This window comes from Tachyglossus aculeatus (genome assembly GCF_015852505.1).
Source record: "Tachyglossus aculeatus isolate mTacAcu1 chromosome 12 unlocalized genomic scaffold, mTacAcu1.pri SUPER_6_unloc_3, whole genome shotgun sequence".
Lineage (NCBI taxonomy): Eukaryota > Metazoa > Chordata > Mammalia > Monotremata > Tachyglossidae > Tachyglossus > Tachyglossus aculeatus.
In genome coordinates this window covers 5,216,183-5,287,218 of record NW_024044830.1, presented here as the reverse complement: position 1 = coordinate 5,287,218, position 71,036 = coordinate 5,216,183, and the positions used below count along the sequence as shown (strand labels likewise).

Here is a 71,036-nt window from a genome sequence, read left to right as displayed (position 1 = left end):
TGGGGGGGACCAGGGCAGGGAGGAAGAAGGGGACCAGGGTCAGGAGGCAGAGGGGGACCAGGGCAGGAAAGCAGAGGGGGACCAAGGCCAGGAGGCAGAGGGGTACCAGGGCCAGGAGACAGGAGGACCAGGGCCTGGAGGCAGAGGGGTACCTGGATCTGGAGATGGGGACCAGACCTGGAAGGTAGAGGGGACCACGGGCCAGGACAGAGAGAGCCGCAAGGGCCTGGAGGTAGGGACAGGACATAGAGGGGGACCATCAATCAATCAATCAATCAATCAATCAATCGTATTTATTGAGCGCTTACTATGTGCAGAGCACTGTACTAAGCGCTTGGGAAGTACAAATTGGCTTCACATAGAGACAGTCCCTACCCAACAGTGGGCTCACAGTCTAAAAGGGGGAGACAGAGAACAGAACCAAACATACCAACAAAATAAAATAAGTAGGATAGAAATGTACAAGTAAAATAAATAAATAAATAAATAAATAAATAGAGTAATAAATATGTACAACCATATATACATATATACAGGTGCTGTGGGGAAGTGAAGGAGGTAAGACGGGGGGATGGAGAGGGGGACGAGGGGGAGAGGAAAGAAGGGGCTCAGTCTGGGAAGGCCTCCTGGAGGAGGTGAGCTCTCAGCAGGGCCAGGATCTAGCCTTCCGGGGGTGGGAGGAAGGCTAGATCCTCCCACCCCCGGAACTCCTAAGCCCCAGAATCCTTGGAATCTCTAGGAACCCCAAAGAACAAGAACTAAGGAGGCCAGAGGCTCGAAAACCCCAGAGCCCCAATGAACCCTAGAGAGCCAGAGCCTCAGCGGCCCCAAGGCTCCAGATCCCGAGAACTCAGTAACATCAAAGCACCAGTAGAAGCAAGGCCCGAGAGCCCCACTACCCCAGAAGCCCCAGAGTGCAGAATCCCAGGGTTCCAGATCTCCTGTGCCCCAAAAGTGACAGAGCCCGAGATTTCAGGGCCCCAGAGTCCTAGGAACCCCAAAGCCCCGGAGCCCCAATCCACTGTGCCCAGGGAGTCCAAGATCCCCTGAAGCCCCAGAGCCCTGAGGCCCGGGAATCCTGGAATCTTAAATAACCCAGGAGCCCACAAACCCTAGGGCCCCACTCAGAGGATCCCAAAGGTCTGAGAGCCCAAATATCCCAGGAGCTCCAAAGGCCCAGAGTTCCAGATATCCCAGAAGCCTCAAGGTCTGAGCATCCCAAGGACCCAAGTACCCAGAGCGCAAAATCCTCATAGCCCAAGAAGTTCCAGAGCCCAAAGCTACACAATCCCAGGAGTCTAAAAGCCACAGGGCACCAGATCCCGAGATCCCAGGGTCCCTGGAGTTCCAAGAATCCCAGAAGCCCATGAGCACCAGAGACCTGTAGCTCCAGAAACAGGAGTCCCAAGTCCCCAGAGAACCAAGGTTCCAGAGTCCTAGAGGCATGGCACACCAAGGACACAGAGCCCCAGAGCCCCAGAGCCCCAGGAGCCCTCTAGCAACAAAAGCTCCTGGAGCCCCGGAAACCTTAGAGCCCCCGAGCTCCAGAGTCGCAGGAGTTCTATAGCGCTAGAGCTCCAGCTTCCCAGAACCCCAGGAGCGCTAGGGTCCCAAAAACCGTAGAAGCCCCAGAATCCTAGAGTCTAGGAGCCCAAGAGTCCAGAGGACCAGAGCTCTTCGATTCTCAAGATCCCCAGAGCCCGGGGAGCCCCCGACCTCCTGGAGTGCCTGAGCCCCAGGTACCTCATAATCCACAGTCCCAGAGCCCCAGAGTCCTAGGAGCCTCCAAGCCCAGGGTCCCAGAATCCCAGAGTCCCAGAGCCCCAGAGTCCCAGGAGCCCACAAACCACAGAACCTCAAATCCCAATAGCCACAGGAGCCCTGGAGCCCAAAGTACCCGAGGAACCCCAGGACCCCAAAGCTGAAGAGCCCCTGGAAATCCAGAGTTCCAGGAGCCCCACAATCCAGAGCCCCAGAACTCCAGGAGCCCCATAGCCAAAGAGCCACAGAGCCGCAGAGACACAGGATCTCAGAGCCTCAGATAACTAGAGCCTAACATTCCAGAGCCAGAGTACCTGCAGAGCCTAGAGCCCAGAACCCGTGAGTCCCAGTAGCCCCAAGAGCCCAAAGCTCCAGATCCCCAGAAACCCACCCTAGAGTCCAAGAACCCCCAAAACCCCAGATCCCAAGAGCCCTAGAGTCCCAGTAGCCCCTGGCCCCAATGTACCAGAATCCCAGGAGCGCCAAAGTCTCAGGAGCACCAAGTCCCAGAATCCAGACCCCCAGACCCTTGAGAGCCCCTAGTCCTCAGAGCCCTAGAGCAACCCGAGCCCGCTAGTCCTATAAGCCCCAGAGTTCCAGCAGCCCCGGAACCAAGAGATCTGGACCCCAGGAGTCCTGGAGTCCCAGGAACTTCAAGTGCCTCAGATCCCCAGAGCCCCAGAGACCCGAAGTACCATAACCTTATGAGCCCCAGAGTCTCAGTGGCCCTGAGGCCCCAGAATCCAGAGCCCTAGAGTCCCAGAACACAGAGAGCCCAAAGAAGTCTAGAAAAACCAGAGCGCCAGAGCCCTAGGAGCCATGGAGTCCCATGAAGCGCAGGATCCCAGAACCCCAGAGCGACAGAGCTAAAGAGGCCCAGGAATTCTATAGCCCCAGGACGCCCACGGACCCAAGAACCACATGGCCCCAGAGCCCCTGAGCTTTCAGAACCACAGCCCCAGGAACCCCAGAACCTCAGATTCCCCAGAGCACCTGAGCTCCAGGAGCCCCAGAACCCCAGGGTACAGAGCCACAGAGAGCCTGGAACCCTAATGCCCCAGAGCCCTAGAAGCCCCAGGAGCCCCAAAGCCCCAAAAGCCCCGAAGGCGCCAAACCCCAGAGGCCCAGTAGCTCCAGAACCCCAGGAGACACAAAGCCCTAGAGCCCCGAGGTCCAGGAACACAAAGTACAGAGTACCAGTACCCAGTGTACAGAATGTCAGAGCCCCAGGAGTTCCAGGAGACCCAGAGCCCAAAACCCTCGATCCCCAGAACCCCAGGAGCCCTGGAGTCCAAAGAACCCCAGAAGCCCCTGAGCTCCAAGGCCCCTGAGCTAGAAGGTCCCAGGAGCCCCAAAGCACAAGCAGCCCCAAGGCCTCAGATCCTCAGAACCCCAAGAGCCCCAAGGCCCCAGGGTCCCAGTACATCAGTGGCGAAAGAGTGAAGATCACCAGAGTCCCATGGGCCCCAAAATCCCAGAGCCCCAGATCCACGGAGCCCCAGATACACAGAGCCCCAGAGCCCCAAGTTCCCCAAGGCCTAAGAGCCCCAGAGCTCCAGAGTCCAGAGCCTCAGATCCTCAGAATCCCCAAGTCCCCAGAATCCCAGAGCCCCAGGATCGAAGAGCTGCTTGATCACATAGCACCAGAAGCCCCGGAGCTTCAGAACCCCAGAGTCCTAGGGGCCCCATGTCTCCAGAGTCACATAGCCCGGAGTCCCAGAGTACAAATTGCCCCAAAGCCCCAGAGCTCCAAAAACCCAGAGCGCAGGATTCCTGGACTCCCAAGATCCTCAGGAGGCCCGAAACCAAAGAGTCCCAGAGACCCAGTGTCATAGCATTTCCAAAGCCCCAGATCTCTATAGACCCTGGAGCCCCAGGGCCCCAGACGCCCAAAGGACCCAGAGCCCCGAGATCCACCAGAATGCCCCAAGGTCCCAGCTTCCCCAAGATCAAACATCCCCAGAACCCAGGAGAGCCAGAGGCCCCAGAGCGCAAAGCCCCAGAGTCCCAGAAGCCCTAAGGCTCAAGAGCCCTATTTACCCAAGAACCCCAGGAGCCCCAAAGCCCTAGACCAAAGGAGGCCAAAGGCTCGAAAGCCTCAGAGGACTCATCCCAGGAGTTCTGGAGTCTCAAAAACCCTAGGAGCCACAGAGCCCCAAAGCCCTCAAGCCATCGAGCCCCAGGGGGCCCATAACCTCAGAGTCCAGAAGCCCAGAGCCTCAGTAGCACCAAAGACCCAAAGACCCTGTAGCCCAGGATCCCCAGAATGCCAGCAGTGTCAACAGCCCCCAGCCTCAGAGCCCCAGGAGCACCAGAGTCACAGACCACAAGAGCCGAGGAACTCTGGAGATCCAATATCCTGAGGAGCCACAGATTTCCAGGACCACAGAACCCAGATCTGAAAGGTCCGAGGAGCCCCAAAGTCCCAGAGCCCAGGAGCCCCCGAGCCTATGCATCCGCGATGTCCCAGGAACCCCAGGAACCACATAGGCCCAGAGACACAGGAGCCCCAGAGGCCCAGAATCCAGAGACCCAGAACCCCAGGAGCCCCAGAGCCCCAGGAGCTACAGAGCTGCAGGACCACATAACCCAGATCCCAAGGGTCCCAGAAGCCCCAGTGTCCAAGTGCGCCAGAGCTTAAGGAGCCCTGAAGTCCCCAAAACCGCAGAAACCCCTTAGTCCCAGAGACATAGGAGCCCCAGAGCCCCGGAACCCAGAGACCCGGAGCCCCAGGAGCCCCACAGCCCCAGGAATCATAAGGCTCCAAATCCCCAGAGCCCCAGGAGAGCCTTCACCCCAGAGCTCCTGAACCCCAGAGGTAGCCCTGGTAGCTCTGGTGTCCCAAGAACCGCATGAGTCCCAGAGACCCAGGAACAAAAGGTCCAAGGAGCCTGAGAGTCCCAGGACACCAATGGACCCAGAAACCTCAGAACCCAGAGAACCTCAGAGTCCCAAAAGCCCCAGAGCCACACAGTCCCAGATTCCCAGTGCCCCAGGAGTGACAGAGCCCCATAGTTCAAGGCCCCAGGGTCTTAGGAGGCTTAAAGTCCCAGAGCCCCAAACTCTCTGCACACAAGGAGCCCCAGAGGCCCTGAAGCCCCAGAGACACTTGTCTGCAGTGTGACCTTAGGCAGGTCAATTCACTTCTTTGGACCTCAGTTCCCTCATCTGCAAAATGGAGATTGATACTGTAAGCCCCACATGAGACTGTATTCAACCCAACTTGCTTGTATCCATCCCAGTGCTTAGTACAGCGCCTAGCACATATTTAAGAGTTTAGCAAATGCCATTAACAAAGAGAGTTATGGGGCCCGGGAGCTCTGGAGTCCCAAGAACCCCAGAAGCCCCTAAGCCCCAGAGCCCCATGCTCCAAAGACATAGAACCCCAAAGCCCCATGTGCTCCGGAACCCCAGAACCTTAGAGCCCCAGAGTCTAGAGCCCCAGGGCCCCAGGAGAACTAAGGTGTTAGAGTCCCAAAGCCTCAGGAGCTCCAGAGCCCCAAGGCCCCAGAGACCCCGAGCCCTGAACCCCAGAAACACTTGAGTCCCAAGAAGCACAAGAGCCCAAAAGCCTCGGAGCCTCATAGACTCAGGAACCCCAATGCTCCAAAGACACAGAACCCCAAAGCCCCATGTGCTCCGGATTCCAAGCACCTTAAAGCCCCAGAGTCCAGAGCCCCAGGGCCCCAGGAGAACTAAGGTAGTAGAGCCCCAAAGCCTCAGAAGCTCCAGAGCCCCAAGGCCAAAGAGACCCAGAGCCCTGAACCCCAGGAGCACTGGAGCCCCAAGAAGCCCAAGAGCCCCCAAACCCCAAAACCCGAAAACACAAGCTCCCCAAAGTCTCAGAGCCTCAGAGACTCAGCAACCCGAACGCTCCAGAGACCCAGAGATCCTGAACCCCATGAGCCCCAGAACCCCGAGCCTCAGATCCCCACAGTCCATAGTCTAGATCTCCAGGAGCCCCAAGGCTTCAGAACCCCAGAGTCCCAGGAATCTCTGAGCTCCTGGCGCCCCTGATCCCCAGGAGCCCCATAACCCAGAGTCTTAGAGCCCAAGTGCCCCAGAGCCTCAGGAATCTCAAAGGTCCAGAGCCCCAGATCGCCAGAACTCCCAGAGCCTAGAGCCTCTGAGTCCAAGTAGCCCCAAAGCTCCATAGCCCGAGATCCCCAGTGACCCAGGTGCCCTGGAGTCCCAGAGTAGCCCCTGGCCCCGGTGTAGCACAACTGCAGGATCAACCCAAATCTCCAAGGTCCAGGTTCCCCAAGTCCCACGAATCCTGGATTCCCAAGAACCCAAGGAACCCCAGAGCCCTAGAGTCTCAGAGTTCCTGAGATATAGAGGCCCAGGATCCCTAAAGCCTCAATAGCCCCAGGGCTCCAGATTCCAAGAACCCAGGAGTACCGAAGCAAGAGAAGAACAAAGGCCCCACAACCCCACTACCACAGAAGCACAAGAGTGCAGAATCCCAGAGTCCCATTAGCTCCAAAGCCCAGGGGTCCCAATCTCCAGAGCCCCAAGAGCCCTTGAAGACCCAAGAACCCAAGGAGCCCCAGAGTCCCAGAGCCCCAGATCCCCAGCACCACTAGGTCCCTACAGGTCCACAGACACAGAGTCTCAGGAGCCACAAAGCCTAGAGACCCAAATCTTCAGGTGCCCTTGAGGCCAAAGAAACCCAGGACCCGAAGAATGCCAGAGATCCAGAGAACTAGAGCTCCAGGAGACCCAGAGACACAAGAAACCCAGAGCCCAGATCCCCAAAGTCCTAAGAACCCCTGGAACCTAGAGCCCCCGATCCTCAGAGGCCTAGGAACCTAGGAGTCTCAAGAACCCCCAGGAGCCTCTGAACCCCAGAGCTCCAGAGCTCAAGGATCTCCAGAGCCCAAGGAACCCCATGGCTCCAGAGCCATGTTACGCGAACCCCCGAGCTGCTACTCTGGCCACCTGTGCTTCTGACCCCATTCCCTCTCATCCCATGAAATGTCTCGCTCCATCCCTTCTCCCCTCCTTAACTTCCATCTTCAACCGCTCACTCTCCACCGGATCCTTCCCCTCTGCTTTAAACATGCCCATGTCTCTCCCATCCTAAAAAAACCCTCTCTTGGCCCCACCTGACCTTCTAGTTACCTCCCCATATCCCTCCTACCATCCCTTCCAAACTCCTTGAACGAGTTGTCTACACTCCCTGCCTCGAATTCCTCAACACCAACTCTCTCGTCGACCCCCTCCAGTCTGGCTTCCGTCCCCTACATTCCACGGAAACTGCCCTCTCAAAGGTCACCAATAACCTCCTGCTTGCCAAATCCAACGGTTCCTATTCTGTCCTAATCCTCCTCGACCTCTCAGCTGCCTTCGACACTGTGGACCACCCCTTTCTTCTCAACACACTATCCGACCTCGGCTTCACAGACTCCGTCCTCTCCTGGTTCTCCTCTTATCTCTCCGGTCGTTCATTCTCAGTCTCATTTGCAGGCTCCTCCTCCCCCTCCCATCCCCTTACTGTGGGGGTTCCCCAAGGTTCAGTGCTTGCTCCCCTTCTGTTCTCGATTTACACTCACTCCCTTGGTGAACTCATTCGCTCCCACGGCTTCAACTATCATCTCTACGCTGATGACACCCAGATCTAGATCTCTGCCCCTGCTCTCTCCCCCTCTCTCCAGGCTCGCATCTCCTCCTGCCTTCAAGACGTCTCCATCTGGATGTCTGCCCGCCACCTAAAACTCAACATGTCCAAGACTGAACTCCTTGTCTTCCCTCCCAAACCCTGGCCTCTCCCTGACTTTCCCATCTCTGTTGACGGCATTACCATCCTTCCGGTCTCACAAGCTCGCAACCTTGGTGTCATTCTCGACTCCGCTCTCTCATTCACCCTTCATATCCAAGCCGTCACCAAAACCTGCGCGTCTCAGCTCCGCAACATTGCCAAGATCCGCCCTTTCCTCTCCATCCAAAATGCTACCCTGCTCGTTCAAGCTCTCATCCTAGCCCGTCTGGACTACTGCATCAGCCTTCTCTCTGATCTCCCATCCTCGTGTCTCTCCCCACTTCAATCCATACTTCATGCTGCTGACCGGATTGTCTTTGTCCAGAAAAGCTCTGGGCATGTTACTCCTCTCCTCAAAAATCTCCAGTGGTTACCTACCAATCTGCGCATCAGGCAGAAACTCCTCACACTCGGCTTCAAGGCTCTCCATCACCTCGCCCCCTCCTACCTCACCTCCCTTCTCTCCCTCTACAGCCCACCCCGCACCCTCCGCTCCTCTGCCGCTAATCACCTCACCGTGCCTCGTTCTCACCTGCCCAGCCATCGATCCCCGGCCCACGTCATCCCCCAGGCCTGGAATGCCCTCCCTCTGCCCATCCGCCAAGCTATCTCTCTTCCTCCCTTCAAGGCCCTACTGAGAGCTCACCTCCTCCAGGAGGCCTTCCCAGACTGAGCCCCTTCCTTCCTCTCCCCCCCGCCCCCCTCTCCATCCCCCCATCTTACCTCCTTCCCTTCCCCACAGCACCTGTATACATGTATATATGTTTATACATATTTATTACTCTATTTATTTATTTATTTATTTATTTTACTTGTACATATCTATTCTATTTATTTTATTTTGTTAGTATGTTTGGTTTTGTTCTCTGTCTCCCCCTTTTAGACTGTGAGCCCACTGTTGGGTAGGGACTGTCTCTATATGTTGCCAACTTGTACTTCCCAAGCGCTTAGTACAGTGCTCTGCACACAGTAAGCGCTCAATAAATACGATTGATTGATTGATTGATTGAGCCACAGACCCGCAGAAGCCATAGAGGCCACAGTCCCAGTGTTCTAGCAGCCCCAAGGTCCCAGAGCCCCCGAGCCCCTGAGACCAAGGAGTCCCAGAGGCCCGAAATCCAGAACCCCAGAACAATAGGAGCCCCAAAGCCCGAAAGTCCTAGTACCCCAGTAGCCCCAGAGACTCAAGAGCCACATAGCCCAGAGTGCCATAGACACAGGAGCATCAAAGCCCAGAGCCCCATGTTATTTGGAGTCCCAAGAAGCCCAGGATACCTGGAGCCACACAACCCTAGAGCCACAGGAGCCCCAGAGCATCAGAACCCCAGGAAAGCCAAGTATTCAGAACCCTGGAACCGCAGAGTCACTAGAATCTCAGAAACCCCTGAGCTCCAGACTCCAGAATCCCAGAGACCCAGGAGATCATGAGCTCCAGGAGGACAGTGGCCAAATAGCATCAGAACTCCAGGAGCACCAAGGCCCGAGGGGCCACAGAACCCAGGACTCCACGGTCACAGGAGACCCTAAGTCTTAGAGACCCAGAGTCTCAGAACTACAGGATACCCAGAGCCCCAGGAGACCCAAGGCCCCAGAGCCTCAGAGCCCCAAGGGCCCCAGATCCCCAGTTTCCCCAGAGCCCAGAGCCCCAGGAGCCCCAGAGTCCTAGAAGCCCAAGGTTCCAGAGCACCAAAGACCCAGGAGACTCCAAGTACCAGAGCCCCAGGAGATCTAGGAGCCCCAATGCCCCATACACCAATAGCCCTTATCCTCAGAGCCAAAGGAGCCCCAGAGCTTCAAATCCCCAAAACCCCAGGAGCCCTGGAGTCCCAAGAGCCTAAGGAGTCCTACAACCTCAGAGCACCATTGCTTCAGGAGAACCAGAGGCCCAAGTGCCCCAGGGCCCCAGAGCTCCTGGATCCCCAGAGCCTCAGGAGGCCCAAAGCCACAGAGCCCCCAGAAACCCGACAGGCCTAGAGTCCAGAGGCCCAGAGGTCCATGTGTCCTAGTGTCCCAGAGATCAGAGTCCCTGAATCCCAGAAGCACCAGTACCCCAGAGACCCCAAGCTCCAGTATCCCTGCAGTCCCAAGAACACCAGGAAACATAGAGCCCTAGATCAACAAAGTCCCAGAGCAACAGGAGGCCCAACACCCAAGAGCCTCATGCATCCCAGGGCCCAAGAGCCCCAAGGCCCCAGAGCACCAGAGACATAGGAGCCCCAAAGCCCCATAAAACCAGAGACCAAGGGGCTCCCACGTCCCAGAGCCCCGGAAGCCCAGTAGACCCGGAGCCTCTGAGACCCAGGAGCCCCAGAAAAATAGTAACCCCAGAGTCCAAGGACCCACAGGGTCACAGATTTCCAGGACTCCAGGAGCCCAAGGCTCCAGAGCCCCAGAGATCCAGGAGCCCAAGAGCTCCAGGAGCCACGGAACAAACAGTCCCAGAACCCCAGGAGTCCCAGTGCCCCACGAGCCACATGGTCCCAGAATCTCAGAGCCCCAGGAGCCCCAGGAGCCCCATGAGTCCCTTCGCCCAGGTCCCTAGAGCTCAGGGAGCCCTGATGCACAATGAACACCAGGAGCCCCAACAACCCGGAGCTCCAGAGCCCCTTGAGCCCCAGGGTCCCAGAGCCACTGGCACCCAGGAGCCACAGAACCCCAGAGGTGCAGGAGGACCAGAGTCACAGAGTCTAGGGCCCAACGACCCAGGAGGCCCAGAGACTCAGGGGCCCCAAGGACCCAGAGACCCGGAGCCCCAGGAGCTCCAAAGCCCCAGAGACCCGAACTCCAGGAAATCAAGAGCCCAAATCATCAGGAGCCCAAAGACCCCAGAGCCCCAGAGACCAAGGAGCCAAAAATCCCCAGAGACTCAGACCCCCAGGAAACCAGAGCCACAGTAGTCCGAGAGTGCAGAGCCCCAGTAGCCCCAGAGATCAGAGCCCCAGAGTCCCAGTAGTTCCAAAGTCCCAGAGGCCCAAATCCCAAGAGCCCCAGGACACCTGTATTCTCCAAAATCCCAGGGGCCCCAGAGTCCCAGACTCTCAGAGCCGAGGGAGCTCCAATACCTCAGAGCCTTGAGAACCAAGAAGCCCAGAGCCGTAGGATCCTTAAAGCCTGAGGTGCCCCAAGGCCGCAAAGTCCCAGATCCCTAAGAGCTCTAATGTCTTAATACTTCAGGCCACAAGAGCCCAAGACCCCCAGGAGCCCAAAGTGACAGAGGTCCCGTAGCCCCAGAGTCCCAGAAGACCAAGAGACCCAGAGCCCAGAGCCTCAGAGCCCCAGGAGCCCCAGAACCTGAGATCCCACGAGCCCCAGGATCGCAAAAGCCCAAAGAGCCTCAGAGCCACAAAGCCCTAAAGCCCAATAGCCTCAGAATCCAGAGAAGCAGTCTGGCTCAGTAGAAAGAGCACGGGCTTAGGGGTCAGAGGTCATGGGTTCTAATCCCGGCTCTGCCACTTGCCAGCTGTGTGACTTTGGGCAAGTCACTTAACTTCTCTGTGCCTCAGTTCCCTCATCTGTAAAATGGGGATGAAGACTGTGGGACAACGCTATTACCTTGTATCTACCCCAGCGCTTAGAACAGTGTGTGGCACATAGTAAGCACTTAACAAATGTCATCATTAATCATCATCATCATCATCATCATCATCATCATCATCACCAAAGCCGTCACCAAAACCTGCCGGTCTCAGCTCCGCAACATTGCCAAGATCCGCCCTTTCCTCTCCATCCAAACCGCTACCCTGCTCATTCAAGCTCTCATCCTATCCCGTCTGGACTACTGCACTAGCCTTCTCTCTGATCTCCCATCCTCGTGTCTCTCTCCACTTCAATCCATACTTCATGCTGCTGCCCGGATTATCTTTGTCCAGAAACGCTCTGGACATATTACTCCCCTCCTCAAAAACCTCCAATGGCTACCGATCAATCTGCGCATCAGGCAGAAACTCCTCACCCTGGGCTTCAAGGCTCTCCATCACCTCGCCCCCTCCTACCTCACCTCCCTTCTCTCCTTCTACTGCCCAGCCCACAACCTCTGCTCCTCCACCACTAATCTCCTCACTGTACCTCGCTCTCGCCTGTCCCGCCATCGACTCCCGGCCCACGTCATCCCCCGGGCCTGGAATGCCCTCCCTCTGCCCATCCGCCAAGCTAGCTCTCTTCCTCCCTTCAAGGCCCTGCTGAGAGCTCACCTCCTTCAGGAGGCCTTCCCAGACTGAGCCCCTTCTTTCCTCTCCCCCTCGTCCCCCTCTCCATCCCCCCGTCTTACCTCCTTCCCTTCCCCACAGCACCTGTATATATGTATATATGGTTGTACATATTTATTACTCTATTTATTTATTTACTTATTTTACTTGTACATTTCTATCCTACTTATTTTATTTTGTTGGTATGTTTGGTTCTGTTCTCTGTCTCCCCCTTTTAGACTGTGAGCCCACTGTTGGGTAGGGACTGTCTCTATGTGATGCCAATTTGTACTTCCCAAGCGCTTAGTACAGTGCTCTGCACATAGTAAGCGCTCAATAAATACGATTGATTGATTGATTGATTGATTGATCATCATCATCATCATAATGGAATTTTATTATCCAAGGAGCCACAAGGCGTGAGAGCTCTAAACCCCAGTAGCCCCAAAGCCCCAGCATCACCATAGACAGAGGGCCCAAAAGGCCCCAGAGATCCCGAGCCCCAGTAGCCCCAGAACTCCAGATTTCAGAGTAGTAGGAGTTCGAGAGTCCCAGTAGCCCCAGAACCCAAGGCCTAGAGTCCCAAATCAAAGGACTCAAAGAGCCCCAGGGCTACCGAGCCCTAGAGCCTCAACGCCCCAGTGTCCAGAGTCCTAGAACCCCAGAGCCCCAAGAGCCCCAGAGCCCTGTAGCCCCAGAGTCCAGAACCTCAAAACTCCAGAGCCTCAAGAACCCCAAGAGTCCAAGACTCCTGGAGCTCCAGAGTTCAGAGACCTAGGAGCCCCTGAGTCCCAGGAACCCAGGTCCAGAGCTTCTGAGTCTAAGGAGCCCCAAAGCCCCATAGAAAGCACCAAGTACCCTGGAGTCCCAAGACGGAATGGATCCCCAGAAGTCCAGTGGCCCAGAGGCCCAGGGGCCCAGGATCCCAGAATCCCGGGACCATTTAGGCTACAGAGTTCCAGAAGCCCAAGTTCCCCAGAGTCGAAGGAGCCCCAAGGCCCCAGAGCCGCAGCCCTTCAGAAGCCCCATAGCCCGAGGAACGCCAAGGCCCCAGAGGACTTGATCCATATCAGACCCAGATCCGCAGAACCCCAGAGTTCAGGCTCTCAGAGCCCCAGTACCCCCAAGACCCCAGAGCCCCAGATCGCCAGGATCCCCAGAGCCCCAGGAGCCCTGAAGAACAAAGAACCTAAGAGCCTCAGAGTCCAGGGAGCCCTAAAACACCAGAACCCCAGAGCCCCAGGAGCCCCAGAGGCACAGAAGCCCTAAGGCCATAGAGGCCCCTACACCCAGAGTCCATTAGCCCCAGAGCCCCAGGGTCCAAAATCCCAGGAGCCCCAGAGCACTAGGAAAACCAAGAACAAGGAGGCCACGAGACCTAGAACCTCAGAAGCACTAGGGTTCCAAAAATCCTAGGAGACGCAGTACCTCAGAGACCGAGTGTCCCAGGAGCCACAAAAACCTCAGAGACCCAAATCCCCAGACCTCCCGGTTCCCTGGAGTCCCAAAAACCCAGGACCCGAGGAAATCCGGAGATCTAGAGTCCCAGGAGCCCCAGTGACCCAGGATTTCCAGAGCCCCAGAGGCCCAGTAGCCCCAGGATCTAGACCCCGAGTTAATAGGATCCCCAAGACCCCAAGAGTCCCAGCGAACCAGTATCCTAAGAGCCCCAGGAGACCCCAAACCCCAGAGCCCCAGGTGATTTACAGTCCCAAAGAACGCCAGAAGCCCTTGAGCCACACAAAGTCCCAGAGCCGCTGAAGCCTCAGAGCCTCAGCAGCCCCAAGTCCCCAGTACCCCAGGAAACCCAGAAGTCCTAGAGCCCCAGAGTCCAAAGTCTCATAGCCCCAGGAGCCTAAGAGTTCCAGAAGCCCCACGGCCAAACAGTATCAGAGCCCCAGGAGCCACATATCCCCAGGGACTCCAGGACCCAGAACCCTAGAGTCATAGGAACCCCAAGTCTCAGAGCCCCAGATCCTCAGAGCTATAGGAGACCCAGAGCCCAAGGAGCCCCAAGGTCCCATAGCCCCAGATCACCAGGATCACCCAGAGCCCCTAGAATCCAGAGGTCTAGGACCCCCAGAGCCACAGCAGTACCAGAGCCCCAGGAGCCCGAGAAACCAGAGTCCTAGAGTCCCTGGAACACCAACACTCCAGAACGCCGTATCCCCAGAACCTCAGGATCCCTGGAGTCACGGAAACTATCAGTGATAGAGCCCCAGAGCCCCAGATCCGCAGAGTCCCAGGATCCCCAAGGTCCCAAAGTACCAGAGACCCAACAGGCCCAAGGTCCCAGAGTCCCCTAGCTCTAGGAGCCCAAGAGCCCCACTAACCCCTAAGTCCTGGAGCCCTGGATTCCTAAAGCCTCAAGATCCCTGGAGTCCCAAGAATCCCAAAGCCCTATTGCCATATAACCCCAGAGCCCAGGAGCCCCAAGGACACAGAGCCCTATAGCCTTAGGAATCCTTGAGTCCCATGAACACCAGGAGCCCCAGAGAACAGAGTCCCAGAATCTGAGTCCCAAGGCCCCAGAGCCCCAGGATCTCCAAAACACCTGATCCCGAGTAGCAGGATTCCAAAACCCCAGGATCTCCAGGACTCCAGAACCCAAGAGCACCAGAGACCTGAGCCCCTGAACCCCAAGAGCTACAGAGCCCCAGGAGCCCCAGGTTTCCAAAGCCCTAGCGCCCCAGGAGCCCTAGAGTACAGGAGCCCCAGAGTCCCAGAGTCCCAACATGTGGAAAGTCTCAGAGCCCCAGATCCCTAGAATCCAGGGATAGCTGGAGTCCAAAACACCCCAGGAGCCCCAAGAACCCCAGCGTCTCAGTGGCCAAACGTCCCCAGAGCCCCAGAGCCCAGAAGACCCAGAGATCAAGAGCGCCAGAAGGCCCAGAGCCCAAGGAGCCCCAAGACCTCAGAGCCCTAGAACTCCAGGAGCGCCAGAGCCCAGAGTACCAGGACTATCAAAGTCCCAGAGACCCAGATCCCCAGAGCTCCAAGACCTCTGGATTCCCAATAACCCCAAGAATCCCAGACTCCCAGTGTCCAAGAGCCCCAGAATTCAAGGAGACCCGTAGATCCAGGAGCCCCATAGCCCAGAACCCCAGATTCCCAGGAGCCTCAAAGCCACAGAGCCCTGGATCCCGCAAACCTCGGGAGCCATGGGGTCTCAAGAACTCCAGAATCTCCAGAACTCCAGAGTCCCAGGAACTCCAGGAGCTCCCGGAGTCCCAGAGCCCTGGAGTGCCAAGAACCCCAAGAGAACCAGAGACTCCAATCTCCAAGAGTCCCAGAGTCCCTGAGTTCAGAGACCAAGAGCCCGAGGAGCATCAACGCCCAAGGAGCCCCAAGGCCCCAAAGCCCCCAAGCCCCAGGAGCCCCAGAGACCCAGCGTCCAGAGACCCAGATCCCCAGAATTCACAAAGCCACGGATCCCCTGAACCCCAGGACCCAAAAGAGCGCCGGGGTCCAGAGCCCCAGAGCTCCAAGAGCCCCAGAGCCCAAATATTCCTATTCCCAGAGTCGAAAGAGCCCGGGAATCCAACGAACCACAGGAGCCCCCTAACCCCAGAGCTCCAGAGTCCCAGGAGCCCTGGAGTCCCAGGAATCCGAAGAGGCCCAGAGACTCAGAGCCCCAGATTTCCTGAGCCATAGAGCCCAGGGTGTATCAAAGCATCAGGAGCCCAAGATCTCCAGAATCAAGGGCCTCAGAGCACAAAGATCCATAAGGCCCTAGAGACCCAGGGTCCAGAGCCCCAGAGCCTCATGAATCCGACAGCCCCAAGATCCCTAAGGCCCCAGAACCCCAGAGTCCCAGGAGCCCCAGAGCACCAGAGTCACTGGAAGTGCAGGGCCCCTGGGGCCCGAGAGCCTAGAGCTCCAGATTTCCACAACCCTAGGAGGCTTGGAGCCCCAAGAACCGCATGAGCCCCAGAGCCCCAGATCCCACGAGCTCCAGCAGTCCCCGAGCCACAGAATCCAGAGCTCCAGAGGCCAGAGCCCCATGGCTCCAGAGACCCAGAGTCTCAGCTTCCCCAGAGCCCTAGAGGCTCAGGGGCCACAAGGCCAAAGAGCCCAAGAGTCCCAAGACTCCCAGACGCCGAAGAGCTTCTGCAGCCGCAAAACCCCAGATACCCTGTGCCCCAGGAGTGCCAGACCCTCCCAGAGAGAAGCCCCGAGAGCCGCTGAAGCCACAGAGCCCTGATCCCCAGGAGCCTTGGAGTCTCAAAAATCCTAGGAGCCCCAAAGCCCCAGAACTCAGGAAACCAAATTCCCTAGGGCCACAGATTCGCAGGCACCATAGGAGTCCCAGAGCTCCAGAGACCCAGAGCCATCGAGCTCCAGGAAGCCTGGAGTCTCAGAGTTCAGAGCTCCAGAGCGCCAGAAGCCCAAAGACTCCAGAGACCCTGAGTCCTAGCAGCCCAATAACCCCAGCAATGCCACGAACCCAAAGCCACAGAATCCCAAAGCCACAGACCCCCAGAGCCACAGGAGCCAAGAGGCACAATCACCTAGGAGCCCCAGAGCCCCTGAGCCCCAGGAGTATCAGGAACCACAGAACCCAGATCCTGAGCCCCAAAGCCCTGGAATCTTTGGAGTCAGGAAGTCCCAAGAGCCCTAGGAACCACATAGCCCCAGAGACATACGAGCCCTAGAGCCCCAGAACCCAGAGCCATAGAGCCCCAGTAGACCCACAGCCCGAGAAGCCCCAAGGCCCCAAGACGCCAGAGCTCCAGAAGCCCCAGAGATCCAGGATCCCCCAGGTGCCAGTGTCCCCAGACCTCACAGCCCCCGGTGCTGTGGTGTTACAAGAATGCCTGGAGGCCGAGAGCCCCAGAGGTCCACAGGCCCTGGAATCCCCAGAACCGCATTGGTCCCAGATATCCAGGACCCAAAACACCAAGGAGATTGAGTGTCGCAAGACCCCCAGAGCCCCAGGACCTCCAGAAGCCCCAAGAGTTCAAAGTCCCAGAGTCCTAAAACTCCTGTGCTGCAGGAATTACAGAGTCCCAGTGTTCAGGATCCCAGGGACCCAGGTGCCCCAAAGCCCCAGAATCCCCAAACCGATGCGTCTACAGATCTCCAGAGCCCATAACGCAACAGAACTCTGAAACCTGAGAGCCCGCGAGTCCCAGAAACCCAAGGAGCCCCCCAGACCCCAGAGCCCCAGACACAGAAGCCTCACGTTCCAGGAGCCCAACAGCCCTAGGAGACCCAAACCCCAAGGATCCAGGGCGTGAGAGCGCCAAGAGACCCAAGCCCACAGAGCCCCAGGAATCCCAAGGCCACAGAGCCCCAAGAGCCAGAGCCCCGGAGTCACAGGAACCTCACATCCCCAGGTTCCCCAGACACAAAGCCCCAGAGTTCCAGGAGCACCATAGCTCCAGAGCCCCAGATTCCCAGGGAACCAGGATATCTGTAGTCTGCAGAACTGCCTGAGTCCCAGAGTCGCAGCGCCCCCGATCCCCAGGAGCCTCATAACCCCAGAATCAAGTGCAATGGAGCCCCAGGAGGTCCAAGGTCACAGAACTCAAATCCCACAATACCTAGAGTCCCTGGAGCCACAAATCCAAAGGACCCGAGAGTCCCAGGAGAACCAGATCCCCAGAGCCCCTAGAGCCATAGGAATACGTGAAGCCCCAGAGCCCAAAGCCACAGATCCTCTGCACACCAGGAGTGCCAGAGACCCAGAGCTCTAGGAGTCCCAGTGTCTCAGAGCCCCACAGAACCGGGAGGTTCTGAGCTCCTAGAGCTCCAGAGTCCCAGAACCCCCAGGATCCCAGAAACCCCCAAGGAAGGAGTCCCAGAGTCTCAGAGTCCCAGATTCCCAGGAACCCCAGAGTCCCAGGAACCACAGAGTCCCAGTTGCCCCAAAGCCCAATTGCCCCAGATTCCAGAGACCCTGGCGGCCTGGAGTCCAAGAACCCTAGGAACCCCAAAGACCCAGTGACCCAGAGCCCCAGGAACCCCAGAGTCCCAGGTGCCCCAGAGCCCAGAATCCCAGATTCTCAGAGCCCATGTGTTCAATGCCCCAGAGCCCCAGAGCCCCAGAGCCCCAGGAGACTTGAGTCCGAGATCCTCGGATCATTAGGGCACCTGAGGTCCGAGAGTTCTAGGAGCCGCAGAGCTCTAGAGGCATCTAACACAGAGACCTTTATCTTCAGAAGCCCTTTAATCCTGAGAACCTCAGAAGCCCCAGAGTCCCAGAGCCCCAGAAACCCCGGAGTACAAGACCTTGAGAAGCCCCAGAGTCCAGAGTACCAGGTCCCCAGGTCCCCAAGGCCCCAGAGCCCCAGTGCACAGGAAGCCTGAAAAACCTAGGATCAACAGAGCTCCATGAGCCTCGAAATCCAGAGACCCTGATCCCCGGAGTCCTGGAGTCCAAAGGGCACCAGGAACCCATATCCTCACAGCACTAGGAGCCCTGGACACCCATGAACTCAAGGAACACAGAGCTCCAGAGCCTCAGTGCCCCAGAGGCCCCAGACCCCAGGATCCACAGAGCCCAAAGAGCCACGGAGCTCCAGGAGCCACAGAGCCCAGATCCCTAGTGTCCCAGGATTCTCCAAGTCCCTGAACCCCAAGTCGCCAGAGCTTCAGGAGTCCTGGAGTCACAATAACCCCAGGAACCCTATTGACCCAGAGCTCCAGGAGACCTATAGTCCCAGGATTCCTGGAGTCCCAGTAACGGCATGAACCCCAGCTACCCAGAACCCTAGAGCCCCAGATTCCAGAATCCCAGAGCTCCAGGATCCCCACGCTCCATAGCCCCATAATCCCATTTACCCCAGACCACCGGAGTCCAAATAACACCAGAGTCTCAGAGCCCCAGAGCCCCAGAACCCCAGACATGCCAGAGCCCAAGAGCCCAGAGCTCCAGAGTCCCAGGAGCACCAAAGACCCAGAGCCCAGATCCCCTCTTCCCAGATCTCCTCAGGGGCCTGAGTCCCAGGAACACTCGAGTCCCCAAAACCCCAGAAGCCCCCGAACCCCAGCACCCCAGAATACAGGATCCCCTTGAGCCCCAGAGCCACAGAGACTCAGAGTTTCAGAGCTCCAGGATAATGAAGGTCCCAGAGTCGAAAGGTTCCAGGATCCCTAGAACCCCAGGAGTCACAAGGGCCCAGAGCCCGAGATCTCTAGGAGCCCCAGAACTGAAATCCCAGAGACCCGAGAGCCGCAAAGGCCCAGATCCCCAGATCCACTGTGCACCTGGAGTGCCAGAGGCCCAGAGTACAGAGCTCTACACACCCGAGAGCCCCAGAGCCCCTGTAGTCTAGGAGCCGTGAGCCCCAGGAGCAGTGCCATTCCAAAAACCGAGTCTCAAAGACCCAGAATCCCAGGACCTCAGGACCCCAGTGCTACAGGAGCACTTAGACCCCGTAGTTCCAGAAACCCAGGTGGACCAGAGTCTCAGGTTCCTCAGAGCTTCCGAGCCTCAAGAGCACCAGAGTCCAGGAGTGCAGAGTCCATGACCCAGGAGCCCCAAGGCCTAAGAGCCACAGAGCACTGAAATCTCAAGAACCCCAGCAGCCCCAGAGCTCTAGGAGTGTGGGGGCCCAGAGACTCAGATCTCCAGACGCTCTGAGGTCCCAAGAGTACCAGGACGCCCAGAGAACCTGGGCCTCGCAGCCCCAGAGCCCCAGGAGCCCCAGGCTCCTCCTCCACCTGTTCCGGGCTATCCTGCTCCACCTGATCCTGGTCCTTTCCTCAGCCTTGTCATGGCCCGCGTCCTCCGCCTGATCCTCGCCCACCTCCAAAACCTAGTCAAGGCTCTCCCCTTTCACCTTTTTCTGGCCTTCCTCCCTCACCTGGTACTGGCTCTCCTCCGCCTGTTCCTAGCCCTTCTAGTCCTCCTTTTCCTGGCCCACCTCCATAGCCTGGTCGTGGCCCTGGCCCACCTCCATGGCTGGTTCTGGCCCTTCTCGGTTACCTGGTCCTAGCCCTCCTCCTTCACCTGGTAATGGCTCTTCTCCTCTGCCTTGTCCTGGCCCCCCTCCTCCGTCTTGTCCTGGCCCTCCTCCTCCACCTGGTCCTGGCCTGCTCTTCCGCCTTGTCCTGGCCAACCTCGTCCTGTTCCTGGCCCCTCTCATCTTCCTGGTCCTGGCCCTCCTCCTCTATTTGGTCGTGGCTCTTCTCCTCCACCTGGTCCTGGTCCTCCCCCCTGCCATGTCCTGGTCGACCTCCTCGACCTCCTCCTGGCCTTTATCATCTACCTGATAGTGGCCCTCCTCCTTCATTTGGTAGTGGATCTTCTTTTCTGCCTGGTCCTGGCTCTCCTACTCTGTGTGGTCCTGACCCTTCTCTCTATCTGGTCCTGGCCCTCCTTCTCCGTCTTTTCCTGACCCACCTCCTCGGCCTGGTCCTGACCCTTCTCGTCCACCTAGTCCTGGTCCTTCTTCTCCACCCGGTAATTCCTCTCCTCCTCCACCTAGTCCCCGCCCTCTCTTCTGCCTTGCTCTGGCTCACCTCCTCGACCTGGTCCTGGCCCTTCTCATTTACGTGGTCGTGGCCCTCCTCCTTCACCTGGTACTGGCTCTATTTGTCCTCCTCGTCCTGGTCCTACTACTTTGCCTGGTCCTGACCCTCCAATTCTGTCTAGTCCTGGTCCTCCTCCACCGGGTGGCACTGGCACTACTCCTTCACCTGGTACTGGCTCTCCTTTTACACCTGGTCCTGATCCTTCTCCTCTGCCTGGTCCTGGCCCTCGTCCTCCGCCTCATACTGGCTCTGCTCGTATACCTGGTCCTGGCCCTCCTCCTCAACCTGGGCATGGCCCTCCTTCTCCACCTGGTCCTAGACCTCCTCCTCCTTCTGGTCCTGGCCCTCCTACAACACTTGGTCATGACAGTCCTTCTGTGCTGTTCCTGGCCCTCCTCCATCTGGTCTTGTCCCTCTCTCCCTGCCATTTCCTGGCCCACTACCAGACGTGGTCCTGGCCCTTCTCATCTACCTAGTGGTAGCCCTCCTCCTTCACCTGGTATTGGCTCTCATTTTCTGCCTGGACCTGACCCTCCAACTCTGCCTGGTCCTGATCGTCCTATTCTGTTCGGTCCTGTCCCATCTCCTCCACCTGGTTCTGGTCCTCCTATCCTGCCTGGTACTGACAGTCTTACTACACTGTTCCTGTCCCTCCCCCTCCCCCTGGTCCTGACCGACCTCCTAGGCCTGGTCCTGGCCCTTATCCTCTGCCTCGTCCTGGTCCACCTCCTTGGCCTCGTGCTGGCACTCCACGTCCACCTGGCTCTGGACCTCCTCCTGCACCTGGTCGTAGCCCCTCTCCTCCACCTGGTTCTGGTCCTCTTCCTCCACCTGGTCCTGGCCCTCCTACAACACATGGTCAATACAGTCTTTCTAGGATGTTTCTGGCCCTCCTCTTCCACTTCGTCCTGGACAACCCGTTTGCTTTGTCCTGGCCCACCTCCTCGACCTGGTCCTGGTCCTTCTCATCTACCTAGCCGTGGCCCTCCTCCTTCACCTGGTACTGACTATCTTTTCTGCCTGGTACTGGCCCTCCTGCTCTGGTCCCGCCACCTAAAGCTCAAAATGTCGAAGACTGAACTCCTTGTCTTCCCTCCCAAAACCTTGCCCTCTCCCTGACTTTCCCATCTCTGTTGACGGCACTACCATCCTTCCCGTCTCACAAGCCCGCAACCTTGGTGTCATCCTCGACTCTGCTCTCTCATTCACCCCTCACATCCAAGCCGTCACCAAAACCTGCCGGTCTCAGCTCCACAACATTGCCAAGATCCGCCCTTTCCTCTCCATCCATACCGCTACCCTGCTCATTCAAGCTCTCATCCTGTCCCGTCTGGACTACTGCATCAGCCTTCTCTCTGTTCTCCCATCCTCGTGTCTCTCTCCACTTCAATCCATACTTCATGCTGCTGCCCGGATTATCTTTGTCCAGAAACGCTCTGGGCATATCACTCCCCTCCTCAAAAATCTCCAGTGGGTACCAATCAATCTGCGCATCAGGCAGAAACTCCTCATCCTGGGCTTCAAGGCTCTCCATCACCTCGCCCCCTCCTACCTCACCTCCCTTCTCTCCTTCTACAGCCCACCCCGCACCCTCCGCTCCTCCACCGCTGATCTCCTCACCGTACCTCGCTCTCGCCTGTCCCGCCATCGACCCCCGGCCCACGTCATCCCCAGGGCCTGGAATGCCCTCCCTCTGCCCATCCGCCAAGCTAGCTCTCTTCCTCCCTTCAAGACCCTGCTGAAAGCTCACCTCCTCCAGGAGGCCTTCCCAGACTGAACCCCTTCCTTCTTCTCCCCCTCGTCCCCCTCTCCATCCCCCCATCTTACCTCCCTCCCTTCCCCACAGCACCTGTATATATGTATATATGTTTGTACATATTTTTTACTCTATTTATTTATTGAATTTATTTGTACATATCTATTCTATTTTATTTTGTTAGTATGTTTGGTTTTGTTCTCTGTCTCCCCCTTTTAGACTGTGAACCCACTGTTGGGTAGGGACTGTCTCTATATGTTGCCAATTTGTACTTCTCAAGCGCTTAGTACAGTGTTCTGCACATAGTAAGCGCTCAATAAATACGATTGATGATGATGATGATGCTCTGCCTGGTCCTGATCCTCCTACTCTGCCTACCAAGTGCTTAACACAGTGCTGTTAGTGTTCAGAAAATACCAATGAGTGATTGACCAGTCTTTCTCCCTCTCCTGGTTCTTTCTTCTTGCTCTCTCTACCACTGCCTCTTTTTCTTTCTCTCTCCTCTCTTGCCCTCTCTCACCCTCTCTCCGCTTCTCTGTGTGTGAAGAAGGGAATGCGAGTCGAACTCAAAATGATTCCATGGATCATAAAGGGTTTACAGATATATGCACCGCCTCCCACAACAATTCCGCCCCCTCCACACACACCGTTCAGTTCCACATGACATCAGTACCCAGTGGACCTTCAGAAAGGAAGTTGTAATATTAGAATGAATGTCATACATTTTTGTCCCAAAGACATCACATCCCCACTTTCTCAAAACCTCGCATGGTCTTTGGGAGGCAGACAGGTGCTCATGTTCTGAGCCACGTTTCACAGATTGGGACCAGAGAGGATAAGTAGCTTTCCTATGCTCCCACAGAGACTAGTTCAAACAGCCCGACTGAACTGTAGGACTGAAGAAGAACTGGCTGATTTGATCCCTGTATGTAGTTCAGTAGGGTAATTCTAGCCACAGAATCCACTCTGGGGTCTGAATTATCTGGTTTCATTGGCTAACCTGATCAAACGAATTATGACCTCACCAGACCTCCACTTCCCTTGGTGTGGGATAATCACATTTGGGGATTGAGTAGCAGTAACAGCAGCCATAGAAACTGCATTTATTGAGGGACCACTGTGCTAAGCACTTCAGAAATACAAACAAGCGAGTGACACATTCCTGCTTCTCATCAATCCCCAAATCCCACCCAGATTTTTCAGACCTTCATAATTATGCAGAACCATATACATTGTGAGTTCATGCTACTGAGATCTTTCCGGGCCTCCTTCTGTCTCCTCACTGTCAGGATCTCCCTCAGCCATGGATTCTGAAAATCCTCCAGGGATTGACCCTACCTTCCCTTCCTCTAATGTCCCACTCTATTCCCTCTCACCCTATATGGCAGAAGTTCTTATTCATTCATTCAATCGTATTTATTGAGTGCTTACTCAGCTTACTCAGTGTGCAGAGCACTGTAGTAAGTGACTGTAAAGTACAATTCAGCAATAAAGAGAGACAATCCCTGCCCACACTAGGTTTACAGTCTAGAAGGGGGGAGACAGACATCAAAACAAGTAAACAGGCATCAGTATAAATAAGTAGAATGATCGGTATATACGTATCAAAACAAGTAAACAGGCATTAATATAAATAAATAGAACTATAGATATATACATAAGTGCTGTTTGGCTGGGAGAGAAGGGTAGAGCAAAGGTAGCAAGTCGAGGCAATGTGGAGGGGAGGGGCAGCTGAGGAAAAGGGGGGCTGAGTCTGGGAAAGCCTCTTGGATAAGGTGAGCCTTCAGTAGGGCTTTGAAGGGGGGAATTGTGATAGTTTGTTGGATTTGAGGAGGGTGGGTGCTCCAGTGGTAGGACATGGGCCAGGGGTCGAAGGCGGGACAGGTGAAAATGAGGCACAGTGAGAAGGTTAGTACCGGGGGAACGGAGTGAGCGAGCTGGAATGTAGAAGGACAGAAGGGAGGTGAGGTAAGAAGGGGCAGGGTGATGGAAGGCATTGATGCTAATAGTGATGAGTTTTTGTTCGATATGGAGGTTGATAGGCAACGGCAGGAGATTTTTGAGGAGAGGGGTGGCATGCCCAGAATGTTTCATGGGTGAATTATATTTTCATCAAGCTCTCTTTCACAGTCATGCTCTAGACATACTAACCCCAACCTACTTCCTCCACCAACTACTACCAAGACTGATCTTCATTTCATATCTAGCTTTCCCACTCATAGTGCTTCCTTTTTCTAACCCTCGCCCCAGTGCTCCATCTCCCTTCTCAGTTTACATTACTGTCAGAACTAAAGACATATTTCCTCTTAGATTAAGAGAACCTGGATAGTGTCTGATCTGTTTATTTGTTATCTACCCCAGGGCTTAGCACAACACTTGAGCACACAGGGAGGGGTTAATAAATACCTGCATTCTTATTTTTTAGTTTCCCCTCACTTACTCAAATTAACTCAAATTTAACCTGACAATTATAGTAAGCAGTTTCTAATGATTTGTGCCCCTCTCTCCCACCCTCTTTCTCAACTCTGTAATCCCCATATTAGTTCTGCTGCCAGACCTTTGCTCATCCTAGACATGACAAACGGTGGGCTAGTCTTTATCCTTCTCGCTCTGGTTTCACTTTTGTCCTGCAGGTGTCCTAGAGGTGAGCCAGCATGGACTTGGCCAATGGGTGTTCCTCACAAAACTTCATCTTGCTGGGCTTCTCAGACCAGTCCTGGCTGGAGCTATCCTTCTTTGTGGTCTTTCTGGTCTCCTACATCCTGACCATCCTGGGAAATGTGACCATCATCCTGCTGTGTCGGGTGAACTCGCGACTCCACACCCTCATATACTTCTTCCTCACCAAACTCTCCTTTCTAGATCTCTGTTACACCACCACCACCCTCCCTCAGATGCTAGTCAAACTTCACAGCACACACAGAACCATCAAGCTATGGTGGCTGTGTGGCTCAGCTCTTCATCTTTCTGGCTTTGAGCTCGACTGAATTGTATCCTCCTGATGGCTATGTCCTTTGACCACTTCGTGGCCATCTGCCAACCCCTGCATTACTCCACTGTTATGCACCACAGCCTTTACTTCCACCTAGTAGCCATCTCATGGTTCAGTGGGGTCAGCACCTCAGTGCTCCAGTCCACATGGATTCTGAAGATGCCCTGATGTGGCTACCACCAAGTGAATCACTTCTTCTGCGAGGTGCCTGCCCTGCTCAAGCTGTCCTGTATCAATACCATGGCCAATGAGGCAGAGCTCTTCTTCATCAGCTTCCTCTTCCTCCCGATCCCCATGACCCTCATCTTGATCTCCTACTGCTTCATTGTCCGGTCCGTGCTGATGATCCCACTGGTGAAGGGCTGCCGCAGGGCCTTCGAGTCCTGTGTTTCTCACCTGCTCGTGGTTTTGCTCTTCTTTGGAATGGCCAACTACATGTACCTGCAGCCTCTGTCCCCCACCTCCCTGGAGCGTGGAAAGATCATCTCTCTCTTCTATGGGATCATCACCCCCATGTTGAATCCCATCATCTATACTCCGAGGAATAAGGATGTGCACCGCGCTTTCCTGGGACTTGTGTCCAAGGTTCCCTCCCTCAAGGTGTGAGAAGCCTCCTTGGGAAGGTGTGACCAATGTGATAAGACCTGGGTTTCAGAATCCCCTTTCACTGTCTGGTAAGAGCTGGGAGATAGACAGAACAAGCCAAGATGCATTTTGTTTAAAAGAAGGAAGGATCTTGATCTCTTTATTGAGTCCCCTGTGTACAGACACAAGAAGAGTATCATAAAAAGGAATAAGCAGAAACTCAAGGCCTAAAAAGCAGGCTCCCCAAGATCATCTAATGTACTAATAGAATTCATTACAACACGGTCAAATGCCTGCTTTCACCTAGTCAATTCAATAGGTTAGCAAATTAATTACAACATGACCTGAGTCACTGGGCTCACCTAGATCCAAAGCACTATAGTGTGATTCATTGCCATAGCTTACTTGGATACCTCGGTTATAGCGCATTCAGTACAAACATCAATCACAAACACAGCCAGCAGCTACTCAGACTCCGCTGGGTCAAAAGTGCATTCAGTGCAAAACCGGCAATGAGCTATCTGGCTTACCAAGGTCAAAGTGGAGGTTGGGTGGGGGGGTGTCTACTCAAGTACAAATGAGGACAATATATGTGCCCCATCTTCCTAGAAGTGCCATCACAGATTCCAAACTCTGTGTAAAGGAGAGTGTTATACCAGCTAATGGTGATCTTGTCCTGCACAAACGGCTGTTCCCTGGGTCCGACTTTTATGGGGTCTAGTGTGGCTGAGTTCTGCCTTGTTTTGCTCACTGCAGGGGGAGGCTAAGTGAATACTACTTCCTTATCTTATCTCTTTATCAGCATCCATGGTCAGATGTAGCCCAGAGGCATCTGACTTATAGACCGTGAGCCTGCTGAGGGGTAGGGACCATCTCTATATGTTGCCAACTTGTACTTCCCAAGCGCTTAGTACAGTGCTCTGCACACAGTAAGCACTCAATAAATACGATTGAATAAATACGATTGAATGAATGCTCCTAGAGATAAGATATGTTACAGATTCCCAAGTGTGCTAGCCTGGAGGTAATGGTGACTTGACCAAAAAAGATGGATTCCAGGCCTTAGGCTGTCACAAAAGGAGGTAACCCTTGTGGCCTCCTCATTTTAAAAAGGATATAGGGAAATTTATGATATTCAGAGATGACAATCTCTGATGAAATTCGAGGCAGTGAAGCTTGATGCAAAAACCACGGTACTGGGCTTCAGGAAATGCCAGTAAAATTAGCAGCAGCGTGGCCTGGTGGACGGAGCAAGGGCCTGGAAGTTAGAGCAGGTGGCTGCTAATCCCTGCATCTCCACTTGGTAGCCACGTGACCTTGTAGAAGTCACATAACTTCTCTGTGCTTCCGTTTCCTTGTCTCTAAATGGAGAGGAAATAACTGCTCTCCCTATCTCTTAGACTGTGAGCTCCATGGGGGACAGGAATTTTGTCTGATTATCTTCTACACTAACCCATGACTTTACGCTGTCCTTAGGCATATAGTAAGTTCTTAATAAATACTATATTCAAAATAAACGTACTCCATGAATAAATTTATTGAAGAGAAGTTGAGTCCGAGGCATGACTTAATAACTTTCTAAAACTATGTATTGTGAGTTGATGGTTGATTTCTCTCCATTCCACAAAGGGTCCAAAAGAATGAAATTTCTTTGAATTGCAACAAGTAAAGTGTTGGGTAGGTTTGAGGAAATCCTTCTTGTCCACATTTATGACTATCTACTGAATGCAATATCTCTACTAAGTGCTTGGGAATTACAACAAGAGGTCATGACATGTTTCCTACCTAAAGAAACTTACATTAGGATCAGATGGCTAAACTAATTTGAGGTGGTCGAACTCTGAAACGGGACCAGATGAGATCATAGAGTCTTTATTCCTGGGTGTCTAAAAATAGGTGAGTAGCAGTAACAGCATTAGTATTTATCATGGGCTTATTGTATGCAAAGCACTGTCCTAAGCACTGGGAAAATTCATGGAGGGCCAGCAATAGATCTAAAAATAAGGTAGGGCAGGTTTTGTGGCCAGCAATAATAGTGAAAATGAAATGATCTAAACACAAAACAACATAAAAGACAACATGAAAGTGCAGAATTCTGCAGGACATGGGCTGAAACTCTCTCCTACTTTTTATCCAAGAAACCACCACTCTCCCTACTTTTAAAGCTCTCCTAAAATCATATCTCCTTATTTTATTTTGTTAATATGTTTTGTTTTGTTCTCTGTCTCCCCCTTCTAGACTGTGAACCCACTGTTGGGTAGGGACTGTCTCTATATGTTGCCAACTCATACTTCCCAAGCACTTAGTACAGTGCTCTGCACACCGTAAGCTCTCAATAAATACGATTGATTTATTGATCTCCTTCAGTAGGTCTTCCCTGACTTAAGTCCTCAATGCCCTTTCCTCTGCTTTGCCTGTGCACTCAGCTATATACCTTTTAAACACTTGGTATTCATCCCACATCCAGTCCCACAGCACATATATACATATGTACATATCCTTACACCATTCCATTTCGCCTATCTGTAATTTATTTTTTGTCTTTCTCCCCCGCTAGAATGTACACTCCTTGTGGGCCTAGGGCTCGCAGTCTAAGCAGGAGGAAAAACGAGTACTGCATCCCAATTTTGTAACTGAGGGAACTGAGAAACAGGGAAGTTAAGTGACTTGCTCAAGGTCATGTAGTATATATGTTGTGGAGCCAGGATTAGAATCCAGGTCCTCTGGCTCCCAGGGCCATGTTCTTTCCACTAGGCCAAGCCTGGTCGCTCCCCGACTCCAGGAAGAGAGGTGGCAGAACAGTAAGGGAACTAACCGAGACAACAGCTCTGCCCTCCCTCAAGCTGTCAGGGGCAGGAATGCCTGTTGCTGAGCGTGAGAGGGGCTCCACCTGGCCAGTTTTTCACAGAGGCCAGGAGATGCTTCCAGTCAACTCGAGTGCAACACCTCTAACTTCCTGCCCCCTGGCCCCGGGCACTTTTTCCCAGCTGCTAGTCCCCAAGTGAGGGTCTGAATGATGGGATCTTAGATTGGAGAGATCCCCTTCTTTATCCATAAACAGTTAACTCTGCTGCTGGCTGGCTCTCTGATTCTCTCGTGTCTCTAAACCCAGGCACATGAGTAGTAGTAGTAGTAGTAGTAGTAGTAGTAGTAGTAGTAGTAGTAGTAGTAGTAGCAGCAGCAGCAGAAGCAGCAGCAGCAGTAATAGTAGTAAACAATCCATCCATCAGTCATTGGCATTTATTGAGCATTTACTATGTTATTACGTATAGAACACTACACAAAGTGTGTGGAAGAGTACAGTACAATAAATTTAGTAGATATGATTCCTGCCCTCAGGAAACTGATAGGGTTTTCTTATAGATTCATCCATTCTAAGCTTCCTTTCTTAAATGACTGAAAAATTTATGTCATTGCTCTCCTTATTCATAAAGTTGGAACTACTACTTGTGTTGCTGATACTTGATGCGTGCCACCAGGAATCAAAACCGATATATCTACTGAAGATAATTACACTTTAGTAAGTGGCCAAAATAGCCCGCCAAGGAATTTTAAGGATTTCCTCAAATTTCCCAACGACTTTACTCTGCCAGTTGCCAACAATAACACACTAACAATGGGATTTGTAAACTAGACTTGCCATAAGACAAAAATGAATCAATTTTAGTCCCTCATTTTTGTTGGCCACTGAAGAGAAAGAACTCAGTTATTGAGTCCACCTGGAGTAAGGTAATTATGCAACGTGGTGTAGTGGATAGAGAACAGGCCTGGGATTCAGAAGATCATGGATTCTAATCATGGCTCTGCCATTTGTCTCCTGTGTGACCTCAGGTAAGTCAATTCACTTCTCTGTGCCTCAGTTACCTCATCTGTAAAATGGGGATTGAGACTGTGCGTCCTACGTGGGACAGAGACTGTATCCAACTCGATTTGCTTGTATCCACCCCAGTGCTTAATACAGTGACTGGCACATGGTAAGAGCTTAACAAATACTGTAATTATTATTATTATTTGAAAAAATAATTTCTTAATGCTGGAAGCATTTACAAACTCTGTTCAGCATTTAAAGAAGGGGATTTATAACTAATACTCTTGCAAGTTAGCACAGAACAACTGAAATTCATTTGGTTGAGGACCTACAGGTAACATCCCTCTCCCCACCCCCATTAGATTGCATATGGTGGCATTGCTTCTGATTGACTTGGGACTGGCCTGAGAGCCAGTGTCCTGAAGTGCGGATTCTTTTGCTCTTTTAATAATTGTGGTATTTGTTAAGTGCTTACTATGAGCCAAACATTGGGGTAGATAAACGATAATCAGGTCCAACATGGGTCTTACAGTCTACTAGGAGGGGGAACAGGTATTGAATCCCCATTTTGCAGATCAGGCACTGAGGTACAGAGAAATTAAGTGACTTGCCCAGGTTCACCCAGCAGGCAAGCGGCAGCTGGGATTAAAACCCAGGTTCTCTGACTCCCAGGTCCATGCTCTTTCCACTAGACCACACTGCCCCACTAGTTGCTCATCACTGGGGAGGTGGTGTGATACAGTAAAAAATGACTGGTAGAGTGGGATTTTGGTCCTAGCTTTGCACTCTTTCCCTGCTCTCTCTCTCTAACGCACTTCTATGCTCTCCACCCAAAAGACAACCAAATGTACAGGAGAAATGAGACAGAGAAACAGAGGAAGAATCAGCCTGAGAAAGAAAGGTAAATGGAGAGAGGCAGATTAAGTCAAAGAAAGGCAGAGAAGCAGAATGAGAGACAGATATTCAGAGAAAGAGAGGGAAGTAGTCTGAGAGATGGCAAAGAGAAAGAGACACAGAGAGAAGCAGAATGAGAGACAGATAAATCAGAGAGAGAAAGACAGAAATCGAGATAGTAGGGTTTCAAAACAAAAGACTGTGGAAACAGCTCTACTTAAAGACACAGTGATTTTTTCACTTTTTGGATTCTGATATTCACTGGCATTGGAAAAATGTGCTCAAATCCCAGAGCAAAACATATCAGGGGGAGGAAAGGAAAGCGAAATAGGTCTGCCCTGGGGAGTCTGCCCCAGGGTTATTGCAGATAATTGCAGAAAATGGAAAATCTGATGGAGTCAATAAGCCAGGTTCAGCTTCCTGGGCCATCCTCTGGGGGCGGAGACGATTCTGTAGTTGGTGACGATGCCTGTAAACATGAAGTTCACCTTCCACAAGCACATGAAAGTCTCCCAGCCCTCCTTTCTGCCCACTTCTGCCCTAGTCAAAGGAGGCTGGGTTCTAAGACCTCTTTGAAGAAAGCTCTCACCTCCTATTATGCAGCACAAAGGAAGATGAGGAATTGCCACTCGCTCATCAGAGAAGGAGAGTTTTGAATCCTGAGGGATCCTTTGGAAGCTTATATTGGGGGTTGTCCATTGCGTAAGCTGTGAGGTCAAGCTCTGAGGCACTTTTTAAAAACAAATAGTATGTATTAAGTGCTTACTATGTGACAGGCATTTTACTAAGCACTGGGGAAGATACAAGCGAATCAGGCCAGATGCACTCCACCTCCCATATGGGGCTCACGGTCTTAATCCCCATTTTACAGAAGAGATAATTGGCATATGGAGAAGTTAAGTGACTTGTCCAAAGTCAAACAATAGGCAAGTGGTGTAGCCAGGATTAGAATTCTGACTCCCAAGACGGTGCTTTATTCACTGGATCTCGCTGCTTTGAACATGCTGTTGTCACTAGTACTGGTAGGGGTTTGAAGGTAAAGACATCTGACCGGGGTGGCAGGATCCCCAATCAGCAGCTTCAAATGGTAGTATGGAGAGGGAGGGAAGAAGGGGAGAAGAAACATTTAAATGATACAAGGAATCAAAATCATTGGAGTGTAGAACTGCTGAAAACGTTTGGTGAGCCAGCTGCGCAGTCAGATAAGGCCAGGTGACACCCTGCATTGGCTTTATCAGAACAGAGGTTGTTAGAAGATTATGATAGCAGGAGACAAATAAAAAAAATCAAACTAGTGTCAGGCACTGAAGAGAGCAAGCACCCTAGCCCAGCACAGGAGCATCAGAGACTGTAAGCTCCTTGTGTGCCTACTAACTATTGTATTGCACTCTCCCAAGAGCTTAGTGTGGTGCTTTGCCCACGGAAAAGCACTCAGTTAAAGCCATTGATTGATGAACGTGGTGTATATGGAGCCTTTCTCATCAGGTATGACAGAAGGGCCTTATTCCGAAACTTCACGACAGAGAACCTGTGTGAAGAAAACGACTGTAGTGTTTCGTGTATTGTCACTTGCACTCTCTGGTCCCTGCCAGTCAAATTCCAAATTGGGTGATGAGTGCCACGAGCAAGTAGGTGGGCAGGATTGCAACATTTGCAGAAGGACTCACCTATGGCCAAATGGACCAGAGCACAGTTCCAGTGTCCAGGAGGGTGGTTTCCTTGGTAACTTCTGCTGTTTCCAGCAGGTATTCCCTACTGCCAGAGTTGGGACTAGAGACCTCAACTCCTGATTCTCAAAGTTGTGTTCTTTCCACTATACTGACAGAATAAAAATGACTGCAGCGCTTGCAGTGGTGTTTCCTGCCTCACTTACCCATTTTGACCAAACCTCCTCTTTGACAGTGCAGTTGTTTTAGCCCCAAATAATACCAAAAACATACAAGCCACTGTGTTCAGCGCCCTTTCCCTAAGCAAAGCAACATGGTCTAGTGGAAAGAGCACAGGACTGGCATTTAGGAGAGCTGGGTTCGAATTCTGGCCCTGCCACCCACCTGTCATGTGGACTTGGGCAAGTCATTAAATTTATCTAGGTCTCAGTTTCCTCACCAATGAAATGGGAATTTCGATATTTGCTCTCCCTCTCCCATAAGTTGTCTGAACTGATTGTCCTCTATTTACACTCACACTGTTTGGCACATAGTAATAAGTAATAGGTATAGGATTTGTTAACCATTAACTTCATCCACTGTACTAAGCATTTGGAAAAAAATACCCAGGTAAGAATTAGACATGGTTCCGGGTCCTCAGATGGCTCACAATCTAAAAACTGAAAAGTAGGGAGAGGGGACTGGTGATAAGGAGAGATGAAACAAAATGCTAAGACAACAGGGAAGCATTCAATCGGTCAGTCAATCAATCGGTCAGCATATGTATGCTTATTATGTGTGGAGGACTGTATTAACCACTTAAGAGAGTACAATACAACTGAGTTGGTAGACATGTTCCCTCCCCATGGTGAGCTTACAGCCCAGAGGGGGAGACAGACATTAATTCAAATAAGTCAAATACAGATTGGTACATAGTACTGTGGGAATAAAGGGAGCATTACAGTGATGCAGAAGGGAGTGGGAGAAGAGGAAATGAGGGCTTAGTCGAGGAAGGCCTCTTGGAGGAAATGTGCTTTTAACAAGGATTTGAAGGTGGAGTGAGTGATCATCTTCAACTGTAAAGGGGGAAACAGTTTCAGGACAGAGGCAGGGCGTGGACAAGGGGTCATTGGTGAGATAGTGAGATTGAGTTAGAGTGAATAGGCTGGCATTAGAGGAGTGCAATGTGCAGGCTGAGTTGTTGGAAATCAGTGAGGTGAGGTAGGAGGGGGCAAGCTGATTGAATGATTTAAAGTTAATGGTAAGGAGCTTCTGTTTGGTGTGCAGATGGATGGACAACTGCTGGGGGAGTCTTGAGGAGTGGGGAAACATGGACTAAACAGTTTTGAAAACAAATGATCTGGGCAGCAAAGTATGGACTAGAGTGGGGAGAGAGAGAAGAGGCAGGGAGATCAGCAACGAGTCTGATTCAGTAACCAAGACAGGCTAGGATAAATGCTTGGATTAAAATGGAAGCAGTATGACCTAGTAGAAAGAGCACGGGCCTGGGAGTCAGAGGACCTGAGTTCTAATCCCAGCTTCACCATTTACCTACTCTGTGACCTTGGGTAAGTCATGTAAGTTCTCTGTGTCTCAGTTTCCTCAATGGCAAAATGATAATTAAATATCTGTTCTCCCTCCTACTTAGGCTGTTAACCCCATGTGGAGGGATTGTGTACGACTTGATTAAATTGTATAAACCCAGTGCTTAGAACAGTGTATGATCTATAGTAAGTGGTTTAAAAATATAATAATAATAATCATAATAATCATATACCAAATAATAATTGTTATACTAGCAACAAAAACCCCCCAAGATCTGTAGAACACTGTGGCTAGGAGTGGAATTTCAGGCACTTAACAAATGCCACAGCTGGTACACAGTTATTTGATTTGATAATTTGAGCTGGATCTGGCACTACTTCCCACTCTGCCTTGCAGTAATACCAGCTTTCTATAGCCTCTGGTCCATACAGACCCTCCTTTGCCCTTCGTGCCTCCCCCAAACTCTTCCCATCACCTTTTCTCAACATGAAACTTTGGAGTTAGCCCATCTGCTGTTGTTTGTTTCTGGCAAGGCACAGCTCCACTTCATGGTTGGTGGATGAGACACTGTGTCTTTCCAACATTTCTTTTTCAGACCCTGTTAGCAGCCACCCTGTTTTATTTCCCTATTCAACAGGTGCTTGGGTTACCTGCTGTTACTTCACCAGCCAATGGGTTGTAACATAGGGAGGCAAATATGTCTTCTCTACCCTTCATACACTTCACAGGTTGCACCACAGGTTGAAGCAGCGTGGCTCAGTGGAAATAGCATGGGATTGGGAGTCAGAGGTCATAGGTTCAAATCCCGGCTCCACCGCTTGTCAGCTGTGTGACTTTGGGAAAGTCCCTTAACTTCTCTATGCCTCAGTAACCTCATCTGTGAAATGGGGATTAAGATTGTGAGCCCCACATGGGGCAACCTGATCACTTTGTATCCTCCTCAACGCTTAGAACAGTGCTTTCACATAGTAAGCGCTTAACAAATACCAAAATAATAATAATAATAGTTATTATTATTATTATTATTACCAGTGATTATTAGGATGTACTAGGGTATAATGGGAAGATACAAAACGGCACACTCCCAATTGAAGAGAACAAATACAAATTAATATATGAAGAAATGTCTGTCAAGGACAATGTCAGCTGCCTCTAAAGACATAGAGGGGAGTGCTAAGTATGTTTTGCAACTGAGCAGAGAGAGTGGATTCAGGTAGGATTAACTGAGATGGCTGTCTGGAGGAGGTGAGCCTTGAATGGAATTTAGAAGAATGGCAGGTGAGTGGTAGGGATAGGTGAATTTACTTGCAGGAAGAAATAAGGAGGGGCTTGACATTGTGGACAGGGCATAAGAGATGGCTCAGAAGTGGGAGGCAATAGTTCATAATAAACACCCAATAAATAACATTGATTGATTGATGTGTGGGATATAGAAGATGAATTCTTCGGTTATCAGAAAAGTGCATAGAGAGTCCAGTCCACAAACACTTTGAAATTTAGGTGATCTGTGCTACCCTTAGACTGTGAGCCCCATGTGAGACAGTAACTGAGTCTATCCTGATTATCTTTTATCTCCCCCAGAGCTTAGAACAGTGTTTATCACATAAATACTTAATATTTCTTATAATTATTCAAGCTTGGAAATGGGTAGTATAATGAGTTTTCCCCACTTTCCATCCCATCCTTATTGCGGTTGTCAATTTTTCCCTTTATTTTTTAAACATTCTCAGTAATGGTCCATACTATACTCTTTCAAGAGGTTCTCTTGATTCTCTCTCATACACCATTTTCTGGCTCCCATTCTCTTCTCCAAACTCCTTAGGCAGGCTGATTATGCCTTATCCCTTCACAGAGATCCTGTGCTTTGCTGCCTGAACTCACTTCCTTGACTTCAGACTCTGTCCAGAACTGACTCCATATTCTGGACTGTTATATTTGATTATTATTATTATGGTATTTGTGAAGTGCTTGCTATATGTCAAGCACTGTTTTAAGTGCTGGAGTAGATGCAAGTTAATCAGGTCAGACAGTCCCCGCCCCACATGAGGCTCACAGTCCAAGTAGCAGGGAGGACAGGTATTGAATCCCCATTTTACAGATCAGAAAACTTAGGCACAGAAAAGTTCAGTGACTTGCTCAAGGTCACACAACAGATAGGTGATGGAGCTGGGATTAGAACCCCCGAAAAAAGTGGAAGTTCTGGCGAGAGAGACAGAGCCAGAGACCAGAGAGAGAAACAGAGAGAGAGACAGAACCGGAATGCTGTGCTGAGTGGTGCGGTGCGGTGCTGTGCTGAGCAGTGCTGCACGGTGCGATGGAGCAGTGAGTGGGAGCCATGGAGACGGTGCACCTGTGGAACCCGCCGTGCAGGCTGCTGAAAAAGTTGGATGAAGACAACTTGACGAAGCAACCAGAGGAAGTGTTCGATGTCCTATAGAAACTTAGAGAAGGTTCCGATGCCAGAGTATTCAAAGCTATTCATAAAGAAACGGGTCAAATTGTGGCGATCAAGCAAGTTCCTGTGGAGTCCGATCTGCAGGAGATTTTCAAAGAAATCTCCATAATGCAATAGTGTTACAGCCCTCACGTAGTGAAGTACTATGGCAGCTACTTTAAGAACACAGATCTGTGGATCATCATGGAATACTGTAGTGCTGGTTCCGTGTCCTCGATTATGAAAACAAACGCTGATAGACGATTAAACAGCCACAATACTGCGGTCAACACTTAAAAGACTGGAATATCTCCACTTTATGAGGAAAGTACACCGCGACATCAAGGCCAGAAACATCTTGTTAAACACTGAAGACCACGCCAAGCTCTCACACACTGGAGTAGCCGACCAGCTCACCATGAGTCAAGAAACTTTTGCTCGTGACCAGTACCCCCCAATTCCAACTTGCCACTGAAGTCTTTTCTGTAGGAAGGTTTTCCACTCTGTTAACAGTTGCAAATTCTGATAACTTGACACCTGTCCACCTGTTTTGTATTGTTGTCTGTCTCCCCCTTCTAGACTGTTAGCCCGTTGTCGGGTAGGGACCGTCTCTATGTTGCCAATTTGTAGTTCCTAAGCGCTTACTACAGTGCTCTGCACACAGTAAGCGCTCAATAAATACGATTGAATGAATGAATGGTCCCTTGACTCCGAGGCTTTTGTTCTCACCACTAGGCCACGTTGTTTGGTTCTAGTAATGGCTCCACCACAGACTTATTATGTCACCCCAGACAAGTCATTTGCTCTCGCTGTGTCTCTGAAAACCAGGAAGAGTCATTCCTGCCCTTTTCGCCCGCAACTCCTGACTGAGCCGTTGGGTGAACAGTTTAGGGTTCATTGAACGTCTTGGGGCCAAAGTGGTTTGAAAGTAGAAACCTTCATTCTCTCTCTATCTCCCTCCGTAGGGGCTTCTGCAACGTGTACTGCAAGAATGTGAGCTCCCAGTGGGTCTTCATTCTTTTGGGCTTCTCTGACCGGCCCTGGTTGGAGATGCCTCTCTTCCTCTTGGTCTTTGTCACTTATATCTTCACTCTGGTTGGCATTATGGCCATCACTTTGGTGTTCCGGATGGATCCTGAGTTAGAAAGCCCCATGTACGTCTTCCTGAGCAACCTGTCCCTCCTGGATCTGTGCTTCACCACCACCACTTTCCCAGATGTTGAGGAACCTTTGGGGCCCAGACAAGACCATCGGCTATGGGGGCTGCGTGACCCAGCTCTACATTTTTCACTTCCTGGGGGCCACTGAGTGCATCCTGCTAGCTATGATGTCCTCTGACTGCTACGTGGCCATTTGCAAGCCCTTGCACTACCTGGCCATCATGCATTAGCGTCTCAGCATCCTCTTGGTGGCCACAGCCTGGGTTAGTGGCTTGGCCAACTCACTGCTGCAGTCCTCACTCATGGTCCAGCTTCCCCTTTGTGGGAACCACGTGGTTGACAAATTCTTCTGTGAGGTGCCGGTGGTCATCGAGATGCCCTGCGTGTACACCTCCTTCAATGTGGCCATGCACTCTGTGGTGGGCACCTTCTATGCGCTGGTGCCCCTGGATCTCATCCTGGTGTCCTATGGCTTCATCACCATAGCGATGCTAAGGATCCTCTCCTCTGTGGGAAGGCTCAGGGCCTTCAACACTTGTGGCTCTCACGTTGCCGTGGTCTCAATCTTCTATGGCCCCGTGATTGGGATGTATGTCCAGCCCGCTGCTGACAACTCCCGGGATAAGGCCAAGCCCATGACTCTATTCTACAGCGTCGTCACCCCAATGTTCAACCCCTTCATCTACACTCTAAGGAACAAAGATGTGAAAGGGGTGTTGAAGTGGCTTCTGCAAAAGAGCGGTCAAAGTCGGGGTAGGAGGGGTGAGGCATGAGGGACTACCCTACTTCACCCGCCACCCCTAAGGAGCTTGGGTTTTCATGATTTGAAGAAAAGAGGCAGGATCCTAAACTAAAGAATCTGAATGTTCTGGGGCTTAGGTGTGACTATTCCATTGTAAACTCCTTGAGGAGAGGGACTGTGTCTTCTTTCTATAGCATACTTACCCAGAGGTGAACGACAGTGACCAACACCTGGTAGCTTCCCATTAAATAATCCACAGGGACCAAAACTTCCACGAGGCAGGAATAATTTCCAAACAATCAAAGAAGGGAGTACAAATCTAGGTAGTAAGAGCCCCAGAGACATACCTAGACAACGGTGGCAGAAATCCCCACACACAGATAAACATTCAAACACACACAAAGCAAGCACACACATTTACACACACGCACATATGTGTGCACGTTTTTCCAGGTACACTCACCATACATGAACATGCATATATTTGGACACATGGGGTTCCCCAATTAGAATGTAAACACCTTGTGTGCAACAAATACTTTTGGTACAGCTGTTACAAGATCCTCGAGGGCAGGGATTGAACGAGAACTGGTGGAAAGATCAGGGGACTAGGAGTCAGAGGATGTGGGTTCTATTCCCGGAACCACCACATCTCTGCTGTGTGACCTTGGACAAGTCACTTAACTTCTCTGTACCTCAGTTACCTCATCTCTAAAGTGGAAATTAAGACTGTGAGCCCTACATGGAACAACCTGATTACCCTGTATCTACCGCAGTGTTTAGAACAGTGCTTGACACTTAACAAATGCCATTATTATTCTTATTATTATAGTAATAGTCATATTAATATTAATGGTGTTTAGTAAGCACTTACTGGATGTCGAGAATTGCATTAATTTTGGGAAAGAATATTTAGTGGAAATTAGACACATATCATGTCATTCAAGAGGTTCATATTCTATGAATTAAGGGAGGTGAAGGGGAGGACTCGAGACGGAAACAGGGACAAAGATAAAATAAAACATTAAAACAGCCCAAGGTACCAGGACAAATATATAATACATAATACTGATTATCTTGTTTCTACCCATGTGCTTAGAACAGTAAACAATTAACAATTATTATTATTATTATTATTATTATTATTATTATTATATAGCAAAATGCAAACAAACGTCAGTAGGGAGCTATGGCTAAAAGAGCAGAATTTCAGATTCCTTGTGATTCAGAGACCACGGTATACCCTTAGCCACACACCAGGTAGTACAGCCACTAACCTTCCTGAGGATATATGAGACCTCGTGATGCAGGTGCTGTTCTCTTTCCCTCAGAGGTGGTTAAATGCAAGATGGGATCTCCTTGATGTGGTGGAGAAGAGCCAGTGTCAGTTTCTGGGGATTGTACAGAGTGAGTAAATGCGCTATGGTGATCTTTCTAACACACCTCACAGCAATGAAGTTGATGCTCGACAAAGAGTGGATTACCTGGTAGCATATGTCTCTACTCACCACTAGAGTCTGCACCTTCTACCTCTCTAGACTGTATGCTCTTTGTGGGCAGGGATCATGCTTACCAACTGTGGATGCACAGTGGTCTGACACTATCCTTGGCCTGTTTTTGGACCAGGCCTTTGTCTACCCCATCATCCTCTTTTCTTTAGCTGTTTTACCTCTAAGCCTGTTTGACTATCTGAACCAGGAAAACTGCAAGTCAAGCTCCATTTTCCCTTTCTGCAATATGTTGTGAAACTGTATCATATTATCATCTGCATCATTATTAAGTGTAATAATAGTGCTGCTGTCTTGTTCAAATAAATCTTAGGCCTAGCTGTCAATCACATATAACACGTTTCCACCCACCTACTTGTGTGTATATGCAAGCCTATTTCAGGATGGAGGTGAGCTGGTTTTGGCTAGCAGGGGTAGTTCTGTCAACCACCACTTTCTCCTAGTGTTAGTAGAATTAAACTTGTCTCCGACATACCCACCTGAACACAGTGCAGTCTGTGAACTTTTCTTCTATACATCTCTATTGTACTATGCTTTACCAAGTGAAAGTATAAGCATGGTGTTCTGGACAGAGTAAGCACTCGATAAATACCGTCGATTGATTTCTTGATTTAATACTGTAAAGCTATAATTTACTAATTCCTCAGTCCTTTAATCTCACTGGTCTTCAGTTTCCTAATCGGAAATATGGGGGTAATAGATAATAATATCTGCTACTCCCTATCTCTTGCAGGTTTTGTGAGGCTAAAATAATATGATTAACGTGAATCAATCAATCTATCACTACCGTTTATCAAGTGATTATATGATACAGAACGTTGAACTAAGCTCTTGGAAAAATAAAATAGACTTAGTAGACACATTCTCTGTCTTCATGGAGCTCACATTCTCGCAGGAGGAACAGACACCAAAGTAAATTACATGTAGGGAGAAACAAAGATAAATAAGTGATGTGATGGGGAAGGTGGTGGGGTGAGTACCTATATACTTAAGGGGTGAAGACTTAATTGCAAAAGAGGATGCAGAAGGGCAGAATAATAGGGAGCAGAGATGAGAGATTAGGCAGGAGAATTCTCCTGGAGATATGATTTTAGTAGGGCTTTGAAAATGGGGAGAGTGGTGGTCAGCTGAATGTGGAAGTCAAGGGAGTTCCAGGTAGGAGGGAAGGCATGAGCAAAAGGTTAACTGTGAAAATGTGAAAACATGTTGGAAAAATAAGAGCACTATACCAAAAAACAGAGAAAACAATAAAATATATTTTGCCAGTGGCCTGTCGGCCTAGAGTTCAATGTTCTCTACCGAGTGCTTGGAACAGTGTTCTACAAAGGCTAGCTGAAAAATAAATACTATTGATTGATTAAATGCGGAAGTGATTTAGTAGGAGTAGTAAAAATAGTATTTTTAGGCACCTATGATGTAAAAAGCATTGCAGTTGCATACTGGGGAAAAATTTGTGAATGAGAATTAGACACAGCTCCTGGATATCTAGGGGTTCACAATTCACGAATACATAGGTTCGGGGAGGTGGCTTGGTGGCAGACCCAAGTTGAAAGCACCAGAAATAGAAAAGTAATGTAAAAGAGAAAGGTTGGAGTCCCACAGGTCCAGAGAGAAAAGGGACTTGTTTTTTTAGGGTTGGTGATTCCCCTCAGATCTCATTAGTGATAATGAACTGAGTTATTAAGGAGAGGAAGAACATTTTATTCGCTCGGGCCCAGGTGGGGAGGGAATCATGGGATGATCAGGTCCTGCATCTTCTCTAAAACTCATAAGATGCTCCCATTATGCCATCTTGGTCCTTTGTTCTTAGGGAATTCTCCTTACTGTGCATCCAGGACCACTTTTCTGGAGATACAGATGGGTGGTGTCAATTGATGCTTGGGATTGGGGGTACCTGCTTATACCCCCCAACTTGGTCCATCCTTATTCTCTGCTGCCAAGAGCAGATCTTACCTAGTGTCTCAGTACAAGAGAACAGTCAGGGACTAAAGATGTGAAACCCCCGATCTGTAGCTGACTGCGGTGAGTATTAAAGAAAGAGAGTGTGGATGGGGCTTGGAGATAGAAAGGAATGTTTTTGATGGGACCCCTCCGGTTTGAGCAGATTGAGGGATGGATTGAAGTCAATCTCTACATTCCATAACATGCCATAACATTGCTTAAAGTATCTGTCTCTTCTGTTCCCATATGACTTACCTTAGGATTGGCCTTAACCCACCTCAGCTAAAAAAAGCACCTGCTTATTCCTAAAGATCTTCCCTCATGACAACTCTAGTGTCTTGTTTTGTTCTGTTGTCTGTCTCCCACTTCTAGACTGTGAACCGTTGTTCGGTAGGGATTGTCTCTATCTGTTGCCGAATTGTACTTTCCAAGCGCTTAGAACAGTGCTCTGCACACAGTGAGCGCTCAATAAATACGATTGGTTGAATGAATGAATATCATACCGTGCCATAGAATATCATGTGATATCATATCATATCATAAAGCAGGAATTAAGTCTTTTAACTATTTTGTGCTCTCCCAAGTACTGAGTACAGTTCTCTACAAAAACGGCACTCAACAAATGCTATTTATTGACTGATAGCATATCAGAGCACATCATATAACATGCTCTCATGCAGTGTAGTATGATATACAACATTGTACGATATGATATAATGGATTTATATAATGATTGATCAAAAATGTTGGTTCTGATAACTGACATATTGAGCCGGGATGGAGGAGAAAAAGAGTTTGATCTTGGATGGAGAAGGGTGGCTGTTTCACAACAATTTTCTATCTCTTTTCCTTACCAAGAGATTTGGTCTCCAGTTGGGGCTATTGGCATTTATTAAACATTCTGTTGGCAGAGGACCAATATGGAAGATGCAAATGACACAATAATTCTGAATGAGACGTTGTGAGGCAATGAAGCACCTCACCGAATGGACATCTCCTTTTTTGGGTCTATAATGCCCCACCTGGAGACAGACGGATGGACCACATGACCTTCACAGCTCCCATAGACTCATAACAAGTTCAACATAAGGAGAACCTACAGAATCTGAGCCTTGAATTCAGATTAAGTACAGCGAGGAGCCCGGGAGGCGGGCAGCTGAAAGAGTCACCATTGAAATCTCCCAGCATGAGTTATCAGGTGTTTTACTAAAGCAACAGCTTCTGCACGGTGAAGCCCCCAGCTTCATCCTTTCACCCTTGGGACTTGTTAGCAAAGACAATTAACTATTTGAAGCAGCCCCTTGGAGGTGAGTGGGGTGGGGGGTATGATCTATTTATTAGGAGACAAGGAATATGCTGAAATCTCAAAGACAGACACCAGGGACAGGACCACAGACCTTGGGGGTGCGCATTGCCAGTACAAACAAGAAAATAACATTTTCGGCCTTATCTGTGAACTTAGTTCAAATGGCCCAATCAAAATTAATTACTAAATAAATTAAGGGTAAACCACATGGTCTAGTGGAAAGATCACAAGCCTGGGAGTCAGAAGACTTGGATTATATTTATGGCTCTGCCACTTGCCTATTTTGTGATCTTAGGCCAGTCACTTCATTCATTCATTCATTCAATCTTATTTATTGAGTGCTTACTGTGTGCAGAGCACTGTACTAAGCTCTTGGGAAGTACAATTCCGCAACAAATAAAAACAATCCCTGCCCACAACGGACTCACAGTCTAGAATGGGGGAGAAAGACATCAAAACAAATAAACATGCATCAGTAGCATCATTATAAATAAAGAGAATTGTAGATATATACACATCATTAATAAAAAATAGAATTACAATCATAAATATGTACATATATACACAAGTGCTGTGGGGCAGGGGATTGAGCAAAGGGAGGTTGTAGGGGAAATGGGGAGGGGAGCGGGATCAAAGGAAAAGAGGGGCTTAGTCTTGGAAGGCCTTCTGGAGGAGGGGAGCTTTCAGTAGGGCTTTGAAGGGGAGAAGTGAGCTAATTTGGCAGATTTGATGAAGGAGGGCATTCCAGGACAGAGGTAAGATGTGGGCCAAGGGTCGATGGTGGGACAGGTGAGAACTAAGCACAAGGAGAAGGTTAGTATCAGAGGAGCGGAGTGTGTGGGCTGGAATGTAGAAGAAGAGAAAGGAGTACGGAAAAATGGGTAAAGGTGACAGAGAGCTTTGAATCCAATAGTAAGGAGTTTTTGCTGGATGACTTCACTTCTCTGTGCTTCTCTTTCCCCATTTATAAAATGGGGATTAAAGCCTATACATTCCCCTTTAGACAGTGAGCCCCATGTGGATCAGGGCCTGTATCTAACTTGATTATCCCATGTCTAACCCAGTGCTTAGTACAGTGCTTGACCCAAAGTAAGCACTTAATAAATGCCACACCAATTATTAGTGCTATTCCTTGCTCTTATCAACTCTATTGCTAAGCAACATGGGTCCCTGGGCACCTTTAGTACATGGATTATGCAGTTTAAATGCTTTATACAGTGTATTGCCCTCAGAATGAGATCAGTAAATACTATTACTCCAACTAGGAAGAAAGAGATGGATGCTCATTAAATCAATTAATGCTTATTTATTAAGTGCACACTATGTACTGAGCACCATACTGATCAGAGTGGAGTTGATAAACGTGATCCCTGCCCACAGAGGGGTTTACATATTAGTGGAAACTCCCCCATGCTGAAGGAGGGCAGTTCACCTTGGAAATTTTACAGGGGAATAGATCATTTGGAAACACAATCCCATCCCCAGCTTGTTCTAGTGCATGACCCTGCAAGCACGTAGTAAATTTCTGCATACCTTGCTTCAATTAATCAGTCAATCAATCATACCTCTATGTGTGGCCCTGTACTAAGCACCTTGTGGACAATAGAAGTAGAAGTGGAAGATATCAAGGAATTTGCAAATTAATGGGGGAGCATTGTTTCAGACTCTCTCACCTGCTTAGTGCAGTGCTCTGCACAAAGAAAGCACTCAATAAATTCTATGCATTGAATGAACGATTGGAGACAGAATGACGCAAATTACCTGCAGATAGTTGGAGCAGAAGGAAGAATAACATGACGATTCTTGATAGCAGGAGGATGACAGTATAAATCTATGTTTTTCCTACAAAGAAGACACCAGACAACAAAAGTTCATCTATGAGTGTGTGAGTGGCTGAAAAGGCCAATGTGGGATCCGCAGTCCCAGCCACAATGAACACAAAAAACAGTTGTCTCTCGTGCTCCTATGTTCTATGTTTGCAGGAGGCAGTACTGTTTTTTTTTTCCTTCTTGTCTCTCTTTCCGTGCAAAATTTTGCTCAGATAGAGGCACTCTCTTCTGTCCTCAGAAATTGACTCCCTGTTTTCAGCTGATATGCAGCATTGTCTGAGCTATTTTAGCTTGTCCTTCAAACACTTCCTCTGCTGTTCTGGCCTTCAGTTTCCAATTTCAGCTCTCAATACAGCAACTATTTGGGCCTCCTGCTATCTCTCGGTCTCCTCATTTGTCTCACCCAGAGTAACTGTGTTAAGATAAGCTTGGCTTTGATGCTAGGAGGCTGACCAGATTTTAGGTTCATCATTTATGATCTTACCATAATAATAATAATAATAATGATAATAATAATAATAATAATAATAATAAGAAGAAGAAGAAGAAGAAGAAGAAGAATATTGGTATTTGTTTATAGCTTACTATGTGCCAAGCACTGTTCTAAGCTCTTGGGGGGAAACAAGGTAATCAGGTTGTCCCACTTGGGGCTCACAGTCTAAATCCCCGTTTTACAGATGAAGGAACTGAGGCACAGAGAAGTTAAGTTACTAGTCCAAAATCACAAAGCTGACAAGTGGCAGAGCCGGGATTACAACCCATGACTTCTGACTCCCAAGCCCATGCTCTTTCCACTGAGCCCATAAACAATGCTGATAAAACTGCTCGAGAAACCAGATATGGCCCTCGTATGTGGTCCAGGCCTCACAGCTGCAGAGAAGACAAAAACACTGCAGCTCTGTAAACCTGTGTATACTAGCTCCATAAGCACTCAGTAGATGTAAATGATTTATTTACCCAGTTACCCCACTATTTCTGCACTCTGTTTGCCAGAGGATATGCTGTCCTCCTTGATTCTGCTCTCTATTTCTTTAATGGTAGGGTAGAAAGGAAAGTAAGAGCACAAAGGTTCAAATTTATATATACATAAGCAAATAAATTCTAAGGAGAAGTGGATAAGTGGATAGAAGCTAAACTAGGTTGTTAGATTGCTACAGCCTGGAAAGTAGGAGCTTAGTCTGGAAACACCTTCTGGAGGACATGGAATGTAATCCCCAGTAGATTGTAAGAACCTGAGGGCAGGGATCACATCTACTAAGTCTAGCGTACTCTTCCAAAATGATTTGAACAACAAAGTGAAGTATGGACTGGAGAAGGGAGAGACTGGAGGCAGAAACGTCAGGAAGCAAGATGATGCAGCAATAGAGACAGGGTATGACAACGCATAGAACAGTGCTTGACGTACAGTAAGCACTTAACAAATACTATAAAAAGTGTTTGCACCAGTGTGGTAGCAATTTGAATGGAGAGGAAAGGGTTGGCATTGAGTATTGATTACTACTGCTTGACTAAGGTGGGTTTTTCATTACTCCTTGAGAAACCCTTGAATGGGTACATGAAACAGACGTGCATTGCCTAAGGCATATTTGATTGGATTACAGCTGTCCCTGGGCACCTGTATCTGATCATCCTCCAGCCAGTTGAAGAGGCTGATTTATGGCATGCTTAAGAGCAACATCCTCTGATTGGTTCCTGCAGACAGAATCTGATTGATTGATTCATTCATTCATTCAATCGTATTTATTGAGCACTTACTGTGTGCAGAGCATTGTACTAAGCGCTTGGGAAGTACAAGTTGGCAACATATAGAGACGGTCCATACCCAACAGTGGGCTCACAGACTAGAAGGGGGAGACAGAGAACAAAACAAAACGTATTAACAAAATAAAATAAATAGAATAAATATGTACAAATAAAATGAATAGAGTAATAAAAACGTACAAACATACATACATATATACAGGTGCAGTGGGGAGGGGGAGGGGGTAAGGCAGGGGGAATGGGGAAGGGGAGGAGGGGTACAGGAAGGAGGGGGCTCAGTCGGGGAAGGACTCCTGAAGGAGGTGAGCTCTCAGCAGGGCCTTGAAGAGAGGAAGAGAGCTAGCTTGGTGGATGTGTGGAGGGAGGGCATTCCAGGCCAGGATGTTGACCTGGGATGGGGGTCCACGGCGGGACAGGCGAGAACGAGTCACGGTGAGGAGATTAGCGGCAGAGGAGCGGATGGTGCGGGCTAGGCTGTAGAAGGAGAGAAGGGAGGTGAGGTAGGAGGGGGCGAGGTGATGGAGAACCTTGAAGCCGAGGGTGAGGAGTTTCTGTCTGATGCGTAGGTTGATTGGTAGCCACTGGAGATTTTTGAGGAAGGGAGTAACATGCCCAGAGCGTTTCTTGACAAAGACAATCCGGACAGCGGCGTGAAGTATGGATTGAAGTGGGGAGAGACAGGAGGATGGGAAATCGGAGAGGAGGATGATACAGTAATCCAGACGGGAAAGGATGAGAGCTTGAACGAGAAGGGTAGCGGTTTGGATGGAGAGGAAAGGGCGGATCTTGGCAATGTTGCGGAGCTGAGACCGGCAGGTTTTGGTGACGGCTTGAATGTGAGGGGTGAACGAGAGGGCGGAGTCAAGGATGACAGCAAGGTTGTGGACTTGTGAGACGGGAAAGATGGTAGTGCCATCAACAGTGATGGGAAAGTCAGGGAGAGGGCAGGGTTTGGGAGGGAAGACAAGGAGTTCGGTCTTGGACATGTTGAGGTTTAGGTGGCGGGCAGACATCCAGAGGGAGATGTCCTGAAGGCAGGAGGAGATGCGAGCTTGGAGGGAGGGAGAGAGAGCTGGGGCGGAGATGTAGATTTGGGTGTCATCAGCGTAGTTGAAGTCGTGGGAGCAAATGAGGTCACCAAGGGAGTGAGTGTAGAACGAGAACAGAAGGGGACCAATTACTGAACCTTGAGGAGCCCCTACAGTAAGAGGATGGGAAGGGGAGGAGGAGCCTGCCAAAGAGACTGAGAATGGACGGCCGGAAAGTTAAGAGGAGAACCAGGAGAGGACGGAGTTTGTGAAGCCAAGGTTGGATAGCGTGTTGAGGAGAAGGGGGTGGTCCACAGTGTCCAAGGGAGATGAGAGGTCGAGGAGGATTAGGATAGAGTATGAGCCGTTGGATCTGGCAAGCAGGAGGTCATTGGTGACCTTTGAGAGGGCAGTTTCCTTGGAATGTAGGGGACGGAAGCCAGATTGGAGGGGTCGGGGAGAGAGTTGGCTTTGAGGAATTCGAGGTAGCGCGCATAGACGACTCGTTCAAGGAGTTTGGAAAGGAATGGTAGGAGGGAGATAGGGCGATAACTAGAAGGTGAGGTGGGGTCAAGAGAGGGTTTTCTTTAGGATGGGAGAGACGTGGACATGTTTGAAGCCAGAGGGGAAGGAACCAGTGGAGAGTGAGCGGTTGAAAATGGAAGTTAAGGAGGGGAGAAGGGACGGAGCGAGAGGTTTCATAAGATGAGAGGGAATGGGGTCAGAAGCACAGGTGGCCGAAGTAGCACTTGAGAGGAGGGAGGAGATCTCCTCTGAGGATATTGCTGGGAAGGATGGGAGAGTAGCGGAGAGCATCGAGAGCCGGGGCGTTGGAAAAGGGGGGTCAGTGACTTTGGAGATCTCAGACGTGATGGATTTAATTTTATTAATGAAGTAGGAGGCCAGATCTTTGGATGTGAGGGAAGGAGGAGGGGGAGGAACCGGGGGCCTGAGAAGGGAGTTGAATGTACGGAAGAGCTGACGGGGATGATGGGCATGGGTGTCAATAAGGGAGGAGAAATAATTTTGCCTGGCAGAGGAGAGGGCTGAGTTAAGGCGGGAAAGGATAAACTTGAAGTGAACGAGATTGGCATGGTGTTTAGACTTTCGCCAGCAACGTTCAGCAGCTCGAGCATAAGAGCGAAGGAGGCGGACAGTGGCATTGATCCAGGGCTGTGGGTTAGTGGTACGAGAGCGGCGAAGGGAAAAAGGAGCGAGCGTATCTAGCTGAGTAGAAAGGGTAGAGTTGAGAGCAGTAATATCAATCAATCAATCGTATTTATTGAGCGCTTACTATGTGCAGAGCACTGTACTAAGCGCTTGGGAAGTACAAATTGGCATCACATAGAGACAGTCCCTACCCAACAGTGGGCTCACAGTCTAAAAGGGGGAGACAGAGAACAGAACCAAACATACCAACAAAATAAAATAAGTAGGATAGAAATGTACAAGTAAAATAAATAAATGAATAAATAAATAGAGTAATAAATATGTACAACCATATATACATATATACAGGTGCTGTGGGGAAGGGAAGGAGGTAAGACGGGGGGATGGAGAGGGGGACAAGGGGGAGAGGAAAGAAGGGGCTCAGTCTGGGAAGGCCTCCTGGAGGAGGTGAGCTCTCAGCAGGGCCTTGAAGGGAGGAAGAGAGCTACCTTGGCGGATGGGCAGAGGGAGGGCATTCCAGGCCCGGGGGATGACGTGGGCCGGGGGTCGATGGCGGGACAGGCGAGAGCGAGGTACAGTGAGGAGATTAGTGGTGGAGGAGCGGAGGGTGCGGGGTGGGCAGTAGAAGGAGAGAAGGGAGGTGAGGTAGGAGGGGGCGAGGTGATGGAGAGCCTTGAAGCCCAGGGTGAGGAGTTTCTGCTTGATGCGCAGATTGATCGGTAGCCATTGGAGGTTTTTGAGGAGGGGAGTAATATGTCCAGAGCGTTTCTGGACAAAGATAATCCGGGCAGCAGCATGAAGTATGGATTGAAGTGGAGAGAGACACGAGGATGGGAGATCAGAGAGAAGGCTAGTGCAGTAGTCCAGACGGGATAGGATGAGAGCTTGAAAGAGCAGGGTAGCGGTTTGGATGGAGAGGAAAGGGCGGATCTTGGCAATGTTGCAGAGCTGAGACCGGCAGGTTTTGGTGACGGCTTGGATGTGAGGGGTGAATGAGAGAGCGGAGTCGAGGATGACACCAAGGTTGCGGGCTTGTGAGACGGGAAGGATGGTAGTGCCGTCAACAGAGATGGGAAAGTCAGGGAGAGGACAAGGTTTGGGAGGAAAGACAAGGAGCTGAGTCTTCGACATGTTGAGTTTTAGGTGGCGGGCGGACATCCAGATGGAGATATCCTGAAGGCAGAAGGAGATGCGAGCCTGGAGGGAGGGGGAGAGAGCAGGGGCAGAGATGTAGATCTGGGTGTCATCAGCGTAGAATGTGATCTTCAAGATTGAGTAGAGAGGAAAGGAAGGCGAGGTGGGGTGTGTGGCTCTCAGAAAGATGGATGGGGTCAAGAGAGCGGAGATCTCTGTGAGGGATTAATATGGATTTACAGGGGAAAGGAGTGTGAGTTAGGAGGCAGGTGGGAAGATTATGATCAGAGAGAGGGATTTCAGAGTTGGTGAGGGTGGAGACAGTGCAGCGGTAGGAGATGATGAGTTCGAGGCTGTGACCAAGTTGGTGAGTGGGTGAGCTGGGGTGGAGCAAGAGGTTGGCAGCATCAAGGAGAGGTAGAAGGCGGGCGGCAGAGGAGTCACCAGGGATATCCATGTGGATTTTGAAGTCTCCGAGGATCAGAGTGGGCATGGAAAAGAAGAGAAGGAAGGTGAGGAAGGGGTCAAAATCGTTAAAGAAGTTGGAGGTGGGGCCGGGGGGGCGCTAGATGACGGCTATAAGAATCTGGACGGGGGGATAGAGGCGAATAATGTGGGCTTCAAAGGAAGGGAAGGAAAGGGAAGGGGGAGAAGGGATAGTGCGAAAGCGACAATGGGGGGCGAGAAGGAAACCGACACCTCCTCCTTCTCCGGTGAGTCTGGGAGAGTGGGAGAAGAAGAGGCCTCCACTGGAGAGATCAGCAGAAGAGACGTGTCGTCCGGAGACAGCCATGTTTCAGTTAGGGCGAGGAGAAGTAGAGACCTGGAAAAGAAAAGGTCCAGGATGAATGGGAGCTTACTTATAACGGAGCGGGTGTTCCAGAGGCCACACTTGGCAGCTGCTGTTAAGGGAGGAGAGGAAGGGGGAAGGGTGCGAGGGGTGGGGAGGGTTTGGATTTTGATGAGTTGGCGGGGACCTAAGCGGGGAAAGCGGGAAGAGGGGTGGCGATGGGAAATTAGAACTGGGATGGGGTGGGGGTGGGGAGGGGATGTAGTGGGCTGGGAGGGAGGAGTTGAGGATTGGCGGTGGTACAGAGGGATCCTGAGTAGGGGGTGAGTGGGAGTGTTGGTGGCGGGGGAGAGGGAGGGAAAAAGCTGGGTGGGAGAGGGGAAGGGGAAGGTGAGGAATGGGAATGGCAGTTGGGAACAAGGGAATTGATAGTTCATGGTGAGGTCAGCAGGGCAAATGTCAGCACAGCGGGAGGTTAACAATTGAGATGCAGAAGCGATAAAACAGTAGCAGTGATATAAATAGGCGATGGCATCACAGAGGGTAGTTAACGATTAATACGCTATGGCAATAATAAAATAGGCAGATAATGATGTCACAGAGAGCAGATACAAACTATTATGTGCTGGAGTAGGGTGGACCTGTTAAGGGAGGTTAGGGAGCAGAGATATCTGGGGAGAGGTGTGAACAGCCAGATAGCATGGGAGGGCTGAGTAGGTACAAATGAGGTTATCGTTAATGTAACTTGGTGATAACAAGGGCCTTTTTCCCGGGGGAGGGGGGCGAGGAAAGTCATTGATTGATTGAATGATCTGTCAATCTACTCACACGGTGAAATCATAGTGGCACACAGTGACCAAGAGACAGGCAGAGAGAATGTTTCTGAAAGATCAAGTATGATTCTTGCATTGGTGTGATGGTGTCAGTGGCGGTAGTGGCAGTGGCTCTCCATGTTTGGCCCAGAGTAAAAGAATTTATCAGGGCCAGAGGCACAGGGACGAGCTGGGGAAGGAAATTCATCTCCTCCTGGCTGGACTCAGAGAGCTGCTGCCACCACTGCTAACACTACATCTGCTCCTCCACCTCCTCCTCTTCCTCTAAAACAGAGGGGCCATTGTGGGAGGGACAGCAACAAGGCTCAACGACATGTCCCACCTCCCTCTTCCTTGGATCCACCCTATTTTTACTTGTCTGGAGACTATTTAAACCTCTTAGGAATTTCATGAGTCAGAGAATTACAGTGACTGCTTATTCATTCATTCATTCATTCAGTCATTTGTACTTATTGAGCGCTTACTGTGTGCAGATCACTGCCCTAAACACGCGGGAATGTCCTCTCATCTTTGAGAACTAGGCCAGATAAATGGGTCATACATTCATCCCTCTGGGAACTGCTTAAATGATGCTCTTGTGTCTCCGCAGGAGATGGCAAATGTCACTGATACCTCGTTGGCAGGGTTCATCTTGGTGGGCTTCTCTGACCAGCCCAGACTGGAGATGGTGCTCTTTGGGGTCGTCTTAATCTTCTACCTCCTCACTCTATTTGGCAACATAACCATCATCCTCCTGTCGTCCATGAACCCTCGACTCCACACCTCCATGTACTTCTTCCTCACCAACCTCTCCTTCCTGGACCTCTGCTACACCACCAGCTCCATTCCCCAGATGCTGTACGACCTGTGGGGGGCAGACAAGACCACCTCATACCTGGGCTGTGCCATCTAACTCTACTTTGTCCTAGCCTTCGGGGTGTGGAATGCATCCTGTTGGCAGTCATGTCTTACGACCGCTATGTTGCCATCTGCCAGCCTCTCCATTACAGTGTCATAATGTCCCCACGACTCTGTGGCCAGCTGGCCTCCCTGGCCTGGTTGAGTGGGTTGAGAAACTCTCTGGTCATGTCTCCCCAGACCCTGCTCCTTTCCCGTTGTGGCCACGGCCGAGTGGAACACTTCCTGTGTGAGATGCCCGCTGTGATTAGCCTGGCCGGTGTTGACAACTTGTTGATTGAAGCCGTGGCCTTTGCACTGGGCATCTTAATCATCCTTGCCCCACTGATGTTAATTCTGGCCTCCTACATCTTCATCGCTCGGGCTGTGCTGAGTCACAGCGCAGCGGTTGGGCGGCAGAAGGCTTTCAACACCTGTGGCTCTCACCTCACTGTCGTCAGTCTCTTCTATGGCACCATCATCTACGTGTACCTGCAGCCGGCTGACAGTGCTTCTCAGGAACAGGGAAAGTTTCTCACGCTCTTCTACACCATCATCACCCCATGTGCCAATCCCCTCATCTACTCCCTGAGGAATAAAGATGTGAAAGGGGCTCTGAAGAAGGTGATCGGGAGGGAAAAGGAACCTGGAGGTGCCTGAGAACATGGAATTGATTTGGGGTACATTTCTGCTTGGACCCTTACGATCTGCCCTGGAGGGAAGGCAGATCTTTCAGTATCGTTGGACTGGAGAGATACTAAAGTTGAGGCAGAAAAGTTTGGGAGCAAATCAGTATCTAGGCAACCCCTCCCCCCCAGCCCAGCCTGATTGTTAACTTGATTCTTCCCTCTTATTACTACTATCACTACTATGAATATGACTACTGTGATGACAAAGACTACTACTATTAACTAATCCTCATATGAGGAATAATGCCCAGTGCAGGATTGAGAATAGCAAGGTACTTCAATAAACCGGTGAGCAATGTCAGGTCAGCCTCTTTGACAGCCTCTAAGCCCGCCCTTCGCAGAATTCAATATCAGAGTCTGGTCTCCATAATTGTAAAGAGAAGTGGCGAGCTTGGAAAAGGGTTAGAAAGAACCTGCAGTCTGAGATGCTGCTTTACCTAGTGGAAAAGTTGTGGGACTGGTCTCAGGAAATCCAAGTTCTGGTCCAGGCTCTGCCACGTGTTTGCCGTGTGTCCTCAGGACAGTTCTTTTAATCCCTTTGTGTCTCAGTTTTCTCACCTAGAAATTGATGATAAAAGATTCTTTCTTCCTCCCTCACACCCTGTGAGCCCCATGTAGGACAGGGATTGTATCTACTCTAATTACCTTGTTTGGCATAAGTAAAGTTTTTGTTTGGCTTAATAAATGCCATCATCTTTTTTAATGGTATTTTTTAAGCGCTTATTAGGTGTCAAGCACTGTTCTAAGCGCTGGGTAGACACATGTTAACCAGGCCAGATAGAGTCTAAGCAGGGGGACAACAAGAATCGAATCCCCATTTTGCTGTTGAGGAACTGAGGCACAAAATGGTTATATAACTTACTCAACATCAAAAAGCAGGCAAATGTGGAGTGAGTGTAGTAGTAGTGTACTTGTACTGGTCAAGACCAGACCTGGTGCTTCCTTTCCGTTTTTCTCTATCTAGTCCTCCGCATAAAAAAAGGAACAACTGTAGAAGCCTTTTAATCCAAACCAATCCAAACCTCCCTATTTTTAAAAAGAAAATCACTCTTCCAAGTAGTGTACTTGTACTGGTCTCCCCAGTAAGAGTGTAGGGGTAGCGTCTCTGTGCGGAGGGGGCCGTCTCGGGTTTGTTCCCAGATGACAGGATGACCCACCTGCCTCGGGTACGGTATGGCTGCACCAGTTCCATCAGAATAATAATTCCATCTATTATAATAGCATTGCTTAAGCACTTAATACGTGCAAAGCACTGTTCTAAGCGCTGCAGAGGTTACAAGGTAATCGGTTTTTCCCTCGGGGGACAAGGCTCACAACCTTAATCCCCACTCTACCGACGAGGGAACCGAGGCACAGAGAAGTGAAGTGACGTGCCCAGATTCACACTGCCGGTAATTGGTGGAGGCGGGATTTGAACCCAGGACTTCTGACTCCAAACCCTGTGTTTTTTCCACTGAGCCACGGTGCTTCTCTAATTCTTATTTTTCTGTCTTTCTTTTTAGATTCGTCACTGACCCAGAGCCTTGGGAGACGTGGCTGTTCCTCAACAAAACCTCTGCAAGTGAGTAGCTTACAGAATATTTTTTTCCTGGTGCTTTCTCTCCCTTTTCCCGCATCTAGTCCTCCTCATATAAAAAGGAACAACTGTGCAAGGCTTTTAAACAAATACCCCACAACCTCCCTATTTTTAAAACATAAATCAATCTCTCCAAATTAACCCTGCAAGAGCAAACGGTTTTTCAGTGCTCCCGACAGACCAAATCTGTTTATTTTGTGCCCAGGATCACACTACAGATTTTCTGGTGGGCAAAGGGTCCTATCGGATTTCTGGTGCTCCTGGATACCCTAATGAGTGCTTTGGGCACCAGGGGGAGGAGGGGGCGTCGGTAGAGGGTATTGTCGATGCCCACACTTGCCCGAAAGTGCGATTGGGGGTCACAGGTTAAATTTAAATATCCGTGCGGGGGCATAAAACGGTTTTCGGTCCCCAGCGGTGGCCAAATTGATTTTTGGCTGGTACTTTGGATTTCCTGATGGGGGGATAAAGGACATCAATATTATGGATGTCCAGAGGTACTTTGATGTCCTTGAAAATCGATGGAGATCACTCTGGAAAATGGAACAAACTCGGTTGGGCTGCCCGGATAGCCATATGTCAACCCCAATGCTGGAAGGAAGGTGAATGGGCCATTAAAGAAAAATGTCTCAAAACAGGAAAATTTTATATTTCGTCCATCCTGTAAAGGAACCATCTCCCTTACCGGGACACCATACATATTAATAGTCAGATGATGCATTGGCTTCTTGATTTCCTCTTAAATTAAATAAATTTAAGAGAAAATCAAAACGCCAATTACTTTTTCATTTCGGTTCCTTTTGTGGTTCTGAGGTTTCTAAGGCATGCTTTAAACCTCTCTATTCTTTTGGGGGCCATCGTTATTTTTTTTCAATTTTATTTCCCTGTGGGATTTAGGGCACACATCCCGGGGTCCATCTCTTGGGGTCGATAGTTTACGTTCGGCAGGGTCCCAGTTCCAGTCCCGTTGGGTCCTCACTGTCCAAATCGAAAGAAATATGATTTCATTCCCGCCTCTTGGGGACAGAATGTTGGATCGGGAACCTTTTAGTTTGTTTTATTTTTCGTTCTTTTTAACTAGTCAGATAGGCCGTACCCTAGTTCTCTCATCCCCTGGGTCCCTTGGAGTACCCGAGATTCTTTTTCGGTTCTTCCCCACTGGTTTTCCACACCACCGGCTGCCGAGGAAGCCCCGTCCGCCTCACACACACTCTGCCAAGCAGGCAAGGTGTTTGTTCTGCAAAGGATGAGCGGCTCCAGGGCACAGTCCCCACCAATAGTGGCAATGCACAGCTGCTCCCAATCAAGGGATTGCCAAGCTGTTGAGCAAGGGCCCCGCCTCTTTCCTTCTCTAAGCTGCTGCCTCTAGTAGCTTCCCAGTGCCTGCCCTCCTCTCTGTGTTACCGCGTCATGGTGAGTGAGGGTAGGGGGCTCATTTTGATATTTCACTGCTCTCTGTGGTTAGGGGCTTTGGCTCTGTCAGAGTTTGTGTGTTGAGCCTGAGTCGGGCCATGGGCAGTTGGTTGTAGGGGTCTCTCTTTGCAGAGGGGGCCGTCTCGGGTTTGGTCCCAAAGGACAGGATGACCCACCTGCCTCAGGTACGGTATGGCTGCACCAGTTCCATCGGAATAATAATTCCATCTATTATAATAGCATTGCTTAAGCACTTACTACGTGCAAAGCACTGCTCTAAGCGCTGCAGAGGTTACAAGGTAATCGGCTTTTCCCTCGGGGGACAAGGCTCACAGCCTTAATCCCCACTTTACCGACGATGGAACCGAGGCACAGAGAAGTGAAGTGACGTGCCCAAATTCACACGGCCGGTAATTGGTGGAGGCGGGATTTGAACCCAGGACTTCTGACTCCAAATCCTGTGTTCTTTCCACTGAGCCACGCTGCTTTCCTAATTCTTATTTTTCTGTCTTTCGTTTTAGATTCATCACTGACCCAGAACCTTGGGAGACGTGGCTGTTCCTCAACAAAACCTCTGCAAGTGAGTAGCTTACAGAATATTTTTTTCCTGGTGCTTTCTCTCCCTTTTCCCGCATCTAGTCCTCCTCATATAAAAAGGAACAACTGTGCAAGACTTTTAAACAAGTACCCCACAACCTCCCTATTTTTAAAACATAAATCAATTTCCCCAAATTAACCCTGCAAGAGCAAACTGTTTGTTAGTGCTACCGACAGACCAAATCTGTTTATTTTATGCCCAGGATGGCTCTACAGATTTTCTGGTGGGCACTGAGTCCAAACGGATTTCTGGTGCTTGTGGATACCCTAATGAGTGCTTTGGGAACCAAGGCGAGGAGTGGGCGTTGTTCGAAGGTATTGTCTATGCCCACACATGCCCAAAAGTACGTTTATGGGCCACAGGTTCAAAGGTAAACCTCACATAACCGTGGGGGTGCCTAAACAGGCTTTCAGTCCCCAGCGGTGCCCAAAGAGATTTTTGTCTGGTCAGTTGGTTTTCTTTACGGGACGATAAAATATATCAATATCCTGGCTGTCCAGAGGCACTTTGATGTCGTTGAAAATCGATAGAGATCACTCTGCAAAATGGAAGAGACTCGGTTGGGCTTCCCGACTAGCCATTTGTCCACAACAACGCTGGAAGGAAAGTGGATGGGCCATTAAAGAAAAATTCCTCAAAACACGAAAATTTTTCCGGCCGGCAATTCTCTTCGTCCATCGTCTAAAGGAACTACCTCCCTTACCGGGACACCATGCATATTAATAGTCAGATGATGCATTGCCTTTTGCATTTCCTCTTAAATTAAATTAATTTGAGGAAATCGAAACGCCAATTACTTTTTCATTTCGGTTCCTTTCAGTTCGGTGGTTCTGAGGTTTCTAAGGCATGTTTTGAACCCCTCTATTCCTTTGGGGGCCATCGTGGTTTTCTTTCAATTTTATTTCCCTGGGGGATTTAGGACACTCTTCCCGGGGTCCACCTCTTGGGGTGGACAGTTGGGAACAGAATGTTGGATCGGGAAACTTTTAGTTCGGTTTATTTTTCCTTCTTTATAAATATTCAGCTAGACCGTACCCTAGCTCTCCCATCCCCTGGGTTCCTTGGAGTACCCGAGATTCCATTTCGGTCCTTCCCCACTGGGTTTTTCATACCACCCCCTGCCGAGGAAGTCCCCCTCAACATCCCACGCACTCTGCCAAGCAGGTACGGTGTTTGTTTTGCAAAGAATGAGCTGCTCACGGGCACAGTCCCCTCCAATGTTGGCCCACTATTCAGCTGCTCCCAGGTGAGTGAGGTTAGGGGGCTTATTTTGACCTTTTCTCTGCTCTCTGGGGGTAGGGGCTTTGGTTATATCTGAGTTTGTGTTGTTGATCTTGGGACGGGTCGTGGGCAGATGCCGGTGGGTATAGTTTCTCTGTGCGGAGGGGGCCGTCTCGAGTTTGGTCCGAGAGTCAGAATGACCCACCTGCCCCAGTTACAGTATGGCTGCACGAGTTCCATTGGAATAATAATTCCAACTAATAAAGTATTATTTATTAAGGACTTATGGGCAAAGCACTCTTCTGAGTGCGGCAGATGGTAGAATGTAATCGGGTTGTCCAACGCAGGGATGACAGCCTTAATCCCCACTTTACCTATGAGGGAACCGAGGCACAGAGAAGTGAAGTGACGTGTCCAAAGTCACACAGCCGGCAATTGGTGGGGGCGGGATTTGAACCCATGACCTGTGACTCCAAAGCCCGTGCTCTTTACACTGTAACAAGATGCTTCTCTAATTATTTTTGTCTTTCTATTTAGATGAATTCCTAATTACTTGGGAGAGGAGTCTGTTCCTCCACAAAACCCCTGCTAGTGAGTAGTTTACAGACTTTTTTTTCCAGGTGCTTCCTTTCCCTTTTTCTCTATCTAGTCCTCCTCATAAAAAAAGGAACAACTGTAGAAGGCTTTTAATCCCAAACCCCAAAACCTCCCTATTTTTAAAACTAAAATCACTCTCCCCAAGTTAAGCCAGCTAGAGCAAGCGCTTTGTTGGTGCTCATGGCAAAACAAATCTGTTGATTTGTGCCCACGATCGCAAAACCGATTTTTAGGTGGCTACAGATTTCTGGTGCTCGTAGATAACGTAATGAGTGCTTTGAGGTCCAAGGGGAGGTGTGGCCGTCGGTCGATGGTATTGCCGATGCCCACACATGCCCGAAAGTGCGATTGGGGGCCACAGGGTCACAGGTTAACCTGAAGTAACCATGTGGGGGCCTAAACCGGTTTTCTGTCCCCAGCGGTGCCCAAATTGATTTTTCGCTGGCAATTTGGATTTCCTGATGGGAGGATAAAGGGTATCAATATTCTAGATGTCCAGAGGTACTTTGATTTCCTTCAAAATCGATGGAGATCACTCTGGAAAATGGAACAGACTCGGTTGGGTTGCCAGGCTAGCCCTGTGTTTACCCCAATGCTGGAAGGAAGGTGGATTGGCCATTCAAAAAAATCCCCAAAACACGAAAAATTTTACGGGCGGGCAAGTCCCTTTGTCCATCCTCTAAAGGAACCACCTCCCTTCCCAGGACACCATGGATATTAACAGTCAGATGATGTATTGGCTTTTTGATTTCCTGTTAAATAAATTTAAGAGGAACTCATAACGCCAATTACTGTTAAATTTCGGTTCCTTTTGTGGTTCTGAGGTTTTTAAGGCATGTTTTAAAGCCCTGTATTCTTTTGGGGGCATCTTTTTTTTTTCAATTTTATTTCCCTGGGGGATTTAGGGCACTCTTCCCGGGGTCCACCTCTTGGGGTGGAGGGTTGAAAATCGTCAGGGTCCCAGTTCCAATCTCCTTGAGTCCTCACTGTCTAAACCGAAAGAAATTTGATTTAATTCCCGCCTCATGGGGACAGAATGTTGGATCGGGAAACTTTTAGTTTGGTTTCTTTTTCCTTCTTTTTAAATAATCAGCTAGATCGTACTCTAGCTCTCCCATACCCTGGGTACCTTGGAGTACCCGAGATTCATTTTCGGTCCTTCCCCACTGGGTTTTTCATACCACCACCTGCCGAGGAAGCCCCCCTCCACATCCCACGCACTCTGCCAAGCAGGTACGGTGTTTGTTCTGCAAAGTATGAGCCGCTCACGGGCACAGTCCCCTCCAATGTTGGCCCACTACTCAGCTGCTCCCAATGAAGTAATTGCCAGGTGGTTGAGTCCCGCCCCTTCCCTACTCTATATAAGGCCCCCGGAGGGTGGGCCTTCTCCTGGTTGCTGCCGTTTGAGTACGTTCCCAGTGCCTGCCCTCCTCTCTGTATTGCAGCGTCATGGTGAGTGAGGGTAGGGGACTTATTTTGACTTTTTCACTGCTCTCTGGGTGTAGGGGCTTTGGCTCTGTCGGAGTTTGTGGTGTTGATCCTGAGTCGTGTCGTGGGCAGATGCCTGTAGGTGTAGTTTCTCTGTGCGGAGGGGGCCGTCTCGAGTTTGGTCCGAGAGGTCAGAATGACCCACCTGCCCCAGTTACGGAATGGCTGCACTAGTTCCATTGGAATGAAAATTCTATCCAATATAGTATTATTTATTAAGGATTTATTATGTGCAAAGCACTGTTCTGAGCGCGGAAGAGGTTACAAGTTAATCTGGTTGTCCAGCGTGCGGCTCCCAGACTTAATCCCCACTTTACCGATGAGGGAACCGAGGCACAGAGAAGTGAAGTGACGTGTCCAAAGTTGCACAACCGGTAATTGGTGGAGCCGGGATTTGAACCCATGACCTCTGATTCCAAAGCCCGCGCACTTTACACTGTGACAAACCGCTTCTCTAATTCTTTTTGTCTTTCTATTTAGATTAATCCCAGACCCAGAGCCTTGGGAGACGTGTCTGTTCCTCCACAAAACCCCTACAAGTGAGTAGCTTACAGACTTTTTTTTCCTGATGCTTCCTTTCCATTTTTCTCTATCTAGACCACCTCATAAAACAAGGGAACAACTGTAGAAGGCTTTTAATCCAAAACCCCAAAACCTCCCTAGTTTTAAAACGAAAATCAGTCTCCCCAAGTGAAGCCAGCAAGAGCAAGCGCTTTGCTGGTGCTCATGGCAAAGCAAATCTGTTGATTTGTGCCCACGATCACAAAACCGATTTTTAGGTGGCTTCAGATATCTAATGCCCGTAGATAAACTTATGAGTGCTTTGGGCTCCAAGGGGAGGGGTGGCCGTCGGGCGAGGGTATTGTCGATGCCCACATATGCCCGAAAGTGCGATTGGGGGCCACAGGGTCATAGGTTAACCTTAAATAACCGTGTGGGGGCCTAATCCGGTTTTTGGTCCCCAGCGGTGCCCAAATTAATTTTTGGCTGGTAAGAGATTGGCGTCCACGGGATCACAGGTACAGGTCAAATAACCGTGTGGGGGCCTAAACAGGTTTTCGGGCCCCAGCGGTGCCCAAATTGATTTTTGGCTGGTAATTCGGATTTCCTGATGGGAGGATAAAGGATATCAATCTTCTGGATGTCCAGAGGTACTTTGATTTCCTTGAAAGTCGATGGAGATCACTGTGGAAAATAGAACAGACGGGGTTGGGTTGCCCGGCTAGCCCTGTGTCCACCCCAATGCTGGAAGGAAGGTGGATGGGACATTCAAAAAAAATCCTCAAAACACGAAAAATTTTTCGGGCCGGCAATTTCCTTTGCCCATCCTCTAAAGGAAACACCTCCCTTCCCGGGACACCATGGATATTAATAGTCAAATGATGCATTGGCTTTTTGATTTCCTCTTAAATAAATTTAAGAGGAAATCAAAACGCCAATTACTTTTTCATTTCGGTTCCTTTTGTGATTCTGAGGTTTCTTAGGCATGTTTTGAACCCCTCTATTCTTTTGGGGGCCATCGTGGGTTATTTTCAATTCTATTTCCCTGTGGGATTTAGGGCACTCTTCCCGGGGTCCACCTCTTGGGGTAGACAGTTCAAACTCGGCAGGGTCCCTGTTAGTCTCGCAGGGTCCTCACTATCCAAACCGAAAGAAATTTGATTAATTCCCGCGTCATGGGAACAGAATGTTGGATCGGGAAACTTTTAGTTCGGTGTATTTTTCCTTCTTTTGAAATAATCAGCTAGACCGTACCCTAGCTCTCCCATACCCTGGGTCCCTTGGAGTACCCGAGATTCCTTTTCGGTCCATCCCCACTGGGATTTTCATACCACCCCCTGCCGAGGAAGCCCCGCTTCACATCCCACGCACTCTGCCAAGCGGGTACGGTGTTTGTTCTGCAAAGAATGAGCCGCTCACGGGCACAGACCCTACAATGGTGGCCCACTTCTCAGCTGCTCCCAATGCCAGGCGGTTGAGTCCCGCCCACTCCCTACTCTATATAAGGCCCCCGGAGGTTGGCCCTTCTCCCAGTTGCTGCCGTTTGAGTACGTTCCCAGTGCCTGCCCTCCTCTCTGTATTGCCGGGTCATGGTGAGTGGGGTTAGGGGGCTTATTTCGACCTTTTCACTGCTCTCTGGGTGTAGGGGCTTTGGCTCTGTTGGAGTTCGTGTTTTTGATACTGAGTCAGGTCGTGGGCAGATGACTGTAGGTGTAGTTTCTCTGTGCGGAGGGGGCCTTCTCGAGTTTGGTCCAAAAGGTCAGAATGACCCACCTGCCCCAGTTACGGTATGGCTGCACGAGTTCTATTGGAATAATAATTCCATCTAATAGAGTGTTATTTATTAAGGACCTATGTGCAAAGCACTGTTCTGAGCGCGGCAGAGGTAAGAAGGTAATCAGGTTGTCCAACGCGGGGCTCACAGCCTTAATGCCCACTTTACCGATGAGGGATCATAGACACAGAGAAGTGAATTGACGTGTCCAAAGTCACACAGCCGGTAATTGGTGGAGGCGGGATTTGAACCCATGACCTCTCACTCAAAGGCCCGCGCTCTTTACACTGTGACAAGCTGCTTCTCTAATTATTTTTGTCTTTCTATTTAGATTAATCGCTGACCCAGAGCCTTGGGAGACATGGTTGTTCCTCCACAAAACCCCTGCAAGTGAGTAGCTTATAGACTTTTTTTTCCTGGTACTTCCTTTCCCTTTTTCTCTATCTAGTCCTCCTCATAAAAAAGGAACAACTTGAGAAGGCTTTTAATCCAAAACCCCACAACCTCCCTATTTTAAAAACGAAAATCACTCTCCCCAAGTTTAGCCAGCAAGAGCAAGCGCTTTGTTGGTGCTCATGGCAGAACAAATCTGTTGATTTGTGCCCACGATCGCAAAACCGATTTTTAGGTGGCTTCAGATATCTGGTGCCCATAGATAACCTAATGAGTGCTTTGGGCTCCAAGAGGAGGAGTGGCCGTCCGCCGAGGGTATTGCCGATGCCCACACATGCCCGAAAGTGCAATTGGGGGCCACAGGCTCACAGGTTAACCTTAAATAACCGTGTGGGGGTCTAAGCCTGTTTTCGGTGCCTAAATTGATTTTTGGCTGATAATTTGGATTTCCTGATGGTCGGATAAAGGGTATTAATATTCTGGATGTCCAGAGGTACTTTGATTTCCTAGAAAATCGATGGCGATCACTCTCGAAAATGGAACAGACTAGGTTGGATTGCCCGGCTAGCCCTGTGTCCACCCCAATGTTGGAAGGAAGGTGGATGGGTCATTCAAAAAAAATCCCCAAAACACGAAAAAATTTTCGGGCCGGCAATTGCCTTTGTCCATCCTCTAAAGGAACCACCTCCCTTCCCGGGACACCATGGATATTAATCGTCAGATGATGCATTGGCTTTTTGATTTCCTCTTAAGTAAATTTGAGGAAATCAAAACGCCAATTACTTTTACATTTCGGTTCCTCTTGTTGTTCTGAGGTTTCTAAGGTATGTTTTAAAGCCTTGTATTCTTTTGGGGGCCATCGTGGTTTTTTTCAATTTTATTTTCCTGGGGGATTTAGGGTACTCTTCACAGGGTCCACCTCTTTGGGTAGAAAGTTCAAAATCGGCAGGATCCCAGTTCCAGTCTCGTTGGGTCCTCTCTGTCCAAACCGAAAGAAATTTGATTTAATTCCCGACTCAAGGGGACAGAATGTTGGATCGGGAAACATTTAGTTCAGTTTATGTTTCCTTCTTTTTAAATAATCAGCTAGGCCGTACCCTAGCCCTCCCATTCCCTGGGTCCCGTGGGGTACCCGTGATTCCTTTTCGGTCCTTCCCCTCTGGGTTTTTCATGCCATCCCCTGCCGAGGAAGACCCCTGAACATCCCACGCACTTTGCCTAGCGGGTACGGTGTTTGTTCTGCAAAGAAGGAGCCGCTCACGGGCACAGTCCCCTCCAATGGTGGCCCACTACTCAGCTGCTCCCAATGAAGGGATTACCAGGCGGTTGAATCCCGCCCCTTCCCTACTCTATATAAGGAACCCGGGGGTTGGGCCTTCTCCCGGTTGCTACCGTTTCAGTACCTTCCCAGTGCCTGCTCTCCTCTCTCTATTCCCGGCTCATGGTGAGTGAGGGTAGGGGGCTTATTTTGACTTTTTCACTGCTCTCTGGGGGTAGGGGCTTTGGCACTGTCAAGTTGGTGTTGCTGATCCTGAGTCGGGTCGTGGGCAGATGCCTGTAGTTGTAGTTTCTCTGTGCGGAGGGGGCCGTCTCGAGTTTGGTCCGAGAGGTCAGAATGACCCACTTGCCCCTGTTACGGTATGGGTGTACGAGTTCCATTGGAATAATAATTCCATCTAATATAGTATTATTTATTAAGGACTTATTATGTGCTAAACACTGTTCTGAGCGCGCCAGAGGTCACAAGGTAATCGGGTTGTCCATCGCTGGGCTCACAGCCTTAATCCCCACTTTACCGATGAGGGAACCGACACACAGAGAAGTGAAGTGACATGTCCAAAGTCACACAGCCGGTAATTGGTGGAGGCGGAATTTGAACCCATGACCTCTGACTCCAGTGCCCGCGCTCTTTACACCGTGACAAGCTGCTTCTCTAATTATTTTTGTCTTTCAATGTAGATTAATCCCTGACCCAGAGCCTTGGGAGACGTGGCTGTTCCTCCACAAAACCCCTGCAAGTGAGTAGCTTACAGACTTTTTTTTCCTGGTGCTTCCTTTCCCTTTTTCGCTATGCAGTCCTCCTCATAAAAAAAAGGAACAACTGTAGAAGGCCTTTAATCCAAAACCCCACAAACTCCCTATTTTTAAAACTAAAATCACTCTCCCCAAGTGAAGCCTGCAAGAGGAAGTGCTTGGTTGGTGCTCATGACAGAACCAATCTGTTGATGTGCGCCCTCGATCGGAAAACCGATTTTTAGGTGGCTACAGATATCTGGTGCCCGTAGATAACCTAATGAGTGCTTTGGGCTCCTAGGGGAGAAGTGTCTGTCGGTCGAGGGCATTGTCGATGCCCACACATGCCCGAAAGTGGATTTGGGGAACACAGGTTAACCTTAAATAACCGTGTGGGGGCCTAAACCGGTTTTCGGTTATAATAGCATTCTTAAGCACTTACTACGTGCAAAGCACTGTTCTATGCACTGTAGAGTTTACAAGGTAATCGGCTTGTCCCTCGGGGGGCTCACAGCCTTAATCCCCACTGTACCGAATAGGGAACCGAGGCACAGAGAAGTGAAGTGATGTGCCCAAAGTCACACGGCCGGGAATTGTTGGATGCAGGATTTGAACCCAGGACATCTGACTCCAAACCCTGTGTTCTTTCACTGAGCCAGGATGCTTCTCTAATTCTTATTTTTCTGTCTTTCTTTTTAGATTCATCACTGACCCAGAGCCTTGGGAGACGTGGCTGTTCCTCAACAAAACCTCTGCAAGTGAGTAGCTTACAGAATATTTTTTTCCTGGTGCTTTCTCTCCCTTTTCCCGCATCTAGTCCTCCTCATATAAAAAGGATCAACTGTGCAAGGCTTTTAAACAAATACCCCACAACCTCCCTATTTTTGAAACATAAATCAATCTCCCCAAATTAAACCTGCCAGAGCAAACGGTTTGTTAGTGCTCTCGACAGACCAAATCTGTTTATTTTGTGCCCAGGATGGCACTACAGATTTTCTGGTGGACACAGGGTCCAAACGGATTTCTGGTGCTCGTAGATACCCTAATGAGTGCTTTGGGCACCAAGGGGTGGAGGGGTGGCGGGGGCGTCAGTCGAGGGTATTGTCGATGCCCACACCTGCCCAAAAGTACGTTTGTGGGCCACAGGTTCAAAGGTAAACCTCACATAACCGTGGGGGTGCCTAAACAGGCTTTTGGTCCCCAGCGGTGCCCAGATTGATTTTTGGCTGGTAAGGTGGATTTCTTTACGGGACGAAAGAGGATATCCATGTCCTGGCTGTCCAGAGGCACTTTGATGTCGTTGAAAATCGAGGGAGATCACTCTGGAAAATGGAAGAGACTCGGTTGGGCTGCCCGACTAGCCCTGTGTCCACCACAACGCTGGAAGGAAAGTGGATGGAGCATTAAAAAAATTCCTAAAACACGAAAAGATTTTTGGGCCGCCAATTCCCTTTGTCTATCCTCTAAATGAACCCCGTGCCTTCCCGGTTCACCATGGATATTAATAGTCAGATGATGCATTGGCTTTTTACATTCCTCTGAAATTGATTAATTAATTTAATTAATTAAATTAATGAATTAAATTAATTATATTTAAGAGGAAATCAAAAAGCCAATTACTTTTTCATTTCGGGTGCTGTTGTGGTTCTGAGATTGCTAAGGCATGTTTTAAACCCCTCTATACCTTTGGGGGCCATCGTGGGTTTTATTCAATTTTATTTGCCTGTGACATTTATGGCATTCTTCCAGGCGTCCACCTTTTGGGGTAGACAGTTGAAGATAGTCAGGGTCCCAGTTCCAGTCCCGCTGGGTCCTCACTGTCCAAATCGTAAGAAATTTGATATGATTCCCGCCACTTGGGGACAGAATGTTGGATAGGGAAACGTTTAGTTTGTTTATTTTTCCTTCTTTTTAAATAATCAGCTAGGCCGTACCCTACCTCTCTCATCCTCCGGGTCCTTGCCTACTGGGTTTTCCAAGCCACCGGCTGCCGAGGAAGCCCCCAGCCACCTCCTCCGCACTCTGCCAAGCAGTCATGGTGTTTGTTCTGCAAAGGATGAGCGGCTCCCGGGCACAGTCCCCTTCAATGGTCGCCCACTGCTCAGCTGCTCCCAAACAAGGGATTGCCCGGCGGTTGAGCCCCGCCCCTTCCCAACACTGTATAGGGCCCCCAGAGCCTTGGCCTTCTCTCGGGTGCTGCCACTTCAGTACCTTCCCAGTGCCTGCCCTCTCAGCTGTTGCCTCTTCAGTACCTTCCCAGTGCCTGCCCTCTCAGCTGTTGCCTCTTCAGTACCTTCCCAGTTCCTGCCCTCCTCTCTGGGTTCCCGGGTCATGGTGAGTGGGGGTTGGGGGCTTATTCTGACATTTTCACTGCTCTCTGTGGTTAGGGGCTTTGGCTCGGTGAGAGTTTGTATGGTTGAGCCTGAGTAGGACCGTGGGCAGATGCTTGTAGGGGTAGCATCTCTGTGCGGGGGGGGGGGCGTCTCGGGTTTGGGTCCAGAGGACAGGATGACCCACCTATCTCAGATACGGTATGACTGTACCAGTTTCATAGGAATAATAATTCAATGTATTATAATAGCATTTCTTAAGCACTTACTACGTGCAAAGCACTGTTCTAAGCGCTGCAGAGGTTACAAGGTAATCGGCCTGTCCCTCGGGGGACTCACAGCCTTAATCCCCACTTTACCGAATAGGGAACCGAGGCACAGTGAAGTGACGTGCCCAAAGTCACACGGCCGGTAATTGGTGGAGGCGGGATTTGAACCCAGGACTTCTGACTCCAAACCCTGTGTTCTTTCCACTGAGCCATGCTGCTTCTCTAGTTCTTATTTATCTGTCTTTCTTTTTAGATTCATCACTGACCCAGAGCCTTGGGAGGCGTGGCTGTTCCTCAACAAAACCTCTGCAAATGAGTAGCTTACATAATTTGTTATTTCCTGGTGCTTTCTCTCCCTTTTCCCGCATCTAGTCCTCCTCGTAAAAAAGGAACAACTGTACAAGGCTTTTAAACAAATACCCCACAACCTCCCTATTTTTAAAACATAAATCAATCTCCCCAAATTAACCCTGCAAGAGCAAACGGTTTGTTAGTGCTCCTGGCAGACCAAATCTGTTTGTTTTGTGCCCAGGATGGCACTACAGATTTTTTGGTGGACAGAGGGCCCAAACGGATTTCTGGGGCTCGTGGATACCCTAATGAGTGCTTACGGCACCAAGGGGAGGGGGAGGGGGTCGAGGGTATTATCGATGCCCACACATGGCCAAAAGTGCGATTGGGGGCCACAGGGTCAGAAGTAAACCTTAAATAACCGTGCAGGGGCCTAAAGAGTTTTCCAGTACCCAGCGGTGCCCAAATTGATTCTTGGGTGGTAATTTGGCTTTCCTGATGGGAGGATAAAGGATAGCAATATTCTGGATGTCCAGAGGTACTTTGATGTCCTTGAAAATCGATGGGATCACTCTGGAAAATGGAACAGACTCGGTTGGGTTGCCCGGATAGCCAAATGTCCACCCCAATGCTGGAAGGAAGGTGGATGGGCCATTAAAGAAAAATTCCTCGAAACACGAAAATTTTTCGGGCCGGCAATTCCCTTTGTCCATCCTATAAAGGAACCATCTCCCTTACCGGGACAACACGCATATTAATAGTCAGATGATGCATTGGCTTTTTGATTTCCTCTTAAATTAAATAAATTTAAGAGGAAATCAAAACGCCAATTACTTTTTCATTTCGGTTCCTGTTGTGGTCCTCAGGTTTCTAAGGCATGTTTTAAACCCCTCTATTCTTTTGGGGGCCATCGTGATTTTTTTCAATTTTATTTCCCTGTGGGATTTAGGGCACACTTCCCGGGGTCCACCTCTTGGTGTGGACGGTTTACGATCGGCAGGGTCCCAGTTCCAGACCCGTTGGTTCCTCACTGTCCAAATCGAAAGAAATTTGATTTAATTCCCGCCTCTTGGGGACCGAATGTTGGATCGGGAAACTGCTAGTTCGTTTTATTTTTCCTTCTTTTTAAATAATCAGATAGGCCGTATCCTAGCTCTCTCATCCCCTGGGTCCCTTGGAGTACCCGAGATTCTTTTTCGCTCCTTCCCCACTGGGTTTCCCATGCCACCGGCTGCCGAGGAAGCCCCCTCGGCCTCACACACACTCTGCCAAGCAGGCAAGGTGTTTGTTCTGCAAAGGATGAGCGGCTCCCAGGCACAGTCCCCACCAATAGTTGCCCAATGCACAGCTGCTCCCAATCAAGGGATTGCCAAGCTGTTGAACAAGGGGCCCCGCCTCTTTCCTTCTCTATATAAGGCCCACGGAGGGTCGGCCTTCTCTAAGCTGCTGCCTCTTCAATAGCTTCCCAGTGCCTGCCCTCCTCTCTGTGTTCCCGCGTCATGGTGAGTGAGGGTAGGGGGCTCATTTTGATATTTCACTGCTCTCTGTGGCTAGGGGCTTTGGCTCTGTCGGAGTTTGTGTTGTTGAGCCTGAGTCGGGCCGTGGGCAGTTGCTTGTAGAGATAGCGTCTCTATGCGGAGGGGGCCATCTCGGGTTTGGTCCCAGAGGACAGGATGACCCACCTGCCTCAGGTACGGTATGGGTGCACCAGTTCCATCGGAATGATAATTCCATCTATACTAATATTATTTCTTAAGCACTTACTGCGTGCAAAGCACTGTTCCAAGCGCTGCAGAGGTTACAAGTTAATCGGCTTGTCCCTCGGGGGGCACACAGCCATAATCCCCACTTTACCGATAAGGGAACCGAGGCACAAAGAAGTGAAGTGACGTGCCCAAAGTCACACGGCCGGTAATTGGTGGAGGCAGGATTTGAACCCAGGACTTCTGACTCCAAACCCTGCGTTCTTTCCACTGAGCCACGCTGCTTCTCTAATTCTTATTTTTCTATATTTCTTTTTAGATTCATCACTGACCCAGAGCCTTGAGAGACGTGGCTGTTCCTCAACAAAACAACTGCAAGTGAATAGCTTACAGAATATTTTTTTCCTGGTGCTTTCTCTCACTCTTCCCGCATCTAGTCCTCCTCATATAAAAGGAACAATTGTGCAAGGCTTTTAAACAAATACCACACAACCTCCTTATTATTAAAACATAAATTAATCTCCCCAAATTAACCCTGCAAGAGCAAACTGTTTGTTAGTGCTCCCGACAGACCAAATCTGTTTATTTTGTGCCCAGGATGGCACTACAGATTTTCTGGTGGGCAAAAGGTCCAAACGGATTTCTGGTGCTCGTGGATACCCTAACGAGTGCTTTGGGCACCAAGGGGAGGAGGGGGCGTCGGTCGAGGGTATTGTCGATGCCCACACTGGCCTGAAAGTGCGATAGGGGGTCACAGGTTAACCTTAAATATCTGTGCGGGGGCATAAAATGGTTTTCGGTCCCCAGCGGTGCCCAAATTGGTTTTTGGCTGGTAATTTGGATTTCCTGATGGGAGGATAAAGGATATCAATATTCTCGATGTCCGGAGGTACTTTGTCCTTGAAAATCGATGGAGATCACTCTGGAAAATGGAACAAACTCGGTTGGGCTGCGCGGATAGCCATATGTCCACTCCAATGCTGGAAGGAAGTTGGATGGGCCATTAAAGAAAAATGTCTCAAAACAGGAAAATTTTATAGTTTGTCCATCCTATAAATGAACCATCTCCCTTACCGGGACACCATGCATATTAAGAGTCAGATGATGCATTGGTGTTTTGATTTCCTCTTAATTTAAATATATTTAAGAGAAAATCAAAACGCCAATTACTATTTCATTTCGGTTCCTTTTGTGGTTCTGAGGTTTCTAAGGCATGTTTTAAAGCCCTTTATTCTTTTGGGGGCCATCGTGATTTTTTTCAATTTTATTTCCCTGTGGGATTTAGGGCACACTTCCCGGTGTCCATCTCTTGGGGTGGATAGTGTACGTTCGGCAGGGTCCCAGTTCCAGTCCCGTTGGGTCCTCACTGTCCAAATCCAAAGAAATATGATTTCATTCCCGCCTCTTGGGGACAGAATGTTGGACCGGGAACCTTTCAGTTCGTTTTATTTTTCGTTCTTTAACTAATCAGATAGGCCGTTCCCTAGTTCTTTAAAACCCCTGGGTCCCTTGGTGTACCCGAGATTATTTTTTGGTCCTTCCCCACTGGGTTTTTCATGCCACCCCCTGCCGAAGAAGCCCCCCTCCTCATCCCACGCACTCTGCCAAGCGGGTACGGTGTTTGTTCTGCAAAGAGTGAGCCGCTAACGGGCACAGTCACCTCCAATTGTGGCCCACTACTCAGCTGCTCCCAAGGACGGGATTGCCAGGCGATTGAGTCCCGACCTTTCCCTACTCTATATAAGGCCCCCGGAGGTTTGGCCTTTTCCCGGTTGCTGCCGTTTCAGTATCTGACCAGTGCCTGCCCTCTTCTCTATATTGCCATGTCATGGTGAGTGAGGTTAGGGGGCTAATTTTGACCTTTTCACTGCTCTCTGGGGGTAAGGGCTTTGGCTCTGTCTGAGTTTGTATTGTTGATCCTGCGTCGGGTCGTGGGAAGATGCCTGTAGGTGTAGTTTCTCTGTGCGGAGGGGGCCGTCTCGAGTTTGGTCCGAGAGTTCAGAATGACCCACCTGCCCCAATTACGGTATGGCTGCACGAGTTCCATTGGAATAATAATTCCATGTAATGTAGTATTATTTATTAAGTACATATTATTTGCAAAGCAATGTTCTGAGCGCGGCAGAGGTTACAAGGTATTCGGATTGTCCAACGCGGGGCTCACAGCCTTAATGCCCACTTTACCGATGAGGGAACCGAGGCACAGAGAAGTGAAGTGACGTGTCCAAAGTCACACAGCCGGTAATTGTTGGAGG

At 49.9% G+C, this 71,036-nt stretch overlaps 1 protein-coding gene and 3 pseudogenes across 1 annotated transcript; all 4 read left to right on the top strand.

Moving 5' to 3' along the window:
- Positions 1 to 795: 795 nt before the first annotated feature.
- Positions 796 to 1,387, top strand: LOC119921592 (cornifin alpha-like). The gene is made up of 2 exons (XM_038741711.1): positions 796 to 985; positions 1,224 to 1,387. Exons 1-2 carry the CDS (start codon positions 796 to 798, stop codon positions 1,385 to 1,387), a joined length of 354 nt encoding a protein of 117 aa, XP_038597639.1.
- Positions 1,388 to 24,597: 23,210 nt separating this feature from the next.
- Positions 24,598 to 25,541, top strand: LOC119921591 (annotated as a pseudogene).
- A 10,207-nt stretch (positions 25,542 to 35,748) lies between these two features.
- Positions 35,749 to 38,998, top strand: LOC119921589 (annotated as a pseudogene).
- Positions 38,999 to 39,053: 55 nt separating this feature from the next.
- LOC119921588 lies at positions 39,054 to 52,585 on the top strand (annotated as a pseudogene).
- The last annotated feature ends 18,451 nt before the right edge of the window (positions 52,586 to 71,036 follow it).

What these genes read in the sequence shown, in the direction of transcription:
- LOC119921592 (XM_038741711.1), top strand. Translation starts at nt 796, where the DNA reads ATGAACCCTAGAGAGCCAGAGCCTCAGCGGCCCCAAGGCTCCAGATCC. An exon ending in CGAGATTTCAGGGCCCCAGA is followed by an intron (nt 986 to 1,223) that starts GTCCTAGGAACC and finishes GAGCATCCCAAG; the next exon opens with GACCCAAGTACCCAGAGCGC.